We start from the raw sequence: 64,148 nt of genomic DNA on the forward strand, positions 1-64,148 counted from the left end.
GTAAAATAAAAATGTGTTCAAAATTTAGACATTTGATCTAAAGTAGATCAGGTATTAGGTTTGCTAAATGCTTTAAGGTCATAAACTGCTTCTCTGACATTTGGAAATTGTTTAATTTACCTACCTTGGAGCTATTAGATTCTAGATAAGGCCTGGGGATGTGTGGAATTAGCCATGCCACCTAGCTATGCAAAGAAGGTTATAAACAAAAGAGATTTTAGGTAAGAAAGGATCTTGTATGGTAAATTATTGTCTTAAAGTAAAATGACTGTTTGTTTAAAAGGAGGAATGTTTAGGACAAGTCAGAAAGTCCAAGCATGTCATAGATGATCTGTATAAGTCATGAAAAGGAATTTATTCCAGAAATGTTGTACAATTCAAAGTTTATTAGGCCTCCTAAATGCTTCATAAAATACCACTATGACTCTTAACTATACAAATTTCCTGCTTTACAGCTAAGTAAGGCCTGGGGACATGGGGTGTTAGCCATGCCCCCTAGCTATGCTGGAAAGAGTCAGCCTTTATCTGCACTTCTGACTGGTGTCCCAGGCTTCATACCCACTGCGTAATTAAAATTGATTACCAACAAGGTTTTTTACCACAAGTAAAAGTTGCTAAGAGTTAACAATATAACATACATTTGAGACTACTGAACAAACAATTCTATACCCAAAGGGTGTAAGGAAAGTAGAATATACTTTTGGTAAAAGATAAGAAGGTGTGGGAATATGGATTTCTTGCCTAAGTTTAGAGGGTAAAAGATTGTTTAAAGTGAGATAGGAAAAACCTAAAGGTTTGAACAAGTTGTGAAAGGTTTATAAAAAATTAATTGTAAAAGAGATTCTGTGTGTGAACATATTGGCTAAAGTTAAAGGGGTATTGTTCAGTTTTTTTGTAAACTGAACATTGGAATAAAAGCACAACCAGCTTTTCTTAGAGCACTGAGCTGCTCTTTCACCAGCTTGTAAACAGGCATAAAGTATTTATCAGAATCTCACCTTATGGTCAAACTAATTAAGATTAAATAGATTTGTTTATAAACTTTTATTAAAATTGACATTAATAGTACACTAATGCAAGGGTGAAATTTGGCTTTCTCTCTTAAACAAAGTTTCATGTAATATTAATAAAAGAATAATGAAAGATTTTTGTTTGCCTTTTGAGTAAACTACAGGAAAAAGATGGAAAAAACAAGAAACAGATTGTTTTGAAAGCTAAGTCTTCCTTCTATCAATGAGTAATGGTTTTTGCCTTTTTAAAATTTTTGAGTTATCATTTTGGTAACTCAAAAATGAATGACTTATGGTGATCTGGAATTCTATTTCATAATATCAAACATTGTAAACCTTTAACATATTTGATAAGTGTCCCAAAATCAATTTTCTGCTTCAAAATTAAGTTTTTTTAATCTCTAACTTTGTGATGTTACAGAGGACACCTGAAGAATCCAAAAGAAAGGTAAACAGAATTACTTGACATGTTAAGTTACATGGGAAGCATTGTCAAAATAAAAAATAATGTTTAAATTCCTTTGGGTTATATTTTAGTGAATGATATTAATATATGTTCCAAAATGGTATGGTATTTCTAAAATTCTAATGTGTCTGAATATATGCTATTAATCATAATTATGGTTATTAAGTGTAGTTATTGAAGACCAAGAAATAACCTAATTTCTTTGTCAATTCTGTCTTTCACTATGACTATTTAAAGTCATTATCATAGTTAATTGCTTGATGCTGATGCAGTTTTTGAAAACTTCAGCAGCGTGCAAAATCCTAGAATATGGTGTCTTTTAGGAGATACATGAAAGGATGGAAAGGACCCTGAAAAGCACTATCGAATACAGGTTTCTGGCTGCTAACCCAAGTAGAACAAAAATTAATTGAATACCAAGAAAATACTTTGCCAGATTTTCATGCTAAATCAGCCAGTACTAAAATTGTTTAGACATCCAATTTGAACAAACTCCATGATCTATGTCAAATTACCTACAATAACCCATCAGTTATCAGTGCTATGCACCTCAATTTGAGAAACAACTGGTATTCAAGAGGACATAAATTCAATGATAAGCTTGGACTTATGGAGAACAAGGATGTCACCTTGTCCTTCCTGAGTCCTTAAACCTTTTGTTATTAAGAGTTCTGCATTCCAGAGACACAACCGAAAAAGAGAATTTTAGACCAATATCCTTGATGAACATTGATGCAAAAATCCTCAATAAAATACTGGCAAACCAAATCCAGCAGCACATCAAAAAGCTTATACACCATGATCAAGTGGGCTTCATCCCTGGGATGCAAGGCTGGCTCAATATACACAAATCAATAAATGTAATCCAGCATATAAACAGAACCAAAGACAAAAATCCCATGATTATCTCAATAGATGCAGAAAAGGCCTTTGACAAAATTCAACAACCCTTCATGCTAAAAACTCTCAATAAATTAGGTATTGATGGAACGTATCTCAAAATAATAAGAGCTATCTATGACAAACCCACAGCCAATATCATACTGAATGGGCAAAAACTGGAAGCATTCCCTTTGAAAACTGGCACAAGACAGGGATGCCCTCTCTCACCACTCCTATTCAACATAGTGTTGGAATTTCTGGCCAGGGCAATCAGGCAGGAGAAGGAAATAAAGGGTATTCAACTAGGAAAAGAGGAAGTCAAATTGTCCCTGTTTGCAGATGACATGATTGTTTATCTAGAAAACCCCATCGTCTCAGCCCAAAATCTCCTTAAGCTGATAAGCAACTTCAGCAAAGTCTCAGGATACAAAATCAATGTACAAAAATCACAAGCATTCTTATACACCAATAACAGACAAACAGAGAGCCAAATCATGAGTGAACTCCCATTCACAATTGCTTCAAAGAGAATAAAATACCTAGGAATCCAACTTACAAGGGACATGAAGGACCTCTTCAAGGAGAACTACAAACCACTGCTCAAGGAAATAAAAGAGGATACAAACAAATGGAAGAACATTCCATACTCATGGATTGGAAGAATCAATATCATGAAAATGGCCATACTGCCCAAGGTAATTTATAGATTCAATGCCATCCTCATCAAGCTACCAATGACTTTCTTCACAGAATTGGAAAAAACTACTTTAAAGTTCATATGGAACCAAAAAAGAGCCTGCATCACCAAGTCAATCCTAAGCCAAAAGAACAAAGCTGGAGGCATAACACTACCTGACTTCAAACTATACTACAAGGCTACAGTAACCAAAACAGCATAGTACTGGTACCAAAACAGAGATATAGATCAATGGAACACAACAGAGCCCTCAGAAATAACGCCACATATCTACAACCATCTGATCTTTGACAAACCTGAGAAAAACAAGCAATGGGGAAAGGATTCCCTATTTAATAAATGGTGCTGGGAAACCGGCTAGCCATATGTAGAAAGCTGAAACTGGATCCCTTCCTTACACCTTATAAAAAATCAATTCAAGATGGATTAAAGACTTAAGCGTTAGACCTAAAACCATAAAAAACCTAGAAGAAAACCTAAGCATTACCATTCAGGACATAGGCATGGGCAAGGACTTCATGTCTAAAACACCAAAAGCAATGGCAACAAAAGACAAAATTGACAAATGGGATCTAATTAAACTAAAGAGCTTCTGCACAGCAAAAGAAACTACCATCAGAATTAACAGGCAACCTACAAAATGGGAGAAAATTTTCACAACCTACTCATCTGACAAAGGGCTAATATCCAGAATCTACAATGAACTCCAACAAATTTACAAGAAAAAAACAAACAACCCCATCAAAAAGTGGGCAAAGGACATGAACAGACACTTCTCAAAAGAAGACATTTATGCAGCCAAAAAACACATGAAAAAATGCTCACCATCACTGGCCATCAGAGAAATGCAAATCAAAACCACAATGAGATATCATCTCACACCAGTTAGAATGGCAATCATTAAAAAGTCAGGAAACAACAGGTGCTGGAGAGGATGTGGAGAAATAGAACACTTTTACACTGTTGGTGGGACTGTAAACTAGTTCAACCATTGTGGAAGTCAGTGTGGCAATTCCTCAGGGATCTAGAACTAGAAATACCATTTGACCCAGCCATCCCATTACTGGGTATATACCCAAAGGACTATAAATCATGCTGCTATAAAGACACATGCACACATATGTTTATTGTGGCACTATTCACAATAGCAAAGACTTGGAACCAACCCAAATGTCCAACAATGACAGACTGGATTAAGAAAATGTGGCACATATACACCATGGAATACTATGCAGCCATAAAAAATGATGAGTTCATGTCCTTTGTAGGGACATGGATGAAATTGGAAATCATCATTCTCAGTAAACTAGCACAAGAACGAAAAACCAAACACTGCATATTCTCACTCATAGGTGGGAATAGAACAATGAGAACATGTGGACCCAGGAAGGGGAACATCACACTCTGGGGACTGTTGTGGGGTGGGGGGAGGGGGGAGGGATAGCATTGGGAGATATACCTAATGCTAGATGACGAGTTAGTGGGTGCAGCGCACCAGCATGGCACATGTATACATATGTAACTAACCTGCACAATGTGCACATGTACCCTAAAACTTAAAGTATAATAATTAAAAAAAAGAGTTCTGCATGCCGTGACTCATCCTGAAAAAGAAAAAGTAATCCAAATTAAATACATATTGGTGTGGTGACTTTAAAATTGCTAAAATAGTTTATGACCAATGTTTGGTTTGTCAAACCCATATTCCTGGGAAGATAATCAAAGCTTCAGGTACATTTGGCTACCCAATGGGCCATTTAAACATGTATAGAGAGACTTCATTTGATTATCATTTTCAATGCATGTTTTCCAGTTGTATAAAAGCTTTCCCATGCAAGAGGTCTGATGTTATAACAGTATATTATGATGTCACAGTATATTCTCACCAGATAAAGAAAGATTTTTATGGTTCACTGACTGGGGACAATCAACCCCTTCACAATCTAGAACCTGAAGATTGGATCTTCTGAAAACATCAGAAAAAGACTGCCCTTGCCATCCACATTGCAGCAAACTTTGAAACCTTGAACCTTGGGTTAATAATCTTACAACTGAGAAAGGTCCCTCCACACTCTTGGAACCTCACATGCATTGGAACCCTTAAGGTAAAGCTAACTGGGAAGCTTCTCCTCAGAAGAAGATGGCATCCTTGATGTGAACAGCTTCTCCTGAGATGATGGATCAAGACATCTGTACTATAATGATGCTTATTTTTGAATATTTTCCCTTGCTTATGCCTCCATGAACAATAGAAGTGAAAAGAGGGTCTGTTGTGTGCACTCATGGGGTATAATTTTATTTGTAAAGATTTTGCAGCCAGTCTTTTACATGGATAACCTTATACAGATAAAAGATAAAGGCCCCAATGTAGGTGAGAAATTTTAATGGTACATACATTGCCCCATAGTCAGTCAGAAAGGGAACAGTGGTTCACTCCTCCTAACCTACATCATGGCTTAAAGAGAACATTGCCAGGAGGCCTTCACTCTTCTAGAAGGGCATCAATTGTTAAGTCCTTTTTCCCATGGTTTGGAGTGATAAAGGAAATGATTAGAAATGTGTCTCTCATGATAGGCTCTATAAAAGATTCTACTGTAAAGGCTATCATTACACAACAGACTTTACATTCTCTTGTGAAAGTTATGCTAAATAATATAATTTCTCTAGATTACTTAGTGGCTAAACAGAAATATCTGTGCAGCCACTGCCATTTGTGGCCTATGGAGAAATACATCAAATGTAGGTTATAGAGATTCAGCTGTAGGGGGTTAAAGAAGAGACTGCTTACTTAAGTGAGTGAACTCTAGCTAATTCTTTGATCTATTTGATTTCAGGTAGTTTGGTTTATGGGGACTCTGAGTAAGAAGCATACTCCAAAATCTTGGTATTATCCTCCTGATAGTCATAATAGCAGTCTTCCTGGTGGGCTATGTTCTCTCAAAAGTTTTAAAGGTTTGCATGCAGCCATCTCTGGAATGTCTCTTCAACTGGAATGATAAGAGCTGACAGAAATGTGTGACCATGAGGACACTGTAACCTATGAATGACATGCTGAGACCAGAAACCAAAAACGATGGTAACTGAGAGTGGAGCTAAGGCCCTAAGTTTTGTCACACTCTCACCTACATGAGAACCTGACCAAAAAGGGGGAATTTTTAAACAAAATTATGGGAGGCCATTGTTTTGGACTGAGCTCATGCAGTATGCCCCAAGAAACCAGACCAAACCAAAATGGAGTCACTCATGCTAAATGTGACAGAATCAAACTAAGACTTTAAGGAAACACATAGATCCTACAACAGACAAGGGGTTTTTTCATGTAAACAGGACATTCCAGCATAAGGAGGAACCTTCTAATGAATCCTTGTTCCTACTTTGTAAAATCCACTCTTTTACTGTTTCCCAGTGGGTTTCAATACCAAATAAGTACCTTTACAATGGTGGTAGTGACATCAACAACTAAAGTTTCAGTTAATCTCTCAAAATTGAGAGGATAACCTAAGGGGGGAATTGTTAAATCAATTTTAGCATAAAGCTGCCTCCTTACAGATTTTAGGTTCATCCTAAAGGTTTTTCTGTAAATTGTGAACTATAAAGAGTGGAGGTGTAAATAGACTGTAGCCTACACTTGTGCCAATCACCGAGTTTTGGCCAATCAAGTATAGCCAACTGTTCGAATCATGTTCAAATAAGGCAAATGCTGATATATAACCAATCCAGTTGTTTCTGTATTTCACTTTTGTTTTCTGTAGGTCACTTTCCTTTCTCTGTTCATAATCTTCTTCCACCACGTAACTGTGCTGAAGTCTCTGAGCCTACTCTGGCTCAAGAAGCAGCTCAATTCATGAATTCTTCATTGCTCAATTAAACTGCTTTAAATTTAATTTGGCTGAAGTTTTTGTTTTATCAGGAGTCAAAGAGGAAGAAGTGAGTAAAGTGTGGAGGAAAGTTTGGAAAGATAAATAATATTCAGCCACCCCCACTTGCCAAGCATGAACACTTTCACCTCCTTCCTCCCTGCCTTACTAGCTCTTTATCTTCTCTCTCCACATTGAATAAGAAGAGAAGAAATCCTTATTTTTCAGCCCAAGACACTAACCGGGATTAAGCCTATGTCATTTGCTCTTCAAAGTCTGGGTTTTCTTTCAGAAACACACTGGACATTATATGGGAAGAACACTTAGAGACTGGGCTGTGGAGAAGACCAAAGAGTCTGCTACAATATATTAGCAAATAAATTCTCTTACTTCTAACATAAATTTAGTCTTTGTTTTATTCCCATCCAACCTTCCTGTTAGAAATTTTACTTAGCTGTATATAATGAGTTAATATGTTTGAAATATCATCTAGTTTTTTACCTAGTATTCTTTTCCCCATATCTCTAATCATTTCTTTCTCCCAGGCAGGTAGGTTGTTAGGTTCTCAAGCCTCAGAAAAAAAATGTGACAGCAAAAGAAAGTTGAATTAGAAGTGATAAGACCAAAATCATGAGTGAGTCTTCAGAATGGCTTACAGACAAAGCCTGAGACACATCACAACCTTCACCCAGGTTTGGAGACACCAAAAGCAGAGAGCCTCTAACTATGTTTTGTTCAAGGTCTTGGTTGGCAGGCAGAAACTTAAGAAAATAGGGTTGTGGGGGCTTCCAAGTAGACATTTGAGTGCTGCAGCTTCCCGCGCAATATTCAGGGTGGGAGAAACGGAACAATCTCCATCTAACCAAGGGTAGCTTATCAGGTCATTGGACCTAATCGATCTTGAGGATAGGAATAAACAGAAATCAGCAACAACTCGTTTGTGATTTAACAGCTGGGATCTGATGAAACAATAGATATTTTCAGAGTTGCTAGTACAGTAAGATCAAGGATCAGATGCCCGCAGTACTCTGACATCATTCAAGTTCTATAGAACTTAGACATAAACCTGGAGGTTCGGGAAGAAAAGGAACTTGAATTGATTTTTTTTTCCCTCAGTGGAGAAAAAAGGAGAGCATAAAGTAAAAATAGTTATGGGATGATGATGAAAATTGCATTTCTTGAATACCAGAATTTGTAGGTTGTCTAAATCCCTTGACTGCTTATATAAGTATTATCATCTTCCAGGTGCATTATAATAGACCAACTGACTATACCTCAATTTATTTAACCATTTTCTTCCATTTTTGTTTTAAGCCACAATGTTTTGTAGTAATTCCTTGTACAGTAATAGGCAATTAACATCCCAAGAATTTTGACAATTTATTCAAAATGAGTCTTATTTTTGTGATTCTTGGTATATATTACAAAATTAATTTTAGACTTAGGAATCTTTTATTTTAATGGCAGAAAAAAAAGAACTTAAACTGGATGAAGCATAAAGTGAATCTTTTAGTTCATAAAACAGTGGCATTCAGAGAAAATTTGATCACTGGCTCAAACACTATTACTAAATATCCAATTTCCTTTGTTCCGTTTAGTATGCCTTATGCAGGAATTGTGCCATCCTGTGGCAAATTTTCCTAGTAGTAGCATAATTCTTTTCTTTTATTATTATTATTATTATACTTTAAGTTTTAGGGTACATGTGCACAATGTGCAAGTTAGTTACATATGTATACACTTGCCATGCTTGTGTGCTGCACCCATTAACTCGTCATTTAGCATTAGGTATATCTCCTAATGCTATCCCTCCCCTCTCCCCCCACCCCACAACAGTCCCCAGAGTGTGATGTTCCCCTTCCTGTGTCCATGTGTTCTCATTGTTCAGTTCCCACTTATGAGTGAGAATATGTGGTGTTTGGTTTTTTGTTCTTGCGATAGTTTACTGAGAATGATGATTTCCAATTTCATCCATGTCCCTACAAAGGACAAGAACTCATCATTTTTATGGTTGCATAGTATTCCATGGTGTATATGTGCCACATTTTCTTAATCCAGTCTATCATTGTTGGACATTTGGGTTGGTTCCTAGTCTTTGCTATTGTGAATAGTGCTGCAATAAACATATGTGTGCATGTTATCTTTATAGCAGCATGATTTATAGAAAACCCCATTGTCTCAGTAGTAGCATAATTCTTGTACAAGTTCCATATCTCATGGTCTCACCTCAAATCATCCTAAAGAAGAGATCATCTCTTCTGCTAGATACCACAGATGGAAGGTTTCTTCCCAGATGCCTAGCAAGCATCTCCTTGCGTTTTTCTGTCTTTGATTGGGCTATATTGCCCACTTCTACTCCAAGCTAGTTGTTACAGCTTTTGGATGATATTTGCTGATTGCTGATTGGCTTAAACCAATCAGGATTTATCTCTGAACCCAGAGCTGGAACCAAACTTACTCAATGACAGCTGAGAACAGAAAAGGACATCTCTCCCCACTGTAAAAAAAAAAAAAATTCAAGATACTCCTCTGAGAAAGACTGATTATTGATGCTAGGTGGCATATAAATAAATAAATAATCACTGACTTTTGAAACTTAACTCTCAATGTAATAAATGTAAAATACACATAGTTTTAAAAGTCAAGTTAATTTTAATACTTAATATGGAAAACAGTTCTGGTTCTATCCTCATTCTTGCTCCTGATGTAGCACTCTGTTCTTGTTTGAAGGACACAATATCTTCTTTAATCTGAGTGTATTAATTTTTGAATTTTTTTCCTATTCTTATAGCTCTTGGATTGTCATTTGTCATTGGGTTCCTTTTCCTAAAACAAACATTGGGTTTGTTTTAGGGCTCTGTCTGGTAGTCCTTGAGTATGCTTTCAAATTGCAGAATGGGCATTTAAAAAACAAGTTCTGAAGCTTGGTGTTCATGGTCAGAGATAGTCTTCTGGCAGACTTTCTGCTAGGTGATCTGGCAGCAACTTCACAATTGCTGAGATGGACCCCTCTGTAAGCATCAGTAGTTACGTTCCCTTGGGCAGGATTTTCTCTACATAGAAATTCAGTCTTTTGCCTAGAAGATATCAACCCAGTTAGGAGTATTCCAAGCATTGAATGACTGAATGAAGTAAGTGCATGGTGGACAGAGAAGCTCAAACTGGGGAAATCTCCCTTTTCGCGATGTAGACACTATTGTAATGCCTCTTTTTTTTTAGCATTCCTCCTTAGCTATGTCTGATAGCTCTGAGCCCGCAGACTCTGGTTCAGTTCTCCAGAGAATAAACTTCCAGTCTTCTGACAGAGCTGGGGAGGGATGGTTGGGGGAAGGTTGCTGTATGCAAGAAGAAGGGAGGGGATGGTCCAGGAATCCAGTTGTTTCTCAATAGATTTTCAACCAGACTGACAGTTCTAAGCCTCACACACCCTGTACAGGTTCCTAGTGGTTTTCATTTCTGATCCTTTCTGAGATTGTGCAATCAAATTGTTTCTTCCCTATTCTTCCACCCTAGCCCGTCCAAAACCCATAGCTTTCTGATTTATTTATTCTGAGTTGGTTGCCTCTCATACATCTGCTTTCTACCTTCCAACTCTTGTCACCACTTCTCTTATTCTCTACATCCTGGTGGTTTTGAAATTCTAAAAAAAACTTTTATTGTCATTTGAGGTGGGCTCCAGGAAGGAGTAAAGACAAAAGTATGGCTTTAGCCTAAATGTTTAACCAAATATCGCTACAACTATATTTTCAAAATGTTTAAATCATTTTATATTTTTCCTAGAAATAAGTGACTATATACTATCAGTCACTGTATTTTCCCCCATATTCAGATAATGCAATTTTTAAATTATTTTAATATTTGTTTTGGGCTGATATTTTATTAGGTAGAAGAATTACTTTAATTTTCCTTTGTTACCTTTGGAACAGAACTTTTTGCTCATATGTTTATTTTTTAAGCAGATTCATTTAATTCTAATTTCTATTGCCTCTGCTTATTAAAATGTAATTAGCTTACACTGTTATTATACCAATTTCTGTAGCCTACTAATTGCTCATAAAAACATGTTTTAATATTCCTAAGGCCTTATTCCTGAGTAATAAACATATATACATATATGTGTGTAGATTAAAGATATGAAGAAAACACATTTTGCTTTCATTCTAAAAGTATAATTAAATCATAGTTTTAAAAATTAAATTGCGATCTGTCGAATTTGACTGAAAAACTGAGAAATTCTGTATCCTCAACATAGAATCCAAAATAAGTAACTTTATTAACATACATTAATTGATCTAAAAAACAAGGCCAATCAATACACAATTTTGATCTGCACTATAAAAAGCTAATTCAAAAACAAAAAAGAATATATGTTGTTACAATATAATATAGCATAAAAATTAGATAGTCTTGATAACCATATTTCCCCCAGAAGAAGTCTACTGAGAACTTAACTGCCACATAAATTGTTTTATTTTTTAATCAAGCACTTTTAGGAACTTTGCTGAATGTAAGTGATAGGATAATTTTGACTCAGTAGGAGCCCAAATACTAAGATTTGCTCTAAAATACTAATGTTTATTCATTCATTCAACAAATCTTGATCAAATGCATACCTAATGTGCCAGGCACTGTTCAGATGCTGGGACCTCAACAGTCCTATTATCAATGACAGAAGCCTAGGTGACTGAGAGTGTAGAGCGTACGGTACATCTTCGCTTCCTCTTTAGAACCCGGCAAAGACAGGTAGGTAATAATGTCAGAGAAAAATTTGCTGAAGTGAATGATATGGTTTGGCTGTGTACCCATCCAAATCTCATCTTAAATTGTAGCTCCCATAGTTATCTCATTCTGTGGCAGGGACCTGGTGGGAGATAAGTGAATCATGGGAGCAGTTTCTCCCATACTGTTCTCATGGTAGTGAATAAGTGTCACAAGATCTGACGGCTTTATAGGGGGTTTCCCCTTTTGCTTGGCTCTCATTCTTCTCTTGTCTGCTGCCATGTAAGACATGATTTTCACCTTCCACCAGGGTTGTGAGGCTTCCCCCAGCCATGTGGAACTGAGTGCATTAAACCTCTTTCTTCTGTAGATTGCCTAGTCTTGGGTATGTCTTTATCAGCAGCATGAAAACAGACTAATACAGTGGGACTCCTCCCCATCCCACTCCCACTAAGAACTCCTACAAGGCAAAAGCTACCTTTCAAGGATAGAGAAAAGGTACCATCAAACTCAGCTTTAGGGACGCATGCCAAATACAAAAAAGAAGGGGGAAAAAAGGATAAAAATGATTGTTTTAATTAGCTTGACTTTATCATTCCACATTGTAAATACATATCAAAACATCACATTGTACCCCATAAATACATATAATTATGATCTGTCAATTAAAATAATATAATTTTTTAAGTGTAATGGTGAGTTACAGCTCATTGTAATTGTAAAATAAAAGTAAATCAAACATCAGCCATAAAAAGGAACAAAATCATGTCTTTTGCAAGGACATGGATAGAGTTGGAAGCCATTATCCTCAGCAAACTAATGCAGGAACAGAAAACCAAACACTGCATGTTCTCACTTACAAATGGGAGCTGAATGATGAGAAGACATGAACACATGGAGGGAAACAACACACACTGGGGCCTGTTGGGGTGGGGAGGGAGAGCATCAGGAAGAATAACTAATGGCTGCTGGGCTTAATACCTAGGGGATGGGATGATCCGTGCAGCAAGCCACCATGGCACATGTTTACCTACATAACAAACCTGCACATGTGTCCTGGAACTTAAAATAAAAACTGAAACAAAAAAGTGATGAGGAGGACTCTCCAAGTAGGTAACTAGTTTCAGGTAGGATTGAATGGGAGAGGGTTCTTGGGAGCCTTCAGGTTATTCCTGCTGCTTGGGGGCAGGAGGTGGAGGAGGAGCTGAAGGCAGAGGTATGAAATCAACCACAAAAATAAAATGTATGTAAAGTTTTAAAAAAGAAACATAAAACCACATGATAAAGTTATTTGTTTTTGAAATGTTATTACAAATAGTTTGTAATGTTAAAACGTAGGAAGAGGTTAAAAAAAGGTAAATCAAATGAATAAAGAAGGCCAAAGTCCTAATAAAAAGATGCTTAAGTTGCTAAAGCAAGAAAATCTCATCTATCACCTTCTGTTGGAAACCTACCAGGGATGGCATGTATGATGAAAAATAATTCCAGAACCTTTCAAGATCTGAAAGCCACAGACACTGAAGGTGTTAAACAGGGAAGGAATACCTACTTTGCCTTCTGGTAAAAAAGAGGGTCTGCAAGAAAAAAAAAAAGTGGCATTTATACACGTAGTACAGACAATATAAGTAATTGTCAGTAGTATCTCTCACAGGGCACATGAAATGTGGAGAGGGAAGACTAGATTGGTGCAGGACTTCTGAGAACCCACATCTTGATAACTCTCCCAGGACACCTCCCGCTGCAGCTCAGCCCCAGATGGAGTCTCACTGCCAATCCTGCCAGGCTACATACATAGCTTTCAGTTGTTAGGAAATGAGCTATGAGTTTCAGTGTTGTGTCTGACTTACAGGCTTTTCTCCTTCTAAACCATGCGGAGCAATTTTCCTTCTTAAGAATTTCTTAAGATCAAAGCAACCCAGCCTCTTTTTGCATAAGAAAGATGTTTTATTAGAACAAACAAGAATATACCATACAATATCAAAGTGATACTTTATGCATGCCAATTTTTCTATGCATGCTGACATTTAAGTCTAGTTTGACATCATAGTTCTATCTCGGAAGAACGTGGCTTTGAACACAAGATGAATTCTCTGTCTTTCTATGAGGTCTCCCTGGGTCCCAGCTGCCGGTTTATTTATAGAATGTGGTCCCACCCAAAGTGTGCGGTTAGTCTCTTCAACTAGATACTGCCAGCCATTTGGTCTGGCAATTCTGAAGAGAGATGCTGCTATATCTAGTTTGTAAAAGTTCCAAGCCATGAATGCAAGAGACTGGTGTGGCTATTTATTTGCTTGTACAAAAGAGTGAACTCTTATCCCTGGCCAGGCCCACAAGCAGTATTGCATATAGGAGGTCTTAACCAGCATAAGGGGAGAGAGAAGCACAAGAAGAGAGAGGGTAGAATAAAGGCAGCAAAGGTCAATATAAACACCTGGCTTATCATCCCCAGGGGGTTTGAAAATGTTATAGACATGAGGACAAGTCACCAGGAAATCAGGGAGGTAGTCACGGATCAAGCTGATGGAAGAACGTGCTGGCATACATGGCGTATCACCTTACATGCAAGATAGTCAGGTTGCCCCTGCTTGCTTTTATGTCAGGGAGATCCAGATTCATTATCTAGACACAAGCAAGTGAAATACAAATGATTCCTCATTTCTGTGGATGATCACAGAGTAGGCAAGCTCTAGGTTTGTGAAGGTTTAAGACCAGAAACATAAGACTATTCATCTTTAGAAAAATGTTAAGCATCTCATCAGAGCTCCTTTAATGCATCACTCATTAACTTATGAGTGTGCATAATTATATGTAACTACAAAGAAAAAAAGTAAGTGAATGTTGATGGTGCATAGGACAACAGCAAGGTGTCTACAAAACTCTAAAACTTAAACCATAAAATCAGCCCGTGGTTTCACTACGCACTCTCTGTGTGTAAATTGTGTCACAGAAGCATTTTAGAGAAAAAAATATATATTTCTTAGACCAAAAGTAGGAAAAGCTGTAAGTTCATCAAACTATAAATATTGATTAGGAGGGAGGACAGTCATCTTGGAAGAGAGGAAAAGGAATGCTTGGGGAGAAAAATTGGTAGTGCCCTTGCCCAGGGCCTCAGCCGATCTGGACCCTCTAGCTGGGTGTATCAGGAACTGATCCACTTTATCAGCTTTGCTGTGATCCCTTTCTCTCCAAATAGACTTTTCATTGTAATTTGTCTTTCTATATGGCTTCCTGACAGATGGATAATTGTGCCACTGGCGTAAGTTCAAGCTTGGCAGCTTTGTTCTTCACTGAAAATTAAATCTGTCATTCTGGCTTATGCAGCTAGCTATTCTGAGCTTGGTTAACTTCAGTCCATCTGGAAAAGATTTTTGGAAGTTGCAAACATGAGTGCCACACCCTAGATGATGGTAATTTTACTAAAGTGAATTCTATCTCCAGCTAGCTAGCCCTCCCAGGAAAGAGTTTCACCTCCTCCTCCTTCAAATGGCTATAAAATGCCTGATTCCTTAAGGGCCCAAAATATTCTGTTTAATGTGTGTCTGATTATATGCCCCATAATAAATACACTTGTTTAGGAAATATTTAACATGTGGCTTACTGTATACCCCAAAACATTCAAGTCTTACAACCAATCTCCATCTTATGTATTACAATTAATGCATATTAATTCTATTAATAAGACTTACATTCTTCTTGGTAGTTGGGCAAACTGCAAAAATACCTTATATCTTCTCAGTGCGATGAGAAATTTACCATTACTCGTAGATATATATGTGATTGAACAAGAAAAATTTTTATGAAGACTTTTTATTCAGAATCTCTGTTCATCAAAAAAGTTTAGAGATGGTAAAGATTGATAATAGTTCCATGTAAATCCAAAGCATGAGACATTTTCATTAGTTAATTGTGTCGCTTCAATGACTACCATTTTGAAAATTGATAAACTGAAGGATAGGAGCTTGGTGAGTTAGAGTACAGGTCAAGAATGGTGGAGGAAGAAAAATAGCTATAAGGAAAAGGGGGAGAGGCATCCAGGTAGCTGATAGAGTTGGCAAAATGGCCACAGCTGTGAACCTGAGCCCACTCTAGTTCCCTAAGAACTGCTTCTGATATGCAAGAGAAATCATAGAGATAGTAATATGGGCGCGCCTGTTGGTGGAGACTGATATGTCTCAGTTGGAGTGGATACCCTAAACTTATTTCTTTGGTCTCTTTTTAACACATTACCCAGATTTTCCTTGATTTATATAAAACTGAGTAAAAATATTGACTAATAACGTAAGCTAACCTGTACTAAGTATTACCATATGCCAGGCACTGGGCTAAGCCCTCTTTATGCATATTCTCACTTAATTGTTGTATCAATTTTATGGGGTATGTTGACAAAAAGAGTCAAACTCTGTAAAATATTTGAAGAGATTTATTCTGAGCCAAATATGAGTAACCATGGCCCGCAACACAGCCGTCAGAAGGTCCTGAGAATATTCGCCCAAGGTGGTCAGGGTACAGCTTGGTTTTATATATTTTAGGGAAGCATGATACATCAATCAAATACATTTAAGAAATACATTGGTTTCGTTCAGAAAGGCGGGACAACTCAAAGTGGAGAGTTCCAGGCTATGGGTAAATTTAAACATTTTCTGGCAGACAATTGGTTGAGTTCGTCTGAAGACCTGGGATTAATGGAAACAAATGTTCAGGTTAAGGTAAAGGATTGTGGAGACCAAGTTTTATTGTGCAGAAGAAGCTCTCAGACAGCAGACTTCAGAGAGAGCAGGTTGTAAATTGTTTCTTATCGGACTTAAAAGGGTGCCTGGCTCTTAGTTGATTATCTCCTAGATCAGGGAAGGAAGGAAGGAAAACAAAGTGGAGAGGGGATTCTCTATAGAATGTGGATTTTTCCCACAAGAGACTTTGCAAGGCAATTTCAAGGTATGGCAAGGAAATATATTTTGGTGTAAAACATTTTGATTTTCTTCCTTGTTATGCTGCAGTCAGATTGTAAAGTAAGTCACTGTATACGGGGTTAAATAAAACCCATCTAATGAGAATTTATGGTTCACAAGGCATGACTCCCCAGACCCCTTAGAAAGGAATTTGGGCAAGATAAAAAAAAATCAGAGCTTAGTCCTCAGGTAGCTACAGATGAGGAAAATAGAGTTTCTAAATAACTTGGATCAGGCTATGTACCTACAAAATGGCAGAGATGAAATTAATAATCTCAGGTCCGATGACTTAAAAGTGAATATTCTTAACTCTCTTTGCAAAAGTCCCTCCATATCCTCTTTCTAATGCAATAAAGCCATTGCAAAAATTACATTTCCTACCAAACTAAGGAAATCTCTTCTATTTCTTCTATTTGGATAATGATTAAGCATTATATAATAATAATAATAGTAATAGCACCTCTGGGACATTTTCTATTCACAATGCAGTATTCTAAATATTTACATGTACTGACTGATTTAATTCTTCACAATAATCCTAGGATAAAATTACTATTATAATTTCCATTTTATGGTTAGGATCTGAGGCACCTAGAGTCCAAGCAACTTGCCTAAAGACACACAGGCAGATATTATTTACTCACTTATTTATAGCCTGCCCAAGAAAGGCCACAGCTGAATGAATTTATTCTAGTTCTTTACTGCCAGTTCAAGGATACATAACAAGTCTAAGAAAATGTAGAGGAGAAAAATCATTTTCTTCAATTCTTTGGCTAAGTTCTCTTCTAGAATTAATCACAACCCTGGTAAAAATAGAGAACTTTTCATCCCAAATGAGCGTATGCTTCTCTTTAGATTCCTAAGAAACTTTAATTGTCAGTTAGAAAGCTGTCACTTTGGGCTTAAGCAATAATTCCTTGGTTTTATTCAAATTGTTTTAGTGGCCTCTTTTTGTAGTTGATTGAATTGGCCGAGAGGTTTTTTGTTCAGTCATTAAGGCCTACTGTTCTTGCACTGCTATAAAAATATTCCTTAGGCTAGGTAATTCATAAAGAGATTTAATTGGCTCACAGTTCTTCAGGCTTTACAGGAAGCATGGTGCTGGCATCAGCTTAGCTTCTAGGGAGGCCTCAGGAAACTTACAATCATGGCAGAAGGCAAAGGGGGAGCAGGTACATCACATGACAAAAGCAGGAGCAAGAGAGAGAGGCAGAGTGAGAGGAGAGAGAGAGTGGCAGGGGATTGGGGGGAGTGCTACACACCTTTAAATGACCAGATCTCACAAGAACTCACTATCATGAATACAGCACCAACCCATGAGAGATCCACCCCCATGGATTCAAACACCTCCCACCAGGCCCCACCTCCAGCACTGGAGATTGCAATTAAACATGAGATGTGAATGGGGACAAATATCCAAATTATATCAAGGCCCAAATCAGAATTCTTGCCTTAATGCCTTTAAAGAGTATGAAAACTCTCCCATCAGTCACAGGGCCTCCTATGGCCATGATTCTGAAACATGGGAAGGTATCTGCCCTGTGGTTTTCATGAGCTCTAAGGAAACCATTTGAGAATCTCAGAAGAGGGAAAGGCAACTGTGTTTAGAAAAAACATCATCCTCTTCAGGTCATTATACCATGTTGTACCTTAAAGATCACCACACTAAATGCTGGACTAACATTTTTTCGATGACTTTCCTCCTATACATACAAACTCTGTTTTAATATTCCAGGATGTTTTTTGTCATGGTGAAGTTTTCTGCTAGGCAGAGCATTTAAAATCTCAAACTATACAATGCTATTCATTTTACAAAGCAACAATGGCCAAAATGTTTTCTAATAGCCAACAGGCAAACTATTAGTGAAATCTTAAGCAGGAGGGAAAAAAGCCTGATTCCCACAATTCATTCTATAGATCAACTAGTTTAAAATTACGTAAATGCCTGCACAATTGACCCAGCTCACAGCTTCATTGTAAACATTAGCCCAAGGTCATAAAAATGAATGGTCCACCGTGAGAAATCCTGGGGTCCCTTTCCATGGCTTTCCTCATGGCATTTTTAATCTTCTTATTCCTAAAACTGTAGATGATGGGATTCACCACGGGGATCACCAAGGCATAGAATATGGACACCACCTTGTCCCTGTTTAGGGAGTAGCTGGAACTGGGTCGCATGTACATGAAGAATCCAGAACCATAGAAGAGGGTCACAGCAGTCAGGTGAGAGGCACAAGTGCTGAAGGCCTTTGTCCTACCTGTAGCTGAGCTGATCTTCACAACAGCGGCAACAATGTAACCATAAGAGATGAGGATCACTAGCACAGACACTATTCCAACGACAACACTGACTATGAAGGTCACCACCTCACTGGTGAAGGTATCAGAGCAGGACAGAGCCAGGACTGGAGGGAGGTCACAGAAAAAGTGGTTGATCATATTGGGCCCACAGAAATCATGCTGATAGACAGAGTATGTTTCAACGAAAGAACTAAGGAATCCACCCACATAGGCGCCAACCACCATCTTTAAACAAAGTGTATGGGATATGAGGACTGTGTAAAGCAAGGGGTTGCAGATTGCAGCATACCGGTCATAGGCCATAGCTGCCAGGAGAAAGCATTCAGTCAGCCCCATCCCACAGAAGACAAAGTACTGAGTGGCACAGCCAACAAAGGAAATGGTTTTCTGCTCTGTGATGATGTCAGACAGCATCTTAGGGGCAGTGGAGGACACGTAGCAGATGTCCAGGAGGGACAGGTTACTGAGGAAGAAGTACATGGGCGTGTGCAGGTGAGAGTCCATCTTAATGAGGGCAATGAGGCTTAAGTTCCAGGCCAACGTCAGGAGGTAGAGCCCCAGAAATAACATGAAAAGGAAAATCTTCATTTGAGGATGGTCTGAAAGTCCCAGGAGAATGAATTTTGTCACAATTGTGTTGTTCCTTCCTACAGCCATAGGCCTGCTTCCTGCATAAAGTAAAGAAGAATCCTGTGGTCAGTTAGATTTTGTTTGTTATTGTTAGAGTGGGTATTTCCTAGAAGATCATACAAACAGTCAGCAACAAGTTAAACTACACCCAGTTAAAGCCCAGCCACCTGCTAGGCAAAGACTTTTCAGAGGAAGTCAGCCTAGGATAATCCATATGCTCTATGCTTGTTGACCAAAAGAGAATCCATCTAATAATAAAGTAGAAACTGATTGGGAGTCAGAAGCCTGAGTTTTCTCTTCAGCTCCATTCATAACTTGCTGGGGACTTTGGAAAAGTCATTTCTCCAGATTCTCATTTTCCCAAATGGGAAAGGAGAAGGTTGAATCAGATGAGTTTGAAGTGTCCCTTTGGACTTGGGTTCCCTATGGCTTTTTTAGACTTTCTGACTTGAAAATAAAGTGTAAATAAATAAAGTATAATAAAGTTAGGCATTTTTATGCATTATAGATCTTTAGTATGAGAACTCAAAAGAAGGGAACTGAATTTAGTGGGCTACAATTTTTGACATATTCCATTTTGGTGGAGGAAATCCAGGCAATGGTCTAACAATCTATTCTTCTAGGTAGTAAAACTAAGTGGGAAAAAAATGTGTGTGTGTGTGTGTGTGTATACATATTTGTGTGTATATGTATATTTGTGTATGTATATATGTATGTGTGCAGGGATAATTGTATATATGTGTATATTTGTGCATATATATGCACACACACACTTTGCATGCTTAAGACCAGAACATTTATTCTAATTATATAATGCTCTTAGTAAAAGTCATTGCACAAAATTCATAGAATGACAAAAATTTGGACTAGCACAGTCAGCACAATTATAGGAAAGAAGGGATATGAACAGGTTTCCATAAAGGGGAAAGGGGAGCCGTACCTAAGCTGACTGAGATGGGCTGAGCCATTGTGGTCAAGAACAAACAGCAATCAATATTTCCTGGGCAAGAAAAGCAGCAGGGAGAAGAGGGTTCATTCAATATTTAAAGACAGTGATAAGCAAGGGACAACTTTGATGTCATCAGGCCAGAACAGACGATCACTATGAAGACAAGAGGTAAGCCCATACATATCTGGCAGTTAAGAATGACAGACTGGCACTGATGTAAGATCAAAATGAGGAAACAGGCCAGGAACAGTGGCTCACTCCCAGCACTTTGGGAGGTGGAGGCAGCCCGATTGCTTGAGCTCAAGAATTTGAGAACAGCCTGGAAAATATGGCAAAACCCTGTCTCTACTAAAAATACAAAAATTAGCTGGGCATGGTGGCATGTGCCTGTAGTTCCAGTTACTGGGGAGGCTGAGGCAGGAGAATCGCTTGAACCCACGAGGCAGAGGTTGCAGTGAGCTGAGATCGCATGCCACTGCACTCCAACCTGGCGACCGAGCAAGACTCTGTCTCAAAAAATAATAACAATAATAATAATACAAAACTTAGCAGGGTGTGGTGGCACACGCCTGTAGTTCCAGCTACTTGGAAGGCTGAGGTGAGGGGGATCACTTGAGCCCAGGAGGTCTAGGCTGCAGTGAGCCATGACCACGACTGTGCCACTGCACTCAAGCCTGGATGACAGAGTGAGACCCTGTCTCAAAAAAAAAAGGAAATTTTTTTTAAAAATTAGGAAATACAAATGCGTATAAAGAGGCATAAACACCCTGAGAAAGACTCAGTGGTGAAATTAAGGTTGCTGTATTTTATTATTTGTATGGAATTTGTTTGCCCATGCATGTTTGCACCCAATGGTAACTGTGGTTCTGTGTCACTCATCATATTAAAAACCGCTCCTAGCTTTGTGTTTTTTACAAATTTCTAATCTCCCCTCAAGTCACTGGTCAAGCAGTCAAAACCAAGACGAGCCTAGATTGATCTTCACTAAAACATCAATCTATTTAATCCTATCAAAAAGGAAGTAAGATGAATTTGGTATCTCTTAACTTGGTGAAATCTTCCCTACCAGAATGTAAGTTACTCAAAGACAGGCAGGGAGTTTTGCCCATTCTGTTTCCTGATCTATCCCTGTAACCACCCAATGGGTTCACCCTGCCCACTGCCTAGACAGAGCTCATTTATCAAGACAGGGGAATTGCAATGGAGAAAGAGTAATTCAGGCAGAGCTGGTTGTGCAGGAGGACTGGAGTTTTATTATTACTCAAATTAGTCTCCCTAAGCAACAGGGATCAGAGTTTTTAAAGATAATTTGGTGAGTAGGGGCTTGGGAATTGGGGAATGCTGATTGGTTAGGCTGGAGATGGAATCAAATGGGTCGAAGTGAGTTTTTCTTGCTGTCTTCTGTTCCTGGGTGGGATGGCAGAACTGGTTGAGCCAGTTAACGGGTCTGGGTGGTGTCAGCTGATCCATCTAGTGCAGGGTCTGCAAAATATCTCAAGCACTGATCTTAGGTTTTACAATAGTGATGTTATCCCCAGGACCAATTTGGGAAGGTTTATACTCTTGGAGTCGGAGGCTGCATGACCCCTAAACAGTAATTTCTAATCTTGCAGCTAATTTGTTAGTCCTGCAAAGACAGACTGGTCCCTAGGCAAAAGGGGGGGTCTCTTCAGGAAAGAGGTGCTATTAATTTTGTTTCAGAGTCAAACCATGAACTGAATTCCTTCCCAAAGTTACTTCAGCTTATGCCCAAGAATGGACAAAGACAGCTTAAAGGTTAGAAGCAAGATGGAGTCAGGTAGATATGATTTCTTTGACTGTCATAATTTCCTCAGTTATAATTTTGCAAAGGCAGTTTTATCATAAGTACAAAGAACAGGGCCTGGGACATAGGTGCCCAGTAAATATTTTGCTGAATAAATAGATTTTTTTCCACCACTTATCCTCAGAGTTTACCAGAAGGGTTTGGCCTATGACTTACTATATTTGGTCTGTTATTATTATAATAACAAAACACATAATATATAATTAATCACAAACAATAATCATATAACGATCATAATATAATAATATAATCAAACACTTATTTAGTACTTATTGTGTGCGAGGTACTGTTTGAAAGACTTGATTTTTATAAACCCATTTAATTCTCCTAATAGACTCAAGAAGTGGCAGCGTTTCTCGCCCCATTTTACAAATAAAAGGTAGAATAGGCTGTAAATGTATAGTTGTGATTTGCTGCTGAATGGATGAGGTAGGAGGGAATGAGCTGGACTTACTGGATTGCATTGGGCAGAAGGGTCTTGCAATCTTGTGCTACAAGAGAAGAAATATTGATTGCTTTGTTGCCATAACATCTTTTGCAAACCAGGTCATCTGCATTTCCCACTGCTCCATGGCTGGTTTCTCGTTCCATCAATTTCTTATGCTTTGGCCTCATGTAAATAGTAAACCATGCTTCTGGAATCTCCGCTCCTTTGTTAACAAGTCTTCCAAATAAATGGGCTGTGGGAGTTCATTATTTTAATGGGCAGAGGTAGCCACATTCTTTCCCCAAGAGGCTGCCCTCTGCCACTCACTCCAGGGTCCAACATAAAAAGCCCAGCAATCATTAGAGCTAAACATTTCTGAGCACTAATTGTTCCCTGGAGTGGTGGCGAAAAGAGCCAACCGCTCATCACGGGAGCCTCTCTCCATCCCCCTACCTATTCTTCTCTGAGCTTTCCCTGATTTGAGTCCAGGAAGACTCCCTGCTGGGTTAGTATATGCCTTTTGCTTATAAGAAATTTCATCAGAAGTAAACTACATATAAACACACCAAGCCTTGTGCTGAAATATACTGGTTAGAAACACATGTTTCCAACTCTGAGAATTGGGTTTAAATTCTGGCTCTGCCCTTTTATCAATATAAACATGTTCAATGTTGTTTAATGTCTTAAACTTATCAACTCCCTCATTTGTAAAACTGGTGTAACAAGAATAACTACCTCAACAGAGTTGTGATAATTAAATAAGCTGTGAATAAGAAAGGCTTAGCACAGTGCCTAACAAACAGAAATCACTCAATGAATGTAAACTAATGATGTCATTAACTCTGTTTCTTGGGTCATGGCCAAATATGTGTCTTTCCTTTCTATCTTTTTCTTGTGACTTATTTGCATCACGATGAAAAGATTTCTTTTCTCTTTATTTTTTTTAATGAGGCTGGATGGGATGAAGGGCTTGATGGGGCTCTTCTTTTCTCTTTTTAATATTTTGGGTGCTACTACCAGCAATGCCACTACCTGGATGAGTCACTGTGGGCAAGTCAATTAACCCCTCCAGCCTGAGTGAATTGGGCTCACTCTCCAAGAATTCCTCCAGCCCTGAAAGTCTGATGTTTCAAAACATTGATTTCCCATTTTTTTAAATGTTTTCTTCAGGAATAAAGTTTATAAAAAATGAATTAATCTATTTCATGGAGACTAAGCAATCCTCAGTCTCAAAAGAAAAAAAATTAAATGAGAGAAATGTCTTCTATATAAAGGGGTATAATTACTGAGACTCTTGACTTACAAGGTAATAGGCTTAATTTAGGGAAGAAATTTAGCAACTAAGATTGTTGACAGAAAAGGAGGTAAATGGCTTCAAGAACCAACTGTGAACATGAAAAGGCAAGGAAGTCCATCGTCAAAAGAAACATTCTTATCTAAGTTTGAAGATAAACTGTCCTAGGAAATTCTGATGCTGAAAGAGTAAACCCCAACTAACTATGAAAGAGTTTGATACTGAGTTAAGATCTGGGAAATTTAAAAGGTAGATCTCACAGTTATGAAGGATACATTTTTCTAGGATTAGAAAAGGCTGATAACGGCCGGGCGCGGTGGCTCATGCCTGTAATCCCAGCACTTTGGGAGGCCGAGGCGGGCGGATCACGAGGTCAGGAAATAGAGACTATCCTAGTTAACACGGTGAAACCCCGTCTCTACTAAGAATACAAACAAAAAAAAATTAGCCAGGCGTGGTGGCGGGCGCCTGTAGTCCCAGCTACTCAGGAGGCTGAGGCAGGAGAATGGCATGAACCCTGGAGGCAGAGCTTGCAGTGAGCCGAGATCGTGCCACTGCACTCCAGCCTGGACGACAGAGAGAGACTCCGTCTCAAAAAAAAAAAAAAAAAAAAGAAAAAGAAAAGGCTGATAAGATAGGGTAGTGATAGATTTCATCTGTCATGGCAACTCTGATTATAGTGATAATGACTATCTACAACGTAAGATTGAGAATCTTAAGAATAAAGAGCAATAATTTCTTTTGCACCAGTTTGGACGGAGCTGGAGGCCATTATTCTACATGAAGTAACTCAGGAATGGAAAACCAAATACTGTATGTTCTCACTTATAAGTAGGAGCAAAGCTATGAGAACACAGAGACATACAGAGTGATATGGACTTTGGGGCCTCAGGGGGAAGGGTGGAAGTGGGATGAGGAATAAAAGACTACATATTGGTTATAGTGTGCACTGTTTGAGTGACAGCTACGCTAAAATCTCAGAATTCACCACTACTAGAACTCATCCATGTAATCAAAAACCACTCGTACCGCTAAAGTTATTGAAATAAAAAAAGAACAAATTATAAATTAACAATGTCTGCATTGGACAGAAAAATGCAGAATGAGGACTCAGAATGTATTTATTAATCTAGTCTATAAGAAATCTGAGAATGAAGAAGAAAGTCATCCTATTAAATCCATCTGGATAAAACCATAAACTCTTCATGCCCTTACTTTAAAAAATCAAATTTGATCAAAATAGCATAAGTTTCAGTGAACATCAGAAAGTAGCAAAGGAAATATGTTACGGAACAACATGAATATATTTAATATTACTCACGTGTACACTTAAAAAATAATTAAGATGATGTGATGGTTAATTTTAGGTGTCAACCGGACTGGATTAAGAGATATCCAGATAGCTGGTAAAGCACTATTTCTGGGTATGTCTGTAAGACAGAGGATGTTTTGAACCAGTGGACTGAGTAAGGAAGATCCACCCTCACTCAATGTTGATGGGCACCCTCCAATCAGTTGAGGGCCTGGACAGAACAAAAAAGCAGTGGAAAAGTAAATTCCCCCTCTCTCCTCTGAAGTTGAGATATCTTTCTCTCGTCCTTTGACATCGTATCTCCAGGGTCTCCTTAGGAGTCTGGGATTTGCATTAGTAGCCCCTTAGGTTATCAGGTGCTTGGCCTCATGTTGAGAGTTACACCATTGGCTTTCTTGATTTGGAGGCCTTTGGACTTAGACTGAACCATGCTCAGGAAGTCAGGATTCTGTGATTGTTGAGCTTGCAGATGTCACATTATGGGACTTCTCAGCCTCCATAATCTCATGAGCCAGTTCTGATAAACCCACTCTCACCTATCCATCTGTTAATATCTATCCATCTATTCATCTATCTGTCTATCTATTCATACATCCTCCTGGTTCTGTCTCTCTAGAGAACCCCAACTAATAAAGATGGTAAATTTAATGTCATATGCTTTTTACCACAGTAAAAAAGTATGAAAGCAAATAGAACATAAAGGCAAATAAACTCCATATCGAATTATAAATGTTTAGAATTGGAAGTGCTTTGAGGTTCAACTCAAAATTCATCTCCCTAGGATTCTATGCATCTTAGAGTTTGTTCTCTGACAGCATCTCCTGAAATATGATTTACTTTCATTTTAGCTTAACATTTTAGCATAGCTATTTTAATGAGTTTACTTGAATCGTTTCAAAGAAAACCCAGAGAAAAATCCAAATATCCTTAGTAGTAAAACATCTTAACTCCCAAATTGGAATTTGAAAAGTTATCTCGGGGTGCATTTCTTCCACTAGCGACTAGGAAAAATTTCAACCTGATATGGATCCAAAGTGTTTTCACAAGACATCTCTAACAAACCCAAAGTGAAGGTATATTGAAAAGTTTTAGAGGTCTTTAACAATTTATACAAGAGGGAAAGCGCAAAGGCATCATAGGACCTGAATTATAATTCCCATTCTACTATGGCAGATTGGGCTGTTGATCTCTCTTGACCCCTCTCTGGACCTCAACTTTTTTTATTCTGAAACCAAAGAGCTAGAATAGAAAACCTCTAAAAACTCAAACAGCATGATTACTGCTAAGATAACTTAATTACTAAACCATTGTCTGTCAAAACCAAGCACCTATTGGTTTTTATCCGTATGGAATGTTGCTGCCACCTAGTGGAAATATGCCTAAATTGTAGGGTCTGTTGCAATAGTGATTGATCATCCTCAAACACATTACATCCTCACTGTGATCCAAGCACTGTACCATGTGCTTCTCAAGCACCTGAACTCAATATTATCATGAAGTTCAATTCTGAGAAATAAACTAGATCAGGGAGAGGGGCAACATACTAAGCATAATGTAAATGGTAAATAACAATAATAAGCAAATATGTTTAGATAAGGGTGATGTAACTGAAAACAGGTATGTCATAAGTTTACATTCATGGTTTAATTTTTTTAAAGCAGATTTTTAAATATTTAAAAAGAGATACAATGACATAACAAGAGAGCAAATGAGAAGAGTAGGCATCAGAAGTAAAAATAATTGGTAGTGGGGACCACACGTCATGGGCTGAAATCCATCCGATTGCCAGTGTGTGGTCTTGGATGCCTCAGCTGATCTTACGTAAGCTTTTCCTTTATCTCTGAAAGTGCACCAAATATATCAACATTGTATGTTTGTGTGAAGAGCATATAATATACAATCTATATGAAAACCATTATATAATCTATTCAAAAATAAGGGGTTATCATGTTGATTTTTAAATTGCGCATTTGTCTCAGAAGAAACATCTCCAGCTGTAATATTCTGATAATTAGTTTATTAGAAATAGCATGATAATCTATATTATTGTTGTCCCTGGCTAACTATATGTTTTTATTAAATACCAGTTAGCTATATGTTTTCATTAAAATGTCATCTAATTTGGATATGGTTTTTAAAAACTTTCATTTTTAGTCAATATTGGCACAGTATTTTTTAATAAACAATTACCTTAGGTTTCAGGGTCATTTTTATTATTCATGTACTTAGTATTATCATAGCCCTAATTATTTGTAAATAATATAAATTTTATGCTCCTGAAAAACACTTGAAAATATTAAACTCTCATGAAATTGCTAGGTAAAACTTAAACTAAAAAATGAATCATTAGGACATTTTAAGTGTTAATTCCAAATCAAATGAAAATATGCTTAATCATTGATATAGTGAAAGTTGCAGTGAAGATTTTAAATAATGTTAATGCAAAAAATAAAGCACAATTTTCTCTACTTACCAGGGTATTTGAGGACTCATATGAATTGACAACATCATGAGTATAAATTTTCCAAGAAGGCTTTGAACATTGCTCTGACTAAACATCCATTGAAATGAATTTCCCTCAGGAACTCTTAAAGGGAGCATCTCAAAAGAAAAGAATCACAAGGTACTCATCTAGTTTCAGAACAATGACCTGAGCTCAGAAGAGAAAGGAGGTTCTGGAAAGAATCAGTTTTCTATCACTTAAATTATCCTTCAGCCCAGCCCAAAGACACATTCCTGAGTCCTGGCCCAAAGGGACTGGGAAAAGAATGCTGGAAAAAAGAAACTGAAAAGAGTATTGATATGCAAGTAGTACTAATGCCAGCAGTTTGGGTAGCATCAGGGTATGATGCTCTCAATGCAGATACCTGTGTCTTCAATGCCAGCATCTTAGCCATGAGACACTGTTGTGCATCAGAGCTAGTGACATGGTGACTATCTGCAGGAAATACCATCCTGATTAACAGGAAAGAAGGAAAACAATAGATAACACAATAGTAGATTATTATACAAAGAGTATGTGAGCCACTCCCTGATGGCTTCCAGAACTAGGAGGAATTTTGAGGACTATGTGGGTATAGAAGGAATTCAAAGGAATCTGGGGTAGTAAGACACCCTGGAAACTTTGTCTGATAACTATTATTGTGATCATGTTTCAGTCTTCCAGCTGATGTGGGCAAGAACAGTGGTTATACATAGCATTATTAATTTAAACTCTGAGATAAGAGGAAAGAGCCTAGGTAAAATGTGTAGAAGATGAAAAACAGACCACAGACAAGACTTTGAGGATTATTCCCACATGTAAGGGTATAGAGGGAGAGAGAATCTTTGACGATTACAATGAGCCTACCATCTCTCATGTCCATTCTGTTATCCCAACACACACACACACATACATACATAACATATTTTCACCTACAATTGTGAGGGCTGAAGGCAAGAAAACAATAAACAAATGCAGCTGGTGACTCCTCCTTGGCACCAGAGTAACTCCTGGCTATGTCTTTATTGAACTGCCTCCCATGGCTACCTTGGCTTTTAGAATTGAAAATTGCATCTGCTTCTGCTTTAGGATTCCACTCCTGAAGATCGACTGCATGGCTCTTGTTCTCTTCTCTCTCTTAGAATTAAGTTCTTTGGGAATTACCTTCTCTCAAATCCAACTACCTGGTTAGGGATATATATTATATACATATTTCCAAGTTGGATTTATTCTCAAAAATATGTAAGTCTGGTTCGACATTTTAAAATCAGTCAATGAATCTCTCTTTATCAATAAAGTGAAAATAAAGGAGAAAATATATAAAATCAATCAATTCAGTATGTGTCTCTTACAAAATCCAGCATCCATTTATGATAAAGACTCTTGGCAAACTAGGATTAGAAAGAACATCTGCAATCTGATATAGTTCATAGGTTAATAACAAAAATACCCTACAGCTATTATGACACTTACTAGTAAAAAACTAAACGTTTTTCTCCTAAGATCAGGAAAAAGGCAATGATGTCTGCTCTCACCATTCATTTTATACGTTGTACTGGAGTTCTTATCAATAAAGCAGGAAAAATAAGTAAAAGTTACATAGATTGCAAAGAAAAATATAAAACTTCCTTTATACAATGTATTAGTCTGTTTTCACATAGCTATAAAGAACTTCCCAAGACTGGGTAATATATAAAGGAAAAAGGTTAATTGACTCAGTTCTACATGGCTGGGGAGGCCTCAGGAAGCTTACAGTCATGGTGGAAGGTGAAGGGGAAGCAAGGACCTCCTTCACATGGCAGCAGGAGAGAGAGAGTGAGACAGCGAAGTGGGAAGAGCCCCTTATAAAACCATCAGATCTCTTGAGAGCTCACTCGCTATCATAAGAACGGAATAGGGGAAACTACCGCAATGATTCAGTTACCTACCATCAGGTCTTTCCCTCAACGCTTGAGGATTACAATTCAAGATGAGATTTGGGTGGGGACACAAAGCCTAACCATATCATCCACAAATAATATGAGTGTAGAAAATCCCAAAGAATCTATAGCATAGGTTCAAGAACTAATAAGTAAGTTAAGCAGTGCCCCAATAAATAGTCAAATTATAAAAATTAACTGTAGTGAACAATTGGTAATTGAGCTAGTAATTAACAATTAGTAATTGAACTCTATTAGTAAATAATTGGTAATTGAAATTTTCAAATGTATCATTTACAATACAACAGCATTTTTAAAAACATGAAATACTTAGGTACAAACCTAATGAAATAAGTACAAGATCTGTGTGCAGCAAACTATAAAACACTGATGAAAGAAACCAATTATCTAAATATGTGGAGATATATACCATGTGTATGGATTAGAAGACTCAATGTAGTGCCATAATAAATATCAATTCTCCCAAAATAGATCCTATATTCAATACATTTTAAATCAAATATCAACAGGATTTTCTGTAGATATTTTCAAATTGATTCTAAAAATTTTTATGTTGATGCTGATCATTTTGAAAAAATAAAAATAATAAAATAAAATCTTTATGGAAAGATAAAGGAACTAGAAGAGCAAAAATAGTTTTGAAATAGAAGAACAAAGTTGAGGGACACACACATTACTTGCTTTAAAAAAATACGCATACAGCTACAATAATTAAGAAAGTATGATATTGGAGAAAGAAAAGAATACATAAATCAATGAAACACAATAGACAGTTCTGTTCTGAAGAACAGAAATAGACCCACATACTTACAATCAAATGACTTTCATCAATATGCAAAAAACAGCTCAAATGAGAAAGAATATACTTTTCCACGAATAGTGCTAGGACAATTGGATACCACTGTGCCAAAATATGAAACAGTTTTTACTTCACACCATACACAAGAAATTAAATCATACAACTAAATGTAAAATATAAATTATAAAATTTCTAGAAAAAAGATTTTTTCTAGAAAAATCTATAAAAAATCTATAAAGATTTTTTATAGAAAAAGACACATAGAAAAAAATCATTATGACTTTGCATTATGCAAAGATTTCCTAGGTGTTACACCAAACACACAATTAATAAAAGGAAAAATGATAAATCAGACATTGCAAAAATTGAGGATTCTGCTCTCAAAAAATATTAATGGAATGAAAAGACAAGTTACAGATTGGAAAAAATATTTTCAAATTATATATTTGATAAAGGAATTGTATGTAGCATATATAAAGAACTTTCAAAACTAAGTATTACATTTCAGAAATTTTTTAAATGGGCAAAATATATGTGAACACATAATTCAGCAAAATAGATACATGGATGGACATATGATACTCAACACCACTATTCATTAACAAAATAGAAATTAAAATCAAAACTAAACCCCACTTGTATCTATTAGAATGGCAAAAAATAAAAATAAAAAACAAGTAGCATATAGTAAGTGTAGCCATTCTGGAAAACAGTATAGATATGCCTCAAAAAACTAAACTTAGAACTGCTATATGACCCAGCAATCCCACTACTGGGTATATATCCAAAAATAATGAAATCAATATGTCAAAGAGATAACTGCACTCTCATGTTTATTGCAGCACTATTCACCATAGCCATAATATGAAATCAAGCTAAATGTCCATTAATGGATGAATGGCTAAAGAATATATAGTATATATACACTATTCTGCCTTCAAAGAAAAGAAAATCTTGTCATTTGCTACAACATGAATAAACCTGGAGGGCATTATGGCAAGTGAAATAAACCTGGCACAGAAAGACAAATACTGGGAAAAGCGGAATCTACACCTTCCCGGCCAGCGGTAGCAACTGCGGAACTGCAGGAGACAATCTTTCTAGACAAGGCAGTTGAGGAGGAGGGAGCGCTTGAGGGGGACTGGCCTGGCGTGCACTCCGCACCTCGGGGACATTATTGCGCGTGGAACGGCTGCTTTTGGAAGACTATTGCCCAGAAGAAAAGATGTTTGGTTTTCACAAGCCAAAGATGTACCGAAGTATAGAGGGCTGCTGTATTTGCTCCAGTTCTCGATTCACTGACAGTAAACGCTACGAAAAGGACTTCCAGAGCTGTTTTGGATTGCATGAGACTCGTTCAGGAGACATCTGCAATGCCTGTGTCCTGCTTGTGAAAAGATGGAAGAAGTTGCCAGCAGGATCAAAAAAAAACTGGAATCATGTGGTAGATGCAAGGGCTGGACCCAGTCTAAAGACTACATTGAAACCAAAGAAAGTGAAAACTCTATCTGGGAACAGGATAAAAAGCAACCAGATCAGTAAACTGCAGAAGGAATTTAAACGTCATAATTCTGATGCTCACAGTATCACCTCAAGTGCCTCCCCAGCTCAATCTCCTAGTTACAGTAACCAGTCAGATGATGGCTCAGATACAGAGATGGCTTCTGGTTCTAACAGAACACCAGTTTTTTCCTTTTTAGATCTCACATACTGGGAAAGACAGAAGATATGTTGTGGGATCATCTATAAAGGCCGTTTTGGGGAAGTCCTCATTGACACACATCTCTTCAAGCCTTGCTGCAGCAATAAGAAAGCAGCTGCCGAGGTTTTCTTCTAGGGTTTTTATGGTTTTAGGTCTAACGTTTAAATCTTTAATCCATCTTGAATTGATTTTTGTATAAGGTGTAAGGAAGGGATCCAGTTTCAGCTTTCTACATATGGCTGGCCAGTTTTCCCAGCACCATTTATTAAATAAGGAATCCTTTCCCCATTGCTTGTTTTTCTCAGGTTTGTCAAAGATCAGATAGTTGTAGGTATGCGGCGTTATTTCTGAGGGCTCTGTTCTGTTCCATTGATCTATATCTCTGTTTTGGTACCAGTACCATGAACCCAAATGTCCAACAATGATAGACTGGATTAAGAAAATGTGGCACATATACACCATGGAATACTATGCAGCCATAAAAAATGATGAGTTCATGTCCTTTGTAGGGACATGGATGAAATTGGAAACCATCATTCTCAGTAAACTATCGCAAGAACAAAAAAGCAAACACCGCATATTCTCACTCATAGGTGGGAATTGAACAATGAGATCACATGGACACAGGAAGGGGAATATCACACTCTGGGGACTGTTGTGGGGTGGGGGGAGGGGGGAGGGATAGCATTGGGAGATATACCTAATGCTAGATGACGAGTTAGTGGGTGCAGCGCACCAGAATGGCACATGTATACATATGTAACTAACCTGCACAATGTGCACATGTACCCTAAAACTTAAAGTATAATTAAAAAAAAAAAAAGAAAAAAAAGAAAGCAGCTGCCGAGAAGCCAGAGGATCAGGGGCCAGAGCCTCTGCCCATCTCCACTCAGGAGTGGTGACAGGTTTTTATGTAGAAGGGGAACAAAAAAAAAAAATCTGAATTTTGAAAAACCACAAAGCTACAAACTGACCCTCTTTTTTTTTTTTTTTTTTTTTTTTTGAGACGGAGTTTTGCTCTTGTTACCCAGGCTGGAGTGCAGTGGCGTGATCTTGGCTCACTGCAACTTCCGTCTCCCGGGTGCAAGTGATTCTCCTGCCTCAGCCTCCCAAGTAGCTGGGTTTATAGGTGCCTGCCACCAGACCCGGCTAATTTTTTAGTTTTAGTAGAGACGGGGTTTCACCACGTTGGCCAGGCTGGTCTTAAATGACCCTCTTATTTTTAACTTGGATACCTGCTATTCTGCCAAAAGACAATTTCTAGAGTAGTTTTGAATGGGTTGATTTCCCCCACTCCCACAAACTCTGAAGCCAGTATCTAGCTTACTAAAAAAAGAGTTGTATATAATATTTAAGATGCTGAGTATTTCATAGGAAAGCTGAATGCTGCTGTAAAGTGCTCTTTAAGTCTTTTTTTTTTAATCCCCTTTTAATGAATGAAACTAGGGGAATTTCAGGGGACAGAGATGGGATTTGTTGTATGATAAACTGTATGTAGTTTTTAGTCTTTCTGTATTGAGAAGCAGTGGTTGGGGCATTTTTAAGATGGCTGGCTACTCTTGTTTTCCCTCATGATAATAAATTTGTCATAACTCAGTAACATGAACTTGCCCCTAGAGGTAGTTGTTAATAATTTTGAAATATTAAGGTCTTGCCAAGCTTCTGATGATTCAAACCTGTACTACTGATTATTAAGCAGGACAGACTGAGCTTTCTGTTGCAAATACCTTGGAGGAGAAAGTAATTTCTAAATATACAGAGAGGTAACTTGACTATATATGTTGCATCCTGTGCCTCCCTTCATATTAATATTTGATAAAGATTTTAATTTATGTAAAACTTCTAAAGCAGAATCAAAGCTCCTCTTGGGGAAATGGCAAGTCTTTAGGACAGGCAAGACCCTGTACGAATAGTACCAAAGCATTACCGCATGGTAGAGAACACACTCAATTAAAAATGTTAAGCTATCTGAAAAATAAAATGTGCAAGTTTTCAGGATGGCACAAAACAAAGGTTAATGCTTCTTGGGGCACGTTTCTTAGAGGGCTTCCTGAGTGTGTAAATATAATCGACTTGTTTGTGTTACATGACTTCTGTGACTTCATTGAAAATCTGCACAATTCAGTTTCAGCTCTGGATTACTTCAGTTGACCTTTGTGAAGGTTTTTATCTGTGTAGAATGGGTGTTTGACTTGTTTTAGCCTATTCAATTTTTATTTTCTTTCACTCTGTATTAAAAGTAAAACTTACTAAAAGAAAAGAGGTTTGTGTTCACATTAAATGGTTTTGGTTTGGCTTCTTTTAGTCAGGCTTTCTGAACATTGAGATATCCTGAACTTAGAGCTCTTCAATCCTAAGATTTTCGTGAAAAGCCTCTCACTTGAACCCAAACCAGAGTACTCTTACTGCCTGTTTTCTAAATGTTCAGGAAAAGCATTGCCAGTTCAGTCTTTTCAGAATGAGGGAGAAACATTTGCCTGCCTTGTAATAACAAGACTCAGTGCTTATTTTTTAAACTGCATTTTAAAAATTGGATAGTATAATAACAATAAGGAGTAAGCCACCTTTTATAGGCACCCTGTAGTTTTATAGTTCTTAATCTAAACATTTTATATTTCCTTCTTTTGGAAAAAACCTACATGCTACAAGCCACCATATGCACAGACTATACAGTGAGTTGAGTTGGCTCTCCCACAGTCTTTGAGGTGAATTACAAAAGTCCAGCCATTATCATCCTCCTGAGTTATTTTGAAATGATTTTTTTTGTACATTTTGGCTGCAGTATTGGTGGTAGAATATACTATAATATGGATCATCTCTACTTCTGTATTTATTTATTTATTACTAGACCTCAACCACAGTCTTCTTTTTCCCCTTCCACCTCTCTTTGCCTGTAGGATGTACTATATGTAGTCATGCACTTTGTATTAATATATTAGAAATCTACAGATCTGTTTTGTACTTTTTATACTGTTGGATACTTATAATCAAAACTTTTACTAGGGTATTGAATAAATCTAGTCTTATTAGAAAATAAAAAAAAAGAAAGACAAATACTGTATGCCCTCAATTATGTGAAATCTAAAAAAAAGTGAACTCATAGAAGCAGAGAGTAGAATGGTGGCTCTCAGGGGCAGGGGTTGGGGGAGCAGGGAGATGTCACTTAAAAGGTACAAAGTTTCAGTTAGACAGGAGAAATAAATTTTGGAGATTTGTTGTACAGCATGGTGACTATAATTAATGATAATGTGTGTAGTATACTTGAAAATCACTGAAAAAGTAGATTTTAAAATGTTCTCATCAGAAAAATCATAAGTAGGTGAGCTGATGGATATGTTAATTTGCTTGATTTAATAATTCTTCTATGTATATATATATCAAAACGTTATGTTATATAACATAAATATATACAATTTGGCATTTGTCAATTTAAATAAATAAATAAACAAAGAGACCTAACTCTCAATAAATAAATACATACATACTTAAGGAATGCACGAACGAATAATTTCTCCCTTATCCATGTTTTTCCTTTGAATTCTACTCTCCAACCATTTTTTTCTCTGCCTGGTTGGATAGCTTTCTCTCCTTTAAGTAGCCATGGAATTGAGATCAGTCATCCACTGTTTATTGTAGCTACTTTGAAAAGACCGAAGTTCCATGTTCTCAGCTTAAGAAACAAGAGAATCAAATATTTTACTTTTTCCCCTCCACCTGAAAGCACATGTACTAATGGCTTGCTTTTTGTTAAATGTGTGGCCCCATATTACTTTTTATTTGTATGTAGCTCTCCATAGAATAAAAGTTCTACATCTTTATATTACACCTTTATATTCCATAGCAGAATAAGTTTTTTAAAATGTTTTAAGAAAAAAATGCCCTATTTCTAATGTCTCTTTCCTGGAGGAAGATAGTAGGTTTCTGTGGAAAGAAAATGGATTTATGAATTGAGGGGTATGATTGACCATATAAACACATTTATGTGAGTTTCAAAATAAGTGCATGTGTCATATATTTATATGCAGTGTTTGGTATTACACAGGGTTCAAATATCAGATCAATCCCTTACTAGCATAAAATTTCGATCAATTTATTTTGCTTCTCTGAATTTCAGTTTCCTCCTCTGCACGGGGAATTTGGGAGAACTTAGTGAGTTAACACACATAAGGCACATAGTATAGTGCTTAGCACGTAGTAGGAGCTCAGGAAGGTTAAGGTCCCATCCTTTTAACAAACTTCTGGCCAAATAGGTTCTACTAAGTAATGGAAAAGAGTCAATAAATATGTATTTATAGATAGGCAATGTTGCTTTATTTTGTGGAGTGGTGTTTTACCTATCCTTATGTTCCACTGCTATCCTGAGTTTTTTCGTCATGTACTACCAGAAAATATCTTGATTGGCCTTGGGGGATTGGAGGCCCTAGCCACTGGGATGGAGTTTAATAAGCATCAGTTTTGGAGCTTTTAGAGTTTGCGTTCTAGACAACCCCAGAGAGCAATTAATCATAAAGCTGTGAAGTTCGGGTGATACATTCCTCCCTTTCAAAAAGACCCTCAGGGGCAAATATAATGAAACATCTCCAAGGACAGAAGAAAAAAAACCTCTCCCCAATTTACCCCCAACCGCAGCTTTGAACATTTTCTCAAAATGACCCTAAATGCAGATATTAGCTGATGCCAGAAGAGCTTCTTAAAGATTACAACCTCCATCCTTTCTTTATATATCTTTTTCTTCCTTTACTCTGCCCCAAAACACACCTTCTATGCACCAAGAGGATATTTTGATCCTTGATGAAAAAACCAGCCTCAAGCTCTCTCTAAACTCATTAGCACTTTGGTAACTGGAAGCAGCCACTGAAACCCGATTAAACTCCTTCCAAAGCAGAACAACTCAAAACAGGTATCAGCTAAAGGGCAGACAGAGCAGGAGCAACAGGGTAAGTGCAGTTTGCTCTTTGTCTTCATGCCCATATTAATCTCACGTGATAGAATTCCCTATATCCACAAGCCCATATAGGTAACCAATAAGTTCTTTGACTTTTAGTTTTTCTCCCTGCACCTCTCAATGCTATTTGTCTTTCCTGAAATTCAGCCAAATCTTTTTTTGTACTTTTTAAAAAATAGACCTTATTTTTTAGAGCAATTGTAGAGTCACGGCAATATTGACCAGAGATTTCCTATTTATCCTTTTACTCCTACACATGCATAGCCTCCTCCATGATCAATCTCCCCCACCACGGTGGTACATTGTTACAATCAATGAACCTACATTGGCACATTATTATCACCCAAAATCCATAGTTGACATTTGGGTTCATTCTTGGTGTTGTGTATTCCGTGGGTTTGGACAAATGTATAATGACATGTATCCACTGTTATAGGATCATCCATAATAGCTTCACTGTCCTAAAAACCCTCTGTGCTCTCCCTGTTCACCCTTCCCTCTCCCTGACCCCTAGCAACTACTGATCTTTTTACTGTCTCCATAGTTTTGCTTTTTCCAATATGTCTTATAGGTGGAATCATACCCTATGTAGCCTTTCAGGTTGATTTATTTCACTTAGTAATATGCACGTAAGTTTCCTCCATGTCTTTTCATGGCTTGATAGCTCATTTATTTTCGGTACTATACTTTTCAAGACGTCTGCTGTATACTATTTTGTTTTCAAGCATTCTCTGCTGTCATTTAAGTACTTAAGTAGAATATGGAAACTTTGAATTTACAGATTTTTTTGCCAAAGTTTTTTAAATGTACATTATTCTTTTCATATTTGAGCTTTCTCCAATTCAAAATTGAAATTCCAGATAACATGCGGAAATTTAGGATTTGCATTCAAGTTTGTTGTCTGTCTCAGATAATTCTATGCTCTTGATTTATCAGTTGAATAATTTTCCCAGTGCAGTGTTTTATTAATTGTTGTATATGATACCCTGTTTGATATAGTTTGAGTGTTTCTTCCCTCCAAATCTCATGTTGAAATGTAATCCCCATTGTTGGAGGCGGGGCCTGGTAGGAGGTGATTGGCCCATGGGGCGGATCCTTCATGAATGGGGTAGTGCTATCCCCTTGGTGATTAGTGAATTCAAGCAACAGCTGATTGTTTAAAGAGCCTGGCCCCTTTCTGTTGCTCTCTCTCTCTTGCGTCTGCTCTCACCATATGAGATATCTACTCCCCCTTCACCTTCCGCCATGATTATAAGCTTCCTGCAGCCCTCACCGGAAGCAGATGCCAGCACCACACTTCTTGTACTGTCTGCCAAACTGTGAGCCAATTAAACCTCTTTCTTTATAAATTATCCAGCCTCAGGTAGTCCTGAAAAACGGCCTAGTACACTATTCTATATTGTCTTAAATGGGACATATTACTAAAAGAGAGCTAAAAGAGACACATGGTCTCTTCAACTGGTAATCAGCTGACTATTAAATGTTCAGTGGCATTTTTTTTAAGTCTTCAGAAAATCATGATGAATTATTAGCTTTATAAATGCATTAATTGTTCATTACAAATTTTGTGAACAGTAAACCCAGCATACTATTAGATGCTAAGGTAAAACAAATATGAAACCAATCTTTTCAAAAACCAAGGTTACTCTAAGGAGGGAAATTTGCTCACCGTGATAATCTGAGTGAGGCATTTAAGAGCCTGATTCTGAAATCACAGCCCAATATTGGTTCTTCTCTACTGCTCCCGTGATGAGCTTCCTGAAGTACATTTGAGCCCTTGCAACTACCAAGATGATTAAAAGGGAATGACATTTCTGAAGGAACTTCTATGCCCTTACACACAGCCTCAATTATTAGTAAGCAATCCAAAAAGTAATTTAGAAGCCCTGTAATCCAGACACACTTTACATAGCAGATTTTCCAAACACTGCAGAGGCCTCTAAACTCCAAAACCCTCCTTCTCTTTTCTCACTAATGCTATGAGTGATACCATCTGAATCTTAATTCTTGAATTAAAGTCTTGGCCCCTTTAGCATTGTCACCTTACATTGAGAGGAGCTCCTCATTTCATCAATCATTTGTACATTCAGATAAAAGAAAGACCTGGAAGAGCAGTATCTTGAGGGCACCAGGCACTGGCAGGGATGAGAGGAAAATGGCATTATGAAGTGAAGGACACCAGATCAGGATTGGCGGGGAAATCACAGAACACCTCCAACTCCACAATTTGGCTGAGGTCCTTATCATTCCATGTTTTCCTCCATCACCAACTGTGTCTGTGAAGCTCAAATGAGGCAAATTTTGTTACAAAGTTTAACACTTCTTCCAGATATATTTGATGGAAAATGAACAGAATCATAAATCAACTCTACGAGTCCCCATCAATTATCCAGTATCTTCTATGTGCAAAGGTCTATGCTAGGTGCTTGGTTTTACTGTATTATTATCTTCCCGTGTCAGTCAAGGATAGTGTAGTTCACAAAGATGCTGGAACTGCATCTATGAGTCTAATGAGGTCACTGAGCCTCTCAGACTCTTCCTCTTCAGCTCTGTAAAATAGGTGTTGATTATACCTGGTGTTGATTATATCATAGAATTGTAGGGAGTCCAGGCTCCCCAAGTTTGCTGCAAGAGTGAATAAAACTTCCTTTCCCTCTCAAGGGAAGAAGCACCTCTTCGTGACAGAGTTCCATGCCATAAAGCACTCCATACAACCCTTAAGATACCTTCTCTCTAATGTTCTAAAATAAGCTGCAGGGCATCCATATGTGGGAATAAAACTCTACATATGCTTTTCCTTTTGTTTCAATTTGTCCAGCTCCACTTTCTGTTTCTGGGGCTGGGAAATCTCATCCTTAAATACAAAATTTCTCCCTCCTGATGACAATATTCAAAACAGACTTTCAATTAACCCATCAGACTCCAATCATTAAGTTCCTCAACCTCACTCGTAAACACTTCTTACAAATCTGCATGGTCCATTAGTGAACTTCTTATTTCTCTGACATAAGCATACTTCAACCTATTACATAAGGAGGAAGGGTTTCAAAATTAATGGTCGGTTCTATCAATAATATTTTAAGGAATAGTTGCTGCTGATAACAATCACAGTCCCAGTTTATTAAGCAAACATTCTATCTCAAGACCCACCATGATCCCTTTATACATTATCTTAAGCAATTTTCAAGCTCTGTTAAGTAGTTACTGTTTGTTTTATTGTTGTTTTAAGACAAGGTCTCCCTTTGTCACCTAGGCTGGAGTGTAGTGGCATGATCACAACTAACTGCAGCCTCAACCTTGTGGGCTCAAGCAATCCTCCCACCTCAGCCTCCTGGTAGCTGGGACCACAGGTGTATGCCACCATGCCCTACTAATTTTTTCATTTTTATTTTTATTTGTAGAGATGAGATCTCACCATGTTTCTCAGGCTGGTCTCGAGCTCCTGGCCTCAAGCAATCCTCCAGCCTCTGCTTCCCAAAGTGCTAGGATTGTGGGCATAAACCACCACACCTGGCCAGTAGTCACTGTTATTCCCATTTTACAAATGAGGAAATTGAAATTCAGAAAGGCTAAATGAGTTGCCCAACATCCCACAGCCGGCAAGTGGCAGAGTCAGAATTAGAACCAGTCTTTTTCTAAAGCCTACCCAGAATCAAACCACTACCTTCTCCCACTCCCCTTTCTTCTAACCTGAATGGGTGCCCCCAGATGACCCTGAGTCATAACACAGACCTCAGGTTTCTACCTTGCCAAATAGCTGTACCTCTACGGAATGTGTGAGGCCTCCCGCAGAGCTCTTTTTGTTTTAGCTCCCAATTTCTCCATGTGACTCTACATCTGCTCTCGATTATGCCAAAGTTTGTTGCACGCTCCTCTTTTATTTCCTTGAAGGATAAAGAATCCTCTGTTGACTCTAGAAAGTTCACAAACCTTTCACAAACAGGAGCAAAACCTTAGAATATAGGATGAAGCTTAAAGTCATACCGACAATAGTGGGACTAATGTGATGAATATCTAAAACTCTGCACAAATGACAGCATGATGATAGCTAAAAGGAGCTTCACATTCTCCCATTATCCAAATTTGAGGGGTTTAGCACTGAAAAATAAGTAGAAGCAACTATTGAGAGGGGAGAAATGGGCCCCAATTTCAAGGGCATCTCTCTGTGCAAGTTCCAGGAAAAAAATATTAAGAATGTCAATGAGACCTTAACTGGCAATGAGTAGATGTGGATTGATTTGTGAAAATTGAGGATGTCGAAATAAAGTGGCTCTCCTAAATTGAGCAGAAAAATTTGGCACAAATAGAGTATTACTTCCCAAATTGCGAAGTTATTGACTGGCAATGAGTTCTATAATATATACAAGTTACAAAGGTTTGTGTACTATGATACAAACACCTATGCACATAAACATATACTTGTACATAAAAAGTATACACCAAAATATTAAGAGTTATTATTTCAGGAGATAGATGATAATGTTCAGTTTCCTTTTTTTATTAATCAGGAACATGATTTTTTGTTTCAATAGTTCACATTTGTATATTGATCATATTAATCAAAATATCTCACAGTTCTTTAATTTAAAAGCCAGTTAAAATAATTTCATTGATTTCCAAATTATTTGGATTAAGGACTGAAGAAGGATCAAGATATATTCCAAACCTTTAAGGGTCATTCACCATAAGCCACATGGCCCTCTGACCACATTCTTCCTGGTACTTTCTGTAGGATTAGGGAAACCTACCAGTTTCAGAGACCTGATGACTGCAGTTCTCTTCTGATTAATGTGCATTGAGACTCAGTGTGGATGTGTGAGGGGGCAATGGGAGTCCTTACTGGTGTGGATTTAATAAAAGTCCCTGATCTTGAAAGATGCTTCATGCACTAAAAATTCAAATAATTTGATTGAGGATACTTTGTAACTTAGGTTTAAAATAACAACAGCAACAACAACAAATACTTATAGAACAGTTACTATGGGCCAGGCATGTTCTAAGAAGATTAGATGATACATGATGATGATGATAGATGGTAGATAGATGATAGACAGACAGATAGATAAAGATGGATAGAGAGATAGATAGATGATAGATAGATAGATAGATAGATAGATAGATAGATAGATGATAGATAGATGATAGATGATAATTAGACAGATCCTATAACAAAGTAAATACTATTGTTATCTCTAATTTTACAGAGAGAGAGAGTTCAAGTGACCTGGTCAACATCGCACATCTACTAAGTGAAGCTGAGAATTAAATCCAGGCAGTCTAGATCCAGAGCCCACACTCAACAACTAGACAACTCAGGCCAGGGGCAGTGGCTCACGCCTGTAATCCCAGCACTTTGGGAGGCTGAGGTGGGCGGATTGCCCGAGGTCGTTCGAGACCAGCCTGACCAACATGGAGAAACTCCGTCTCTACTTAAAATACAAAATTAGCCAGGCGTGGTGGCGTATGCCTGTAATCCCAGCTACTCAGGAGGCTGAAGCAGGAGAATCACTTGAACCCAGGAGGCGGAGGTTGCGGTGAGCTGAGATAGTGCCATTGCACTCTAGCCTGGGCAACAAGAGCGAAACTCCATCTCCAAAAAAAATAAAAAATAAGAAATGAATAAATAAATAAAATAATAACTCAGAATGCTCAGACTAAGATAAATTTGAAATTCAACCTACATTAGTATATTTGGACCCAATATTTGACAATTAAGAGCATTTTTACATATATGTGGCCTAATCCTTTGCATTAAAAACATTCTATCTGATTAGTCGTCTCACAACTACATAGCTGAACCTAGTTCCATTGATCTTTCCTTCCTAATATTGAAACTTAGGTAAAGTAGATGAATAGTTATTCCAAGGCATGACCTGACTTACCTGAGGCACACAGAACTGTCCTAATAATTACTCACTGGTCACTTGTTATGTGCCAGGCACTTAAAACAAATCTGTGAATTAATTGCTATCATCCAGTTTTAAGGATAAATAAACTGAAGCCAGAGATGTTAGCTATCTCACCCAAAATGGTGGAGGCAGGAGTTGATCCTAGGGATTTTGGGTTCAAAAGTTAGATTCATTATCAACTACACTATACTACCTAAATATTTAAGATGATGACTGCAACTCCCTTCTTTGAGAGAGAGAGACTGAGATTGAGACTGAGAAAGAGAAAGAGAGTCTTTGCATAAAGCTGTAACCTGTAATCCTCTGCCCTCCCTCTCAAGCATTTTGTAGTTATTTGCTAATATCACCTGTAATGTGGACTGTCATTACTATCCCAGGTCTGCATCTTGTCCTTGTGGTCCACGGGAAGCATGTCCATAACCAAAGCCTGGAACGGCTCATCAGTGACCATGTTCATCCTCCTGGGATTCACAGACCATCCAGAACTCCAGGCCCTCCTCTTTGTGACCTTCCTGGGCATCTATCTTACGACCCTGGCCTGGAACCTGGCCCTCATTTTTCTGATCAGAGGTGACACCCATCTGCACACACCCACGTACTTCTTCCTAAGCAACTTATCTTTCATTGACATTTGCTACTCTTCTGCTGTGGCTCCCAAGATGCTCACTGACTTCTTCTGGGAGCAGAAGACCATATCATTTGTGGGCTGTGCTGCTCAGTTTTTTTTCTTTGTCAGCATGGGTCTGTCCGAGTGCCTCCTCCTGACTGCTATGGCATACGACCAATATGCAGCCATCTCCAGCCCCCTTCTCTACACCACTATCATGACCCAGGGCCTCTGTACACGCATGGTAGTTGGGGCATATGTTGGTGGCTTCCTGAGCTCCCTGATCCAGGCCAGCTCCATATTTAGGCTTCACTTTTGCGGACCCAACATCATCAACCACTTCTTCTGTGACCTCCCACCAGTCCTGGCTCTGTCTTGCTCTGACACCTTCCTCACTCAAGTGGTGAATTTCCTCGTGGTGGTCACTGTCGGAGGAACATCGTTCCTCCAACTCCTTATCTCCTATGGTTACATAGTGTCTGTTGTCCTGAAGATCCCTTCAGCAGAGGGCCGATGGAAAGCCTGCAACACGTGTGCCTCGCATCTGATGGTGGTGACTCTGCTGTTTGGGACAGCCCCTTTCGTGTACTTGCGACCCAGCTCCAGCTACTTGCTAGGCAGGGACAAGGTGGTGTCTGTTTTCTATTCACTGGTGATCCCCATGCTGAACCCTCTCATTTACAGTTTGAGGAACAAAGAGATCAAGGATGCCCTGTGGAAGGTGTTGGAAAGGAAGAAAGTGTTTTCTTAGGTCCTGCGTAGAAACTTATTTATCCAAACTGCTGGAGAATTAAACGATCCAAGCCTTCACCTCCACCTCTGCCTCAGGCAAGGGAGATATTTGGTGCTCTCATTTGTGGAGACTTCAGATTCCTCTCACCCTTCCTCATGGTCACTTGTCTACTGACTGTGCCATAGATAGCCAAAAAGGGAAGGAATTTCTTCAGAAAAAAAAAAAAAGAACCTCCCCAGGATAACCTATTTTCACAATAATCACAATAACTAGCCTTTATTGGGCCCTTAGTATGTACCAGGCACAGAAGTTATTTAATTAAATACTCATTGCAGTACTAAAATACACAATGAACTATCTGTATGTTACAAAATAAGGAAACAGTGTGTCAGCAAGGAAAATTAACTTGCTCAGGGTCACCAAGGAAGAGGCAGAACTCTCATTCACACCAAGGTCTTCCTGACTCCAGAGCCCACGGTCTGCCCAAATGCTGCACTCCACATTCAACAAAAAAATAGCCCAAAAGTAGTACAAGTATATAACTCTTGTTACTGGCATATGGCAGAATCTGAAAAGATACACTATGTGTAGTTAAGGTAAATTAGAAAAACAAGATGCCTACCTCATCAAATGCCCTCTCTAGGATCTCCCTGTTGAATTCCAATTATGGCTACTGAGTAATTTGCTAAGCAAATGCTGAAGGACATTCCCCTTGGCTGCCATTTCTCTCTTTCTCAGCTATGTAAGGGCTGGGAAATTTGAGTCCAATGGTGTCATACCAATACTCTTCTTTTCTCAGTCTCAGTCCCCTAAACTGCCTATCAGTCAGTACCTCCTTGATTTTTCTTTAATATTTCACTAAATGTTGTATTTTTTTCTTTTAATTTTATTTTATTTTATTTTATTTTAAGTTCCAGGATACATATGCAGGATGTGCAGGTTTGTTACATAGGTAAACATATGTTATGGTGATTTGCTGCACCTATCCACCCATCACCTAGGTATTAAGCCCCACATCCATTAGCTATTTATCTCGATGCTCTCCCTCCTCCCTGCCTCCTGACAGGCCCCAATGTGTGTTGTTCCCCTCTCTGTGTCCATGTGTTCTCATTGTTTAGCTCTTACTTACAAGTGAGAACATTGGATATTTGGTTATCTGTTCTTGGGTTAGTTTGCTGAGGATAATGGCTTCCAGCTCTATCCATGTCCCTGCAAAGAACACTAATTCCTTCCTTTTATGGCTGCATAGTATTCCATGGTATATATGTACCATATTTTCTTTATCCAGTCTCTCATTGATGGGAATTTGGGTTGATTCCATGTCTTTGCTATTGTGAATAGTGCTGCAATGAACATACACATGCATGTATATTTATAATAGAATTATTTATATTCCTTTGGATATATACCCAGTAATAAGATTGCTGGGTCAAATGATATTTCCATTTCTAGGTCTTTGAGGACTCGCCACACTGTCTTCCACAATGGTTGAACTAATTTACATTCCCACCAACAGTATAAAAGTGTTCCTATTTCTCCACAGCCTTGCCAGCATATGTTGTTTCTTGACTTTTTAATAATTGCCATTCTGACTAGCGTGAGATGGTATCTCATTGTGATTTTTTATTTGCATTTCTCTAATAATTAGTGATGTTGAGCTTTTTTTCATATGTTTGTTGGCCATACAAATGTCTTCTTTTGAGAAGTGTCTGTTCATGTCATTTGCCCACTTTTAGATAGGGTTGTTTGTTTTTTTCTTGTAAATTTGTTTAAGTTATCTTTGTCAGATAGATAGATTGCAAAAATTTTCTCCCATTCTGTAGGTTGTCTGTTCATTTTAATGATAGCTTCTTCTGCAGAATCTCTTTAGTTTAATTAGATCCCATTTGCCAATGTTTGCTTTTGTTGCAATTGCTTTTGACGTTTTCATCATGAAATCTTTGCCGGTGCCTATGTCCTAAATGGCATTGCCTAGATTTTCTTCTAGGATTTTTATAGTTTGGGGCTTTACATTTAAATCTTTAATCCATCTTGAGTTAATTTTTGTATAAAGTTTAAGGAACTGGTCCATTTTCAATTTTCTGTATATGGCTAGCCAGTTTTCCCAGCACCATTTATTAAATAGGGAATCCTTTCCCCATTGCTTGCCTTTATCAGGTTTGTCAAAGATTCAATGGTTGTAGATGTGCAGTCTTATTTGTGAGATCTCTATTGTGTTCTATTTGTCTACGTGTCTGTTTTTGTACAAGTACCATGTTGTTTTGGTTACCATAGACTCGTAGTATAGTTTGAAGTCAGGGAGTGTAATGCCTCCAGCTTTGTTCTTTTTGCTTAGGATTGTCTTGGCTATACTATCTCCTTGATTTTAACCATGCCATTCCTTTACCAGTTCAGGACCTGCCTCCATTTCACAGTTTTGTGTCCTTTTTGATCACCACACCCTGAATTCCCCTTGCTATCTTCTATCTGAACCCATTGCTCCTATAAAATTCCTGTTTCTCCTCTTGAATAAATTAAACCTTGCAGCCCACATTGGGTGTAATTTATTTGCCATCATCTCAGGGAGGTATATCCCAGGTTCCCACCTCCAGATAATTACCCTTTCATTTCAGGCACTCACAGTGGAATTGTCCCACACAACTATTTCTGCTGGTAAATCTCTCTCTCTGGCCACTTGTAATACATTCACATTTCCATTGATGTAGGTCAATTGGATAAGTAGATATTTGATTTGATTGTTCATATAACAGAATTAATTATTTCCTCCATATCTGGAAGAACATAAACAATGCATAGGAAAGCAGAGATCCCTTCTCAGGTTTCCTGGGTTCTTCATCCTCTAAATTCATTCCCATCCACGGCCAATAAAACGTAGAATGACTCCTACAAATCATATATACAGGTACTCAGAGAGAGAGAGTTGAAATTTGCTGAGTGCTTACTAAATTTCAAGTTCTATTCTGAACATTTCATACATGTTAAGCCATTGAATCCCTACTGACACAGCCATTGAGTGGAAACTGACTCAGTATGGCTCCTGAGACTAAACTCATAAACACTTTGTGACATTTCCCCCAAGTGGGCCCCTGATTAGGTTGAAGTGGGGAGGTTTTATAGGGGCAGCCAAATATACCACCCAGGTAAAATACTAGAGAAACTCAACATATGCCTCCCATTTCTGTCTACTGGAAGTATCCCATGCCTCCATTTTTCTATTGCACATCTTCCAAAATGTAGGCCCAGAAGCAGTGGTCACAGCTATGCCTAGAACTACAGAACAACTGCCACTGGGGTCAGGCTGGTGTATGAAACTGTAACAATTAGGCCAGTAAAATTTTAGGAATGAAAAGTTGACAGCATATCTGTATATTAAGGGATACTTGCTTTACAGAAATATCAGCAAATGAATCAAAAATTTACAGGCATTTTACCATTACAAGGGAAATTCAAGAAAGAATATGAGAAGGAGAGATTGTCTGATCCTCACCCCTATTTGGTTGCAGTTACATCATTAGCTTCTTCAGGCATTATTGGGTAGTAGAGAACAGCAGGAGGCAGGGAGACAAAAATCAAAATATCAGTTTAATAATGTTAAATCGACAGATAATGTTCTGTTGGAGGACATGGCTTTGATCTGGTCCTATGGCTGCCCCACAGTGTACACCAGAATTAGACAGGCTAACCCAGGAGAAGCAGGCTTGCCCTGTTGCACTAATTGCGTAGATGAGAGAAAATCAGATTACATGCTCCCTGCAGGGAGACAGATCCCAAAGAAAGAGAAGGAAGATCAGAAGGCCAAGTTCTCCTGTCTAATTTTTTTCCCAGATTCACCACTCCTTTAAATCAGGGGTGTCCAATCTTTTGGCTTCCCTGGGCAACATTGGAAGAATTTGTCTTGGGCCACACAAAAAACACACTAATGATAGCTGATGAGCTTTTAAAAAATCACAAAAAAACTCTTAATGTTTTAAGGAAGTTTACAAATTTGTATTGGTCCACATTCAAAGCCATCCTGGGCCGCATGAAGCCCACGGGCTGTGGGTTGTGCAAGCTTGCTTTACATCACTCCTACCTTCCTAGAAAGGACTGAGTGAAGGAGGAGGCACAAAACCTGCATGCCATTTCAGCGTAAGTCCCTCTCCAGGAAAAGGGAAGGAACTCCCCATACACATACTAAGATCTTTAAGGTTACTTCACCCTGATCCTCTAAGAAGTCCTAAACTGAAGTTCCATCCACGACTATGAGGGGCCACTAGACCAGGATCCTCATCTAGTGGAATCCAATTTGCCAGTATCTCCAGGTCTCAGTCAAGGCCTCTTTATGATGACGTTGGTCTCATCCAATGCTTGGATCTTACAGGATTATTATGAGCCCAAAAAAAGAAAATTGATTTTTAGAAATCTCTTAGAAAAAATTTAAAACATTATATAAATACCAAGGATTCCTGTTATTTTCAAATGCCACTTCCCCCAAGGAAGCATTCCCAGACTCCCTGGACCTCGCTAAATCCCTGGGCCAATCTCGCCCCATTCTTGCCCTTTGGTGTGAATCATCACAGTTGTAAGTTCATGCTTGAGAGTGGGGTCACATCTGTCTCTTCACAAATATATTCTCAGCATCTAGAACTGCCTGATATACAAAACGCAATAAACATACATTTTTGGTCAATTATTATAATTGATCTGTTAGAAAAAAAATCAATTATGTGACCCAAATTGTAACCATTGTCACATGAAATTGACTCTTGAACTATAATATTGTTGATGAAATTGCTGTAATCGTTATCACACAAGGACTTTGCATCAAATTTGATGTTGACATAATTTAGAGAAGGGGCCTTTGGAGATTCCTCAGACTTCCCTGTACACAGTTTCATCACCTCCTTATTAGATGTGCTATCATAATGGGTGTGTGTGTGTGTGTGTGTGTGTGTGTGTGTGAAAAGGAGAGAAAAAACATGCACACGTGTTGCTTAGTAACTTTTTAATAACTCCCATTGCATCTGCAACTGCCAACTTCTCCACTGAAAATATATTTCCTACAAATATCCAATATTACTCCCTATGCTAATCATTATAGCAGACTTCTTATTCAGCGTCAGTTAGGAACAGTGTAAACTGTTCATGTGTTTGGGTGAAGAAGGACAGAGCAGTGATGATGGGGAACTTGTCAGGCTCACTTTACCAATGCAAAGGTAGGTGAGGGCGTCCTGAAAATTTTGCACACCTACAAACTTATGATTTCAATAGTGTCTCTGAAAGGCAAAATGTCCATTTGCAATTCTGGAAGTATATGTCATCTTGAACTAAAAGCTTCAGGCTGATTAAGATCTCCTACCTCTAACCTAAAATACTGGGCTTCCTAAGACACATTCAAATAAGGTAATTTTTCAAAAATTAAAACTCATTCCATAAACATTACTAAGCCCCTACCATGTGTAAAAAAAAAAATAACTAGCATGATCTCTTTCTTAAAAGGTGATTAAAAGTTAGATGGCAGCAGAAAGACAACTATATAATGATATTAGGATTATGATAATATTAATACCCTATATTTGTATAAGGCTTTGAAGTTTACAGTGTTCTCTCATATGCATTAAGCCATTTAATTGACTTATACAGAAACATAAGTGAATAGGGAATGTAAGATGAGGCTGAAAATGGCGTAAAGGAAAACAAATACTTGTTGGGGAACTACTGCACATCAGGAGATGCAAAAGGACACCCATTTGTTCATTCATCTTCAAAAAGAATTATTGAATAACTGCTATGTTCCAGGTAGGAGCTGGGGATACAACAGTGACAAAAGAAATCCTTGCCTTCAGGGAGTTTACATTTGGAGGAAAAGGCAGACACACATAGACCCATAAAGGCAAGGAGTAAAAAGTGCTAGATTATCACAAGCAAACCTCACTATGCAAAGTAAGGTGTATGTTCCCCATTTCATGGAATAAGGTCCTGGGGTTCATAAAGGTTAACTTGCTCCGGGTCACAAGAGCCACAGTTTAAAATACTGGAACCTGACTTCGAAGGCTGTGCTCTTTTGAACAAGCTAATTCTATGTTCAATCATGCAACCCTGAGGTTACAAAATAGAAAGGCTATCGTTTGATCCTGACCTCACATTGAGCCTGATAGTCCAGAACCTTCTAAGGTGATTGACCAGAAGAGTAGGTGGAATAATGTTAATCTGAAAGAGAAGTCAACAGTAAGTAGATTTGACCTCAGTTCCCAGAGACCTGAGTTGGCTGATTCCAGGTTCTCCTCTGGGTGCCTCCAGCCAATGCCTCATGGAGCCATAACACACCAAAAGAAAAATTAGAGCTGTCTTTCCCACACACCCTTTTCCATAATAAGTCAGCTTCTTAGAACAATTTTAAAAACAAAAAAAAAGAAAAATACAAGATACAAAATATCAGAGCTCAAATTAATGGAGAACTTTTTTACTTTAAATTGTAAATAGGTGTAATACTTTTTCTGATTTTCATAATCAGAAGCCATTTAAAATCTTTTTTTAATTAGACACAACAGAACATCTTTTTAAAATAAAAATGCCAAAATCCAATTACCAACAGATAATGGCTACTACTGTTGTGATAATACATCTTTTCAGACTTCTAGCCATGTAGATATTTTTCCCAAAAATAACATCATGTGACATATTCAGTGTTTTAATCTGTCACTAAAAAGAAATCTTTCCATGTTTAAAAGTACAATTCTACATTATCACTTTGAATGTCTGCAAATACTTAATTGTACTATTGTGCCATATTTATTGAACAGCTTTTCTATATCAGATGCTAACTTAAATTCTAATTTCTACTATTTGAAACGGCAATGTGATGAGCTTTGTTTATATTTAGGACATTAAACATTTGGTGTATTAACTCTTTAGCATAAATTCCTAAAGTAGAAAGTTTGAGTCACAGGGTTTGTACATTTTACATTTTGACACATATTTCCAGAATGACCCCAGAAATGCTGCCCGTGTGTGCACTCCTATTAATCATATAAAAGTGTCACTTTCCCCACATCTATGCCAACAGTGGACTTTTCAACATTGGTTAATCTTCTAGATGAGAAATGATACCTCATTGTAATTTAATTTGTATTTCCTTTTTTCTTTCTTTCTTTCCCTTTTTTAATAGAGACAGGATCTTCCTATGTTGCCCAGGCTGGTCTCAAACTCATGAGCTCAAGAGATCCTCCCGCCTTGGCCTCCTAATATATTTATCTGATCAATAGTTGATTGACTGTCTTTTCACATGTGGGCTAACCAACTGTATTTTTCTGTGAATCATGACTCATTTTTGTTTTAAAGTATCAAAATGTCTGTGTCTTACAGATTTATAAGAGTTCTTTATATATCAAAGATGTTAAGCTTGTTTTACATTTTTTTAGATATTTTCCCAAGTTTTCTATTTATAGTTTTAGGCTTATTTATAATGCTTTTAAAATGTAAAAGTTTTATATTTTTACTTAGTCAAATATAATAATTATTAGTGTAATGCTTCTCTACTCCAAAAATTATGAAAACACTTACCTAAGTTTTATTCTAATATTTTAATTGTTTTATATTTTTGTATTTATATTATTAAGGTGATAAAATCTTCTTGTCTTCCATTTCTGTAAGAAGTTAAAGAGTGTTGCAATTTATTTCAACTCATGGTATCTATATATAAAAAGAAATTAAACATTCAAACACAATTAGAATTGGGCTGTGTCCTTTTTTTTTTTTTTTTGGAGACAGGTTCTTGCTCCATCACCCAGACTGGAGTACAGTGGTGCAATCACAGTTCACTGAAGAGTTTCGATGTCCCAGGCAGAATTGATCTGCCCAGTTCGGCCTCCTGCATATCTGAGACTACAGCATATACCACCACCAGGCCCAGCTAATATTTTTTGTAGAGACAGGGTTTCAGGCTGGTCTCAAACTCCTGGCCTCAAGTGATCTGCCCACTTCCATCTCCCAAATTGCTGGGATTAAAGGTGTGAGCCACCACACCCAGTCTGTTTCTTTTTTTTTTTTTTTTTTTTACTTTTATTTTAAGTTCAGGGGTGTAAGTGCAGGTTTGTTACATAGGTAAACTTGTTGTACAGATTATTTCATCACCAAGGTATTAAGCCTAGTGTCCTTTAGTTATTTTTCCTGATCATCTCTCTCCTCCCACCCTCCACTCTCCAAAAGGCCCCAGTATGTGTTGTTCCCCTCTGTGTGTTCCTGTGTTCTCATCATTTAGCTCCCACTTGTAAGTGAAAACACGCAGTATTTGGTTTTTCTCTTCCTGCGTTAGTTTGCTAAGGATAATGGCCTCCAGTTCCACCCATGTCTCTGCAAAGGACATGATCTCATTCTTTTTTATAGCTGCATAGTAATCCATGGTGTATATGTACCACACTTTCTTAACTCAGTCTATCATTGATGGGCATTTAGGTTGATTCCATGTCTTTGCTATTGTGAATAGTGTTGCAGTGAACATACACGTGCATGTGTTTACAATATGATGATTTATATTTCTTTGGGTGTATACCTAGTAATAGAATTGCTGGATGGAATGGTATTTCTGTCTTTAGATCTTTGAGAAATCGCCACACTGTCTTCCACAATGGCTAAACTAATTTACATTCCCACCAACAGTTTATAAGCATACTTTTTCTCCACAACCTTGCCAACATCTGTTATTTTTTGACTTTTTAATAGTAGCCATTCTGACTGGTATTAGGTGGTATTTCATTGTGGTTTTGATTTGCATTTCTGTAACGATCAGTAATGTTTAGCTTTTTTTCACGATTGTTGGCTGCATGTGTGTCCTCTTTTGAAAAGTGTCTGTTCACGTCTTTGCCTGTTTTTTTATGGAGTTGTTTGGTTTTTTCTTGTAAATTTATTTAAGTTCCTTATAGATGCTGGATATTAGACCTTTGTTGGATGCATAGTTTGCAAAAAATTTTCTTCCATTCTGCAGGTTGTGTTTACTCTGTTGGTCATTTCTTTTGCTGTGCGGCAGCTATTTACAATACCTTTATCATCAGTTAAAATTAGAAAACTAACGTGCCATTTGAACTAGTAAGTTCATTTCTGGGAATGTATCTTAAAAAGAAATCATAGATGCACATGAAAATGCATTTACAAAATGTTAAGTGCAGGATTATTCAAAAATACTAATCAGGGACCGACTAGGCAACTGAAGAGATCAAGGTATGGCTTTTGTAGCCCCTCACTTCTGTACATTCTACGAGCCTGACTCGAAATGCCACCCTCTCACCCTGGTTTCCGTACTTTCTATCTTAAGTCCTGAATCCCAAACTGCTGTGCTCTCCTGGCTGGTGTCTCGTTCCATTTTAGCCATCATGACTGACGCTTATTCTTCACCTGCCTGATTCCCACATACCTATGAAAACCTGTCTCTACCTTAGTAACCAATGTATTTCCCATCACATTCCACAAGGGATCAGGGAGATCTTGCAGCAATAACAAAGAACTACATACAGTAAAACAATAGAATGTAAGTAAGGAACTGTTAAGAGGCTACATGTGAAAAATTATGGAGTAGAAAATTAAGTCACTCATATGTTTTTGAATGTATGAAAGCCAAAGCAAAGATACATAGTCAGGGCCTGGCGCGGTGGCTCACGCCTGTAATCCCAGCACTTTGGGAGGCTGAAGTGGGTAGATCACCTGAGGTCAGGAGTTCCAGACCAGCCTGGCCAACATTGCAAAACCCTGTCTCTATTAAAAATACAGAAATTAGCCGGGCATGGTGGCGCGTGCCTGCAATCCCAGCTACTCGGGAGGATGAAGCAGGAGAATTGCTTGAACTGGGAGGCGGAGGTTGCAGTCAGCCAAGATCGCACCACTGCACTCCAGCCTGGGCAACAGAGCAAGACTCTGTCTTAAAAACAAACACACAGACACACACACACACACACACAAAGATACGCAGTCAGTTACACAATTCTTATTGCCTCAAAAAAGAACGCACATTGATGTCCCACGGGAGCTCTGCCTTGCACTTGGGTCTAGGTTAAATGTCTTCTTTGGAGTCTCCTGGGAAGAACTAAATAGATCTTGGCCTGAGTACAATCCAAAGATGGATGCTTTTCCTTGTAGACACTCTAATAAAAGGCAATAACATAATTCCAAATACATTGTACCAGTTAGTGTGTTACTGGATGCTGGCATATTAAAGTAAGATTTCTTTTGGGCTGTATACCTTAAATATGTGCAATTTTTAAAAGACTGTAAAAAGTTTTTTAATTGAAAATAAATAAATAAAAATAAAAAAGGCAACTCACTTCCACAGGAATGAAATTATTCTAATGGTGGAAGCATCAGGGATCTAAGAAGATCACAAGATTTTTGTTTAAGAGGAATTCTGTATGTTCTAACCCTTCAAACTAAACTATAAAATACACTCAACTGTAAGAGAACTGGCATGAGAAAAATTAAGAACTATGTTTCTTATGGAATACTTTCTTTTGCTTTTATTTCAGGGAAAATGCTGTATCCTTTTTTCATCTGGTATACTGTCTTCTTTCTTTTCCTATCTTTTTCAGACATAACTACGTTTTTTTCCAATGCCAATTGCCTACTTTTTATTGTTGAATTAGATTTTGGTCATCTCAATTATTTAAATTTTTTTTCTTTTTTCTTTTTGAGGCAGAGTATCACTCCGTCGCCCAGGCTGGAGTGCAGTGGCACAATCTTGGCTCACTGCACACTTTGCCTCCCGGGTTCACGCCATTCTCCTGCCTCAGCCTCCTGAGTAGCTGGGACTACAGGCACCCACCACCACACCTGGCTAATTTTTTGTATTTTTAGTAGAGACAGGGTTTCACCGTGTTTGTCAGGATGGTCTCGATCTCCTGACCTCGTGATCCGCCTGCCTCGTCCTCCCAAAGTGCTGGGATTACAGGCGTGAGCCACCGCACCCGGCCCCTTAAATTTTTTAAAATCATCTAGAATATGAGTCCTTGGGACATACACATATTCTTTTGTTTCACATGCCTGCTGTATCAAATGGTTTGGGGGCGGGGTTGTTGTTTTGTAGAGACAGGGACTTGCTCTGTCACCCAGGCTGCAGTACAATGGCACAATCATAGCTCACTGCAGCCTCGAATTCCTGGGCTCAAGCGATCCCCCCACTTCAGCCTCCTGAGTAGCTGGGACTGCAGGTGCACACCACCATGCCTGGCTAATTTTTTTTTTTTTAATTTGTTGTTGTTAAGACAGGGTCTCGCGAGAGAGGAGCCAAGATGGCTGAATAGGAATAGCTCCGGTCTACAGCTCCCAGCGTGAGCGACGCAGAAGACGGGTGATTTCTGCATTTCCATCTGAGGTACCGGGTTCATCTCACTAGGGAGTGCCAGACAGTGGGCGCAGGCCAGTGGGTGCACGCACCATGCGCGAGCCGAAGCAGGGCGAGGCATTGCCTCACCTGGGAAGCGCAAGGGGTCAGGGAGTTCCCTTTCCGAGTCAAAGAAAGGGGTGACGGACGCACCTGGAAAATCGGGTCACTCCCACCCGAATATTGCGCTTTTCAGACCGGCTTAAAAAACGGCGCACCACGAGACTATATCCCATACCTGGCTCGGAGGGTCCTATGCCCACAGAGTCTCGCTGATTGCTAGCACAGCAGTCTGAGATCAAACTGCAAGGCGGCAGCGAGGCTGGGGGAGGGGCGCCCGCCATTGCCCAGGCTTGCTCAGGTAAACAAAGCAGCCGGGAAGCTCGAACTGGGTGGAGCCCACCACAGCTCAAGGAGGCCTGCCTGCCTCTGTAGGCTCCACCTCTGGGGGCAGGGCACAGACAAACGAAAAGACAGCAGTAACCTCTGCAGACTTAAATGTCCCTGTCTGACAGCTTTGAGGAGAGCAGTGGTTCTCCCAGCACGCAGCTGGAGATCTGAGAACGGGCAGACCGCCTCCTCAAGTGGGTCCCTGACCCCTGACCCCCGAGCAGCCTAACTGGGAGGCACCCCCTAGCAGGGGCACATTGACACCTCACACGGCAGGGTATTCCAACAGACCTGCAGCTGAGGGTCCTGTCTGTTAGAAGGAAAACTAACAAACAGAAAGGACATCCACACCGAAAACCCATCTGTACATCACCATCATCAAAGACCAAAAGTAGATAAAACCACAAAGATGGGGAAAAAACAGAACAGAAAAACTGGAAACTCTAAAACGCAGAGCACCTCTCCTCCTCCAAAGGAACGCAGTTCCTCACCAGCAACGGAACAAAGCTGGATGGAGAATGATTTTGATGAGCTGAGAGAAGAAGGCTTCAGACGATCAAATTACTCTGAGCTATGGGAGGACATTCAAGCCAAAGGCAAAGAAGTTGAAAACTTTGAAAAAAATTTAGAAGAATGTATAACTAGAATAACCAATACAGAGAAGTGCTTAAAGGAGCTGATGGAGCTGAAAACCAAGGCTCAAGAACTACGTGAAGAATGCAGAAGCCTCAGGAGCCGATGCGATCAACTGGAAGAAAGGGTATCAGCAATGGAAGATGAAATGAATGAAATGAAGCGAGAAGTGAAGTTTAGAGAAAAAAGAATAAAAAGAAATGAACAAAGCCTCCACGAAATATGGGACTATGTGAAAAGACCAAATCTACGTCTGATTGGTGTACCTGAAAGTGATGCGGAGAATGGAACCAAGTTGGAAAACACTCTGCAGGATATTATCCAGGAGAACTTCCCCAATCTAGCAAGGCAGGCCAACATTCAGATTCAGGAAATACAGAGAACGCCACAAAGATACTCCTCAAGAAGAGCAACTCCAAGACACATAATTGTCAGAATCAACAAACTTGAAATGAAGGAAAAAATGTTAAGGGCAGCCAGAGAGAAAGGTCGGGTTACCCTCAAAGGGAAGCCCATCAGACTAACAGCGGATCTCTCGGCAGAAACCCTACAAGCCAGAAGAGAGTGGGGGCCAATATTCAACATTCTTAAAGAAAAGAATTTTCAACCCAGAATTTCATATCCAGCCAAACTAAGCTTCATAAGTGAAGGAGAAATAAAATACTTTATAGACAAGCAAATGCTGAGAGATTTTGTCACCACCAGGCCTGCCCTAAAAGAGCTCCTGAAGGAAGCGCTAAACATGGAAAGGAACAACCGGTACCAGCTGCTGCAAAATCATGCCAAAATGTAAAGACCATCGAGACTAGGAAGAAACTGCATCAACTAACGAGCAAAATCACCAGCTAACATCATAATGACAGGATCAAATTCACACATAACAACATTAACTTTAAATGTAAATGGACTAAATTCTCCAATTAAAAGACACAGACTGGCAAGTTGGATAAAGAGTCACGACCCATCAGTGTGCTGTATTCAGGAAACCCATCTCATGTGCAGAGACACACATAGGCTCAAAATAAAAGGATGGAGGAAGATCTACCAAGCAAATGGAAAACAAAAAAAGGCAGGGGTTGCAATCCTAGTCTCTGATAAAACAGACTTTAAACCAACAAAGATCAAAAGAGACAAAGAAGGCCATTACATAATGGTAAAGGGATCAATTCAACAAGAGGAGCTAACTATCCTAAATATATATGCACCCAATACAGGAGCACCCAGATTCATAAAGCAAGTCCTGAGTGACCTACAAAGAGACTTAGACTCCCACACATTAATAATGGGAGACTTTAACACCCCACTGTCAACATTAGACAGATCAACGAGACAGAAAGTCAACAAGGATACCCAGGAATTGAACTCAGCTCTGCACCAAGTGGACCTAATAGACATCTACAGAACTCTCCACCCCAAATCAACAGAATATACATTTTTTTCAGCACCACACCACACCTATTCCAAAATTGACCACATAGTTGGAAGTAAAGTTCTCCTCAGCAAATGTAAAAGAACAGAAATTATAACAAACTATCTCTCAGACCACAGTGCAATCAAACTAGAACTCAGGATTAAAAATCTCACTCAAAGCCGCTCAACTACGTGGAAACTGAACAACCTGCTCCTGAATGACTACTGGGTACATAACCAAAAGAAGGCAGAAATAAAGATGTTCTTTGAAACCAACGAGAACAAAGACACAACATACCAGAATCTCTGGGACGCATTCAAAGCAGTGTGTAGAGGGAAATTTATAGCACTAAATGCCCACAAGAGAAAGCAGGAAAGATCCAAAATTGACACCCTAACATCACAATTAAAAGAACTAGAAAAGCAAGAGCAAACACATTCAAAAGCTAGCAGAAGGTAAGAAATAACTAAAATCAGAGCAGAACTGAAGGAAATAGAGACACAAAAAACCCTTCAAAAAATCAATGAATCCAGGAGCTGGTTTTTTGAAAGGATCAACAAAATTGATAGACCGCTAGCAAGACTAATAAAGAAAAAAAGAGAGAAGAATCAAATAGACACAATAAAAAATGATAAAGGGGATATGACCACCGATCCCACAGAAATACAAACTACCATCAGAGAATACTACAAACACCTCTACGCAAATAAACTAGAAAATCTAGAAGAAATGGATACATTCCTCGACACATACACTCTCCCAAGACTAAACCAGGAAGAAGTTGAATCTCTGAATAGACCAATAACAGGATCTGAAATTGTGGCAATAATTAATAGTTTACCAACCAAAAAGAGTCCAGGACCAGATGGATTCACAGCCAAATTCTACCAGAGGTACAAGGAGGAACTGGTACCATTCCTTCTGAAACTATTCCAATCAATAGAAAAAGAGGGAATCCTCCCTAACTCATTTTATGAGGCCAGCATCATTCTGATACCAAAGCCGGGCAGAGACACAACAAAAAAAGAGAATTTTAGACCAATATCCTTGATGAACACTGATGCAAAAATCCTCAATAAAATACTGGCAAACCGAATCCAGCAGCACATCAAAAAGCTTATCCACCATGATCAAGTGGGCTTCATCCCTGGGACGCAAGGCTGGTTCAATATACACAAATCAATAAATGTAATCCAGCATATAAACTGAGCCAAAGACAAAAACCACATGATTATCTCAATAGATGCAGAAAAAGCCTTTGACAAAATTCAACAACACTTCATGCTAAAAACTCTCAATAAATTAGGTATTGATGGGACGTATTTCAAAATAATAAGAGCTATCTATGACAAACCCACAGCCAATATCATACTGAATGGGCAAAAACTGGAAGCATTCCCTTTGAAAACTGGCACAAGACAGGGATGCCCTCTCTCACCACTCCTATTCAACATAGTGTTGGAAATTCTGGCCAGGGCAATCAGGCAGGAGAAGGAAATAAAGGGCATTCAATTAGGAAAAGAGGAAGTCAAATTGTCCCTGTTTGCAGACGACATGATTGTTTATCTAGAAAACCCCATCGTCTCAGCCCAAAATCTCCTTAAGCTGATAAGCAACTTCAGCAAAGTCTCAGGATACAAAATCAATGTACAAAAATCACAAGCATTCTTATACACCAACAACAGACAAACAGAGAGCCAAATCATGAGTGAACTCCCATTCACAATTGCTTCAAAGAGAATAAAATACCTAGGAATCCAACTTACAAGGGATGTGAAGGACCTCTTCAAGGAGAACTACAAACCACTGCTCAAGGAAATAAAAGAGGATACAAACAAATGGAAGAACATTCCATGCTCATGGGTAGGAAGAATCAATATCGTGAAAATGGCCATACTGCCCAAGGTAATTTACAGATTCAATGCCATCCCCATAAAGCTACCAATGACTTTCTTCACAGAATTGGAAAAAACTACTTTAAAGTTCATATGGAACCAAAAAAGACCCCACATCACCAAGTCAATCCTAAGCCAAAAGAACAAAGCTGGAGGCATCACACTACCTGACTTCAAACTATACTACAAGGCTACAGTAACCAAAACAGCATGGTACTGGTACCAAAACAGAGATATAGATCAATGGAACAGAATAGAGCCCTCAGAAATAATGCCGCATACCCACAACCATCTGATCTTTGATAAACCTGAGAAAAACAAGCAATGGGGAAAGGATTCCCTATTTAATAAATGGTGCTGGGAAAACTGGCTAGCCATATGTAGAAAGCTGAAACTGGATCCCTTCCTTACACCTTATACAAAAATCAATTCAAGATGGATTAAAGATTTAAACGTTAGACCTAAAACCATAAAAACCCTAGAAGAAAACCTAGGCATTACCATTCAGGACATAGGCGTGGGCAAGGACTTCATGTCCAAAACACCAAAAGCAATGGCAACAAAAGCCAAAATTGACAAATGGGATCTAATTAAACTAAAGAGCTTCTGCACAGCAAAAGAAACTATCATCAGAGTGAACAGGCAACCTACAACATGGGAGAAAATTTTCGCAACCTACTCATCTGACAAAGGGCTAATATCCAGAATCTACAATGAACTCAAACAAATTTACAAGAAAAAAACAAACAACCCCATCAAAAAGTGGGCGAAGGACATGAACAGACACTTCTCAAAAGAAGACATTTATGCAGCCAAAAAACACATGAAAAAATGCTCATCATCACTGGCCATCAGAGAAATGCAAATCAAAACCACTATGAGATACCATCTCACACCAGTTAGAATGGCAATCATTAAAAAGTCAGGAAACAACAGGTGCTGGAGAGGATGTGGAGAAATAGGAACACTTTTACACTGTTGGTGGGAGTGTAAACTAGTTCAACCATTGTGGAAGTCAGTGTGGCAATTCCTCAGGGATCTAGAACTAGAAATACCATTTGACCCAGCCATCCCATTACTGGGTATATACCCAAAGGACTATAAATCATGCTGCTATAAAGACACATGCACACGTATGTTTATTGCGGCATTATTCACAATAGCAAAGACTTGGAACCAACCCAAATGTCCAACAATGATAGACTGGATTAAGAAAATGTGGCACATATACACCATGGAATACTATGCAGCCATAAAAAATGATGAGTTCATGTCCTTTGTAGGGACATGGATGAAATTGGAAACCATTATTCTCAGTAAACTAGCACAAGAACAAAAAAGCAAACACCGCATATTCTCACTCATAGGTGGGAATTGAACAATGAGATCACATGGACACAGGAAGGGGAATATCACACTCTGGGGACTGTGGTGGGGTGGGGGGGGGAGGGATAGCATTGGGAGATATACCTAATGCTAGATGACGAGTTAGTGGGTGCAGCGCACCAGCATGGCACATGTATACATATGTAACTAACCTGCACAATGTGCACATGTACCCTAAAACTTAAAGTATAATAAAAAAAAAAAAAAAAGAAAAAGACAGGGTCTCACTATTGTCCTGGCTGGTCTCAAACTCCTGAACTCAAGCAATCTGCCTGCCTTGACCTCCCAAAATGCTGGGATTACAGGCATTAGCCACTGCACCTGGTTCATACAGAGATTCTTACTGAAAGAAGTTTGTCCTCACATGACTGAATTTCTGATTTGGGAAGAAGAAGTATTAATATAGTAAGTTGCTATTATATAGCAATAGTAGAATATCCCTGGAATTTGAGTCAACAAACCTGTTTACAGTTCTCTATATTTCACCAATTCAATCTCTGATTCTGAAAAAAATAAATGTCCTTCTCTAGTCACTCCTAAAGTAAGAAACATTAGACTAATTTATCTCTGAAGTCCTGTGATGCTCTAATGATCAGTTTTTCTGTGATACTAAAACATGCCCTGAACAATCATTGTGGCTCTATACAAAGAGCCCTATGTGTCAATAGCAAGGTCCAGGCTTCCCAGAGTGCCAAAGAGGAGTACTTATGAGGGCCTGACCCTTCTCTTTTTATAAGGGATGAGATGAGGATTAGGTAGTCAAACTACTTAATAAACTGTTTAAGCCTTATATACACACTAGAATTCTGGTAAGCCAAAGTAAGCCCCAGACTCTCTGATTTTTCAGAGTTGTACAGTGGAAAAACCTCTGGAGACTGTTATGTTAAAGAAAAATTATTCACCAGACAATTATTAAAGACAAGAAGATAGATTTCATTTAAAACTCTTGCAATAGAAGAAAAAGATTGAACTCAACTCGAAATATAGCGAAAACAAGTGAAGATTTATAAGCAATGAGCAGAGTGAGGGAGGTCAGTGGATTGAAAATTACTAAGAAGTGATATCAAAGGTAGGGTGGTTCTTGCTAAACTGGCATAAAAGAATTCTTGCTAAAGACTGGCCAAGGACTTAGATATTGAGGGTGAGGGATGAGGTTAAAAATAATAAATATATAAAAGGGTAAGGGGTGAGGAATTTGATTAGATTTCAAGGGTGTGGAATTCTCATTAAACTGACTTGGCAAGATTCCTGTTAAAATTGGGCTCAGCAAAGACAGACACAGAAGGTCAAGGTTGAGTCATAGTCAAGAAAAGGGCTCAGAGGAGCCTAACCAACATTTGATCAAGGAGGGAATCTTTCTCAAGTCAGGAGATTGATTTGTATTTGAATCCTCAATTTACAATTCACTAATTTTGCGATTATGCAGATGTAAGTCATTAACTGCTGTAAAGCTTCAGTTTCCCTGTATATAAAATGGAGATAACCATACTAAAGACTCTTCAGAAACTTCATGAGAATTGAAATCAGTATGAGCTATTGCAGGTGTAAGCCCTTGGTAAAGCATAGGCAAACAGCCACAGTCCATCCATCTCTCTCTGGTCAGAGTGAGGATACAGACATGTGATGGTTTTTTCCTGTTAACCCAAGGTATTTACAATAAGAAAGAAGAACCATATGAAAGAAGAATTTCCAGACCACAAAGGGAAGACTGGCCCAGTTTTTCTGTGTAGTCATGATGACCTGGATGCTTGAGAGCAGTATGTGATCAATGATTTTGCCACCTCATGTCGCCATAATCCAAGTTCTAACATATCTTCACCAAAGGTAGGACCTGGAAGAGAGTCATCCCCATCATGGACCAGATCAACCACACTAATGTGAAGGAGTTTTTCTTCCTGGAACTTACATGTTCCCGAGAGCTGGAGTTTTTCTTGTTTGTGGTCTTCTTTGCTGTGTATGTAGCAACAGTCCTGGGAAATGCACTCATTGTGGTCACTATTACCTGTGAGTCCCACCTACACACTCCTATGTACTTTCTCCTGCAGAACAAATCAGTCCTGGACATCGTTTTTTCATCTATCACCGTCCCCAAGTTCCTGGTGGATCTTTTATCAGACAGGAAAACCATCTCCTACAATGGCTGCATGGCACAGATCTTTTTCTTCCACTTTGCTGGTGGGGCAGATATTTTTTTCCTCTCTGTGATGGCCTATGACAGATACCTTGCAATCGCCAAGCCCCTGCACTATGTGACCATGATGAGGAAAGAGGTGTGGGTGGCCTTGGTGGTGGCTTCTTGGGTGAGTGGTGGTTTGCATTCAATCGTCCAGGTAATTCTGATGCTTCCACTCCCCTTCTGTGGCCCCAACACACTGGATGCCTTCTACTGTGATGTGCTCCAGGTGGTAAAACTGGCCTGCACTGACACCTTTGCTTTGGAGCTTTTCATGATCTCTAACAACGGACTGGTGACCCTGCTCTGGTTCCTCCTGCTCCTGGGCTCCTACACTGTCATTCTGGTGATGCTGAGATCCCACTCTGGGGAGGGGCGGAACAAAGCCCTCTCCACGTGCACGTCCCACATGCTGGTGGTGACTCTTCACTTCGTGCCTTATGTTTACATCTACTGCCGGCCCTTCACGACGCTGCCCATGGAC

General features: G+C 38.5%; 4 protein-coding genes across 4 annotated transcripts in view; 3 read left to right on the top strand and 1 right to left on the bottom strand.

The window, feature by feature from the left end:
* Positions 1 to 13,549: 13,549 nt before the first annotated feature.
* Positions 13,550 to 22,979, bottom strand: OR5A2 (olfactory receptor family 5 subfamily A member 2). Its single transcript, XM_055356201.2, has 2 exons — positions 22,737 to 22,979; positions 13,550 to 19,614 (listed from the first exon to the last, which is right to left on the bottom strand). The coding sequence occupies exon 2, from the start codon at positions 19,533 to 19,535 to the stop codon at positions 18,561 to 18,563; it is 975 nt and encodes a 324-aa protein (XP_055212176.1). The 5' UTR covers positions 19,536 to 19,614; positions 22,737 to 22,979; the 3' UTR covers positions 13,550 to 18,560.
* Positions 22,980 to 31,593: 8,614 nt separating this feature from the next.
* LOC115936297 (SIN3-HDAC complex-associated factor-like) lies at positions 31,594 to 33,140 on the top strand. Its single transcript, XM_031016468.3, has 2 exons — positions 31,594 to 32,361; positions 33,087 to 33,140. Exons 1-2 carry the CDS (start codon positions 31,762 to 31,764, stop codon positions 33,138 to 33,140), a joined length of 654 nt encoding a protein of 217 aa, XP_030872328.2. The 5' UTR covers positions 31,594 to 31,761.
* Positions 33,141 to 36,807: 3,667 nt separating this feature from the next.
* OR5A1 (olfactory receptor family 5 subfamily A member 1) lies at positions 36,808 to 51,699 on the top strand. Its single transcript, XM_055356202.2, has 2 exons — positions 36,808 to 37,175; positions 43,470 to 51,699. The coding sequence occupies exon 2, from the start codon at positions 43,503 to 43,505 to the stop codon at positions 44,448 to 44,450; it is 948 nt and encodes a 315-aa protein (XP_055212177.2). The 5' UTR covers positions 36,808 to 37,175; positions 43,470 to 43,502; the 3' UTR covers positions 44,451 to 51,699.
* An 11,645-nt stretch (positions 51,700 to 63,344) lies between these two features.
* Positions 63,345 to 64,148, top strand: part of OR4D6 (olfactory receptor family 4 subfamily D member 6) — a 945-nt gene continuing 141 nt past the window's right edge. The window contains exon 1 of the mRNA XM_004051249.4: positions 63,345 to 64,148. This exon is cut by the window's right edge and continues 141 nt beyond it. Within this exon, the coding sequence (XP_004051297.4) occupies positions 63,345 to 64,148 (804 nt within the window).

The sequence above is a fragment of the Gorilla gorilla genome, chromosome 9, assembly GCF_029281585.2.
Source record: "Gorilla gorilla gorilla isolate KB3781 chromosome 9, NHGRI_mGorGor1-v2.1_pri, whole genome shotgun sequence".
Taxonomy (NCBI): Eukaryota; Metazoa; Chordata; class Mammalia; order Primates; family Hominidae; genus Gorilla; species Gorilla gorilla.

Bases quoted from the DNA above. Each gene is read 5' to 3' on its own strand.
- LOC115936297 (XM_031016468.3), top strand. From the start codon at position 31,762: ATGTTTGGTTTTCACAAGCCAAAGATGTACCGAAGTATAGAGGGCTGC. The intron at 32,362-33,086 runs GTTTTCTTCTAG...GCAGCTGCCGAG, and splicing joins ATAAGAAAGCAGCTGCCGAG to AAGCCAGAGGATCAGGGGCC.
- OR5A2 (XM_055356201.2), bottom strand. From the start codon at position 19,535: ATGGCTGTAGGAAGGAACAACACAATTGTGACAAAATTCATTCTCCTG.
- OR5A1 (XM_055356202.2), top strand. From the start codon at position 43,503: ATGTCCATAACCAAAGCCTGGAACGGCTCATCAGTGACCATGTTCATC.